The 69,676-nt window shown below is 34.2% G+C and overlaps 1 protein-coding gene across 1 annotated transcript; it reads right to left on the reverse strand.

Moving 5' to 3' along the window:
• Positions 1–278: 278 nt before the first annotated feature.
• LOC129223237 (steroidogenic acute regulatory protein, mitochondrial-like) lies at positions 279–16,546 on the reverse strand. Its single transcript, XM_054857801.1, has 7 exons — positions 16,445–16,546; positions 13,984–14,136; positions 12,402–12,497; positions 9,251–9,324; positions 7,080–7,184; positions 5,846–5,939; positions 279–368 (listed from the first exon to the last, which is right to left on the reverse strand). Exons 1-7 carry the CDS (start codon positions 16,544–16,546, stop codon positions 279–281), a joined length of 714 nt encoding a protein of 237 aa, XP_054713776.1.
• Positions 16,547–69,676: the final 53,130 nt, after the last annotated feature.

Raw genomic sequence — 69,676 nt, forward strand, 5'->3', positions numbered from 1 at the left:
GAGATTGACATTATAAAAAGTCACATATTCTACTTTAGGCAACAAACAAAAAAGTATAAATTTCTCAGCCTACTGAAATGTTTTAGTTACTTCTGAAAAAGGAAAGATAATAACTTCATAATTTTTAAAATGTTTTAATAAAGATCCATATACATATCTATATATATATATACATAATTACAAACTTTACATACATATGATAAATAAATACAAACTTTACATACATATAATACATATTTACACCATTCTATGTTCTGTAAAATCAAAGTTTTTTTTCTTTAGTCAGCCAGAAACGTTTTTATAGCTTTTACATGATCTAACATCCCAATGGAGATAGTTTGATCGATGATGTATTGTGGAAGCCATCCCTGTGAAAAAAAGAAATGGTGCGATGTAATTAAAACGATTTTTAACGATTCTAATTCTTGACACTTATTAAGTTATTCTGTAAAATTCATAGACTAATAATAAGAGTAGACAGAGCTTTCCCAGACTTGCTGATGAAAAAATTGGTTCATGGATACATCATGTGACTGGTGGGAGGCTTGGCGAAAACTTTGGCAGTATGGTTGCTATAGATGGCAACATTATCTATAGTTTGGCACTCGACATGTATTTTAAGACGTAATGTGTTTTCATTATAATTTTTTTCGGGTGCAGAGATTGAACTGTTTTTCTTTTAGTTATGCATTATTTTGAAATTAGTAATTAGTTTTTGATCACAGTTTTCAGTAACTTTTATTTCATTCGGAACTGCTACGTCAGCGTTAGTGTGAACGCAATGGCGTAAACGTTTTGCGTTAACGCAAAAATGTTCTAATCGGTACCTTAAATTGAAATTGTAGGTAAAAGTCTTACCGTTTGCCGATTCCTTTTGGGCGCTTGCAACTTTAATTGCTTAGAGAGTTACTGAAATTGATTGAAGAAAATGCACAGTACTATCTAAACGAAAAACTCACTATATTAACAAAATATTTACAACATAGAATAACAAATTTACAAATCGGACTCCATAAAAGATCATTCTTCCATGTCCCATCAATTCTATTTATTTTATTTCTCGCGGGCGTTGATCGTCTGCTACGATCAACGCCCGCTGTTGCTAGGATATCCACCAGTTACATGGTTTGGTTTATGAGCAGCAAAACGGTTGCCATAGCTCGGTCTATTCTTATTATTAGTCTATGGTAACATTGCTTAACAACTCCGTTTAACAAAACGTATGGTAAATCATTACGCATACAACGTAACTGATTGTTTGACTTTAGAAGGGCAGTTTAGATTCTCTATAGCAGCCATTCTCAACTTTTTTTCTTCTCGCCAGAACACATACGAGTGGCAACTCTTTCAGACATCCGTAACAAAAGAATTTATGAAAAATACTGTGCTTTATAAATAAAGTAGCAGTAACCGCACGGCGATGCCCATGCTAAAAAAATAAGGAAAGTCCGTTGAATAAAAAAAATCGACGCCTCCCCCATGTGAAATCAGCATTTTTCTTTAACTAAAATGCGTACACCTTTTCAAAAAAAAAAAAACAATCCTTTGAAATTTAAAATAATTTACCAAATAAATAAAAATTCCATCAAAATTACATTTGCAGTAAAATAGTTTTGCAACTCCATAATTCATCGCCAAATTCGCCATGTGACTTTCTAATTAAAAAGAAAATCCATTAACATACGCACAATGAATTTAAAATAAAGTAATTCGCAACTCCAGAGCTCAAATACGCTACCTTGCGGTGATTAATAATACTTCCGAAAAAGGTAAAACATTCCATTCTACGTGTTTTCTTTGGGGTAAATTACAGGTTTCAGACAGTTCATGGTGTAATGTAACTTCAGAAGAATAGAAGAGAAAGCTTCCCACAAACACGATGAAAAATTACTGTCATTCACAAAGCGTCAAAGCAAGTTATAAGTTACGGCATTTGCTTGTTTTACCTTTTTCATCCGCCATTAGACAGTGACTGCAGCTCCCCCTACAGTTTATTGGAGTTGCGAATAACAGTAAAATATTCATAAGCAACAAATGCAATTTTCCCTAAAACGTTTAAAAAGAAAGTAATTGAAAATTGTCTGGAAAATGAACCTAAAGTTATAGTTGAAAATTGTCTATGAAATGGATATAGTGTTATAGCTTTTTCTCGAAAGAGAAGCCTTGAAAATTGGCTCAATTAGAATCGCTTATGTCTCCCGTTTTAATTAATTGAGAGAAATGGAGCGAACATCATCTTGTTTGGGAAGGAAAACCCTTTCCAACGATATATAATGTTTGAGGGTGGGGGGAGGGGATTTCTTACCCCCTAATTAGGCAAAATTAAGCTCAATTAGTTCATTAGAAAAAACTAATTCAAAATTTAGAAATCCGGCTTCGAGGTGCACGGGCCCGGGGTATGTTCGAATATTTGTGCCAAGTTTCAGGGCTGTAGGTGCTATGGGGTCTTCTAGCCATCGAGTACGAACAAAGAAAGAAACAAAGAAACACCGTCACCTTTATATATATATACAGTATACTCCCGATTATCCGTGTGCGGATTATCCGGTTTGCGGATTATCCGTGCATCATTTCGGACTCACACTTTTCTAAAGCTTCGATGATGTTATCGATAATATCGATAACATAATCGATAATATCGATAATATCGATAACATCATTGAGGAAGTTAAAGAAATCGAAGGTTTCGAATCAGTTGACGCTAAAAATGTCGAAGAGTGATTTAAAAGCGACGAATGTGAATCAGGATTTCAATGTCTAACTGACGAAAATATCATTGAACTTGTTACTGAATCAAACGCAAGTGATGATACCGAAAACGAAGATGAAGAAAATACAATTTCACATTCTACTGCTCTACAATGTGTGGAACATTTATTGGATTACATGAGTGAAAGATGTTACGATTACGGAGAAATAATTGCAGTAAGAAAAATTCGTACGGACATACGCAACAATTTAAACAAACAAAGAAAAAAAAATGTATCACCCATTTTTTTAAAGCAAAAAATACATTTTGAAGAAAAGTTCCTGGTTTGTGTCAGTATATACATAGTTTTTTCTAATTTCCCCTTAAATAGTTACCCTGCATATTCCTTAAATGATTTTTCGGTTTATCCGTGTTTTTCGATTATCCGTGCTACGCCGCCCGGTAATTAGCACGAATAATCGGGAGTATACTGTAGATAATTCTTTGGGAATGCCACTGAATACATCTAACAATCGGTCCTATAGTCAAGGGCAAACCAATCTGCAATGGCTTGCGATATAGAACAAAGTTTTTTTTCTCTTTACTGTATACAAGATTAAAAAAAAAAAAAAAATCCTCTATCACTAATTTTTTTAGTTTTGATTTTACTGTGATCTGAACTAACAAAAGTTCGGAAAGCCGCAGGTTGTATGTAGCTTCGATATATGCAGGATCATCCTCATATAAAAAATAGCCATTGATGGAGTAACGCTCGGGTTTCAATTATGAAACTCGCGCCACGACATGATAATTTGATAATATGCTTTGGTAATGTTTCACATGCAGGGAAGGGATTTATTGTGAGAAGGCTGAACTCGATCCAGTAACTTAACTGTTTTACTGATAAGACTGTGTCATTTCAGGGGAGTGAAGGAACGAAAAAGGGGTCAACAATGAACGCTACCTACTGGATTGTAAAAAAGCAGTCAAAAACTTTGTACTATGGAATGAGTAAAAATGACAACAACGTGCATAAAGTACAAATAAAGTAGTATAAAAGAGTTAAAAACTCAGTAACCAGCTGTTTCTGGACTGTCATATGCAAGCCCCTTCATCAGTGCAAAAAAGAACTAAAAGTCCACTCAATGTAAACCGGACGATAAAAGGTTTACTTTTTAGTTTTTAACGTCCGGTTTACATTGTGTGAACTTTTAGTTCGTCTTTTTTGCACTGATGAAGGGCTTGCATATGACAGCTCCGAAACAGCTGTTTGCTGAGTTTTTAACTCTTTTATACTACTTTATTTGTACTTTATGCACGTTGTTGTCATTTTTACTCGCTACCTACTGGAGTTTAAGGTTAATCCACTGGAGTAAAGGTTACCATTTCAGCTATCAAAATATCAACAAACAGGCAATGGCTTTGTTCAAATATAGAAGCAATTTTCACCCGTCAAATCTTGACGGGGGATTTTCTGGTCTATAATAAATATGAAAAATATTATAAATTTAAAACTGACAAGAAGAGCTTTATTGCCTTTCTAGTTATGTACTGATTTTTTCACTCATTTAAAAATTTCATATGGTGTTCAAAAAAAAAACGTATACTATCTTTGAATGTTCTAATGGAGAACTGAAAACATGAAAGAAGTTCCAAAACAGTTCAAAAACAAGTTTCAACGAGATGTACGAACGAATCTCACAATTATTCGATCGCTGAATAAGTTTAAAGAAGAAGGAACTCTTTAGAATGTGGATGAGAACCATTTCCGGTGATTACTTCACACTCCAGTGCCCCCCCGTAGTGAGGTATTGGTTCACTCGGAGGACTTTGTAACTACGACAAAAGTATTTAAAGTGGTCCAGTCATCATTAACGAACACGGAGGATCTTTGACCGGCTGGAATCGAGCCCAGGACCCTGCGGTTACGAGTCCAACGCCCTGCCAACCAGCCCACCACATCCTTTCGATGACTACGATCATTATTCACAGCCTCGCACGAGAAAAAAAAAGGTCATTGAAATGCTTCCTCGATCTCCAAAATCTGTTCTGCAAGTGGCTAGCGAGACGATTGAGGATATATCGCATATTGAACCGTACTTAAGGGAAAAAAATTATTCCTAGATTTGTACACTCTGTTAATGTAATGAAGATGATCATGACGGAGAGAATTTTGTGAGTGGACCGTGCAAAATTTGAATCGGACGATTAACTCCCGTACAACTACGTACAGTCTCTGGATTTGACACTCATGGTTTTTTTTTTTTTGTGGGGACATGTCAAGCATGATGCTTACAACACAAAATATACTATTTGAGAGCTGCCATTGAGAGGGGATGTGACCAAATATCAATCGAAACGTTTTGGATTTCATTTGACAGCGTTATCAGCTGTGCCTGAATTTTTTGGGGCACTCTGTATTTTACAGAATTTACGAGAAATTCTTGCAATACCACTGCTAATACCGTATTTACTCGCGGTTTTCCTTCCAGTTTTTTAATGCTGAATATCAGCGACACATTACTAGGACGTTTTTGGTATAATAATGAAAATTACTACATAACACTAGAAAATCGCCCGTCAAGGTATCACGGGTTAAAATTGCTTCTGCATTTAAACGAAGCCACTGCCTGTTTGGTGATATTTTGATAGTTAAAAATTTAACCTTAACTCCAGTGGATTAACTCTATAAACTCCAGTAGATAGCGTTCATAGTTGACCTTTTTTTTTTTTTTTTCGTTTCTTCATTCCCCTGAAATGACACAGTCTTACCAATAAAAACAATAGAGTTACCGGATCCAGTTTAGCCTTGTGAAAATAAAGCATTTCCCTGCATGTCAAACATTTCCAGAAAATATACTGTCAAATTATCATGCTACGGCGCGAGTTTCACTGTTGGTGACGTCAGCGTTACTCGGTTAGTGAATCGGCTATTATATATTTGAGGATTTGCAACTGACCAAAGCTATAAATCGTATGCTGTTTAAGAAAAAAACTTATTCTCAGTTGCAAAAAAAAAAAAAAAAAAAAAAAAAAAAAAGAAGAGGGAGGGGGTTCCTTCTCCACGGATGAATTGATTTTATTGCAATATTGGAATTAGGCTGGTTTCTTTCTTTCTTTTTTTTTTTTAAGAAACAAAATATTTTTGAAACTTACATTTAGATTAACTTGCATCAGCCACGTCACTTTGCTTCTGTTGGGATCTTGTGGTAAAGGACTGATTACATATGTACACAGGCGGTGTTGACCACTGTAAAACGAATGTGTTATCATTAAATATCAAGAAAATTCACGAAAAATGAAATTAAACAAATCATTTTCATAGTTCGTTCTTGAAAACATAAATATTTTAAAGAATTAGTCTTACACCTTTATATTGTTTAAAACCTGCATCGAAATTTGTCTATGTTTATTTTTAATGTCAAACTCCTCGTATCTAACTTTAACAGGAATAGAGTTTGAATAGACTTGGGAAGAAGAAAATCTAGGGATGCTAAAAAAAGTTTCGATATCTTTCAGTGAATCAGATAAGAAAAGCACATCGTGGGTCAACCACTCAGAAATATTTCTTAATCTGAATGTTATAAATTTTCTTAGACAAATTTAAAAATTTGTGCTATGAAAACTAAATACAAAGTACTAATTTATTAAATAAAGTTAAACAAATTTTATTCTTTCTTAGAATGGTAAATAAAACTTAATGTCATCATGCACAGAGCCTAATATTTCATAACTTTATGTTGGTTGAATAGCAAAACCTTTCAAATAACTTTAATTTTAGCTATCAGGAAGTTGCACAGATCGACAATGTACTGTGTAATTAATGGTTTAATATAATATAAGTTAACTAAAAACTGTCACTTTTTTTCCTCGTATGCAGTGATAAATGATCAGGAGCCAATAAATTACTGCAGGCTAAATATTACATTGTTTGAAGAATAAGTCTCTAAGTTTTCCTTTTTCCTTCTTCTAGTAATCTAACCCAATTTGTTTATTCAAAATCGCAGCTTTTTTGGCTTGTGAACATTTAAGGAGTTTTCAAACAGTTTTTCCGACTTTAAGCGTTACAAGCGTTTTATTTAATGGAGTTTTTGAGCATTCGGGAGTTTTCGAGGAATTTGAGTCACCTATACGCAATTAACCGCAGATTACAGTAAATAGAATTGCAGTGCTATAGTATAGCTATAGTATGAGCATTGAAAACGAGTCGCCAATCTTATTGTTTTGAATATTTTGAGTGGAATATTAATCCATTGTATTAATATTCTTCAAAACCTACTTGGTTTAGAAAAAATCAAGCTCAAACCTCGAGTGTTCGGTAGCCCTTTTTATAAACGAGGAATTTTCGTTTGTTTCTTAAAGAACAATGAAAACATTGAAACAAAATTACCGGACATAGGATGGATGTTCTGGAACTTTTGGATGAGATATTGATATGCATGAGTGCACGTAATCATTCCCTTTCTTTCTCCACGTTCTGAGATTTACAAAGTCCCTAGAAAAAAAAAGCATAAAATATTTATTTCTAAATTTTTTTTTCAATCCTAATGAACTTTAATATTTAAACAATGTTTAGGGAGCTATACAAAGCATTTTCAAATTTTTCTAACCAAAAGTTGACTTTCAGCAAAGTTGTATACGATACTTTTTCAAAAACATATTTCAGAAATTTTGTATCATTCAATTTTTGGTTTCCTTTTGATCATTTTTTTTATCTATTTGATCAGCCTTTTGATCATAGTCATCCATATTCTGAAGTGAAAAATTTAAATGCTAATGCTGCAAACTCTGTTAGAATATTTATAGTTCGTATAGCCGCACGCTCTTTTAACGACACGAATGAATAACACTTTCCTTCTAACAGGGGAGGACTGGGTCCCGCAAGAGGGCGTCAACCTTGACCTTTAAAGGGCACAAAAAAAAAGGTGCAAAAAAAAAAGGTGCAATGAAAAAAAAAAAAAAAACGGGAAAGAAAGAAAAGAAAAAAAAAGAAGGAAAGGAAAAGAAAAAAAAATGATGGTACACAGCTTTACGAGTTAAAAGAAAAAGAAAAAAAGCGAAGAGAATTCTCACAGGTTTGTAAGCGCAAAAAAGAAAAAAAGGAAATTGCTCCAAAATATTGAAAAGTAAATAGATTAAAAAAAAAAATTTTTATGAATAAAAAAAAAAAAGATGTTCAAACTTGAGGGTGCATAGGGCGCATAGGCGGGAGGGTGCATCGGCCGGCGGGCCAGTCCGCTCCTGGCTTCTAATGAGTTGCAGTCAAAAAGTCTGTAAGTGCAACAGAATCATCAAGGACAATTCTGCCTTTGAAAGGTAAAGTGCAGCATCTGTAGAGAAGAATTTTTGAGATATTTGAAGAAATGCGTTTTGGGCCCCATACCAACAACAGGGAGCTGTTGAATTTGACGTTTTTTCTCCGTGCTTGTTTCTCAACGGAAACCAAATAAGCAAGCTTGTACTACAAAGTTAATACTATGAAGTTAAAGTACAGTAGATGACAAATATGGGGAAAAAAACAGAACAAGTTGAAGATACTACGTTTACTTTTTAACAGAAAATTTGTGCTAGACACCAATTTTCTGGAGAAATTTTCATGATATTTTTTTACACCGAGAAAATTTTAATGCAACTTGAAAAAAAAAAAAAAAACTTTCGTTACAATTCTGAATTCCTGGATAGTATCCTGTTGATACTTTGAACTCCAGGATAGCATCCTGTTTATATGTTGAACTCCTGGCATATAGTATCCTGTTGATACTCTCTTCGCAATTTATTACTTGAGTATTGAGTTTACTATTTATATATTTAAAAAAAAAATAATAATCTGCTTGCTTAATTTTCTGTAAAATAGTATTGGCCTCAGTTATGATAAGTGTTGGAAAGCTTGTGCTCATTACTTAATTTATAAATATTTTTCAACTATTTTTTGGTTTAATTTTATTTGCTTTAAATACTTAAAATGGGTTTAGTTTGCTTATAAATATGTAGTTTGAATAAAAAAAAGTTTTTTTCCATTTTAAACAGGATTTTTCAATGTGTACAATTGGCGCAAAGGTAGCTACTTGAAATTGCATTTTTGTTGCCTTTCGGGCATATTTGTTTATTTATTTACTTTCCAGTTTTGATTTCTTAAGCATTTAATTTAGTAATTTTCTTTTTTAACTGTATTTATAGCTTTCCTCTGACAATACATTCTACGTGTTTCGTTAAAAAATCGATTTAATAAAATATAAAAAACATAAACTAAATATAGCTGTTAATTTTTACGTTAAACCAATAACGAGATCTAATTAATAGCGAAAGAAAAATGTCTTCAATTAAGTGATGCGTAATTTCTAAAGTAAGAGAAAAGGTAAACTTAGAGATTCCTCGAAAATAATAGACTGAGAAGATGTGAAAGCAGAACGAAACTTATCATGGAAACATTGAAAGAGAAAATTGAAGAGAACAACATTCATAAATAAAAAGATGAAAGCTCTTAGACATTTTTAATCCTTTGTGCATTTGAATTACAAACTAAAGTTGCGAGTAATGTATTTAGCGAAATAGTAATTTTACCTGCTTGAAACGAAGGGATAGCCTTTAGAAACGATATGTGCAACATCTGTTTGGTTGTCAATAGGTTGTACTACCTAGAAAAGAATAAGTAAAACTTCATATAACTTTTCAGCATATAACTTTTTTGAATAATACATTAGTTTAAAATAAATATAGTTTTACGTATATTTCCTAAAATTGGCTTAAAGTGTTTCAATTTAAGAGTATTAACTGTAAAAGACGACAATTCCATTTTGATAAATGTATCAATTGTTTGCGAAATATGACAGGTATTTATTTCGTTGCATGAACTTGATGAAGAACATTGACTCTATTTCTAGGTAACGCAAAATGATATTTAAATATTGCTTCTGGTCAGCACGTTAGCGTGGTGGTAAAGTGTTGGCCTTCTGCACCATGGTCCCGGGTTGTGGCCAATCGGTGAATTTCCGAGACGCAAAAAATCGTCTGCTACCATGTCATATGATTATGCGTCATGTAAAAGATCCCTTGGGTATTCGTTTGGCTTTGAATCCCCTCGGCAAAATTAAATACCTTGAGCAACTTCACATCAAAAGAGCCCAGATGCCTACATCTTATGGGAAACTGGGCATCACAATTTTCTGTTTCATTGACATCCGCACCTTAATGAGGGGACATGGAAGACTGAATGCCGTATCGGGGGATAACTCCAGGTCTTTAAAAGGCTGAATAGCCTAACACAACCTCATTAGAAAGAAAAAAAATACAGTCGAACTTCCATATATCGAACTTCCACATATCGAAATTTTCTATATATCGAAATCCCAGCAAATTTCTATGTTCATTACATAGAAAAATTGTTTCTATATATCGAAAAAATCTCTATATATCGATTTTTTTTTCGAGACATTCGTAGATTTTTTTTCCTCTTTAGACTGTTTGTCTCATGAAAAATAAAGGTTAGGGGAGAAAATTATGTTCACTAAAGATTGCTACGAAACTCATAAGGAATCTGGGGTTGAGAGGTATGTAGATAGGTCGTTGTTTCGTTTTAGAATTCTTAAATTCCTTCAAGTTTATTTCAAATATCTTAGGTGTAACCAATAACATTATAAAATCAGTTTCAAGTCATCCCTTTTGTCAGTTGATTATCGTTCCTAGTCGTTTTAGCTGCAGTAAAAATCATCAAGTTAAGTAGATTAATTTTTTACTTTTCTCTCGATTTGTCAAAATGAAAATCCCCTAATGTTGCGGATCAAGTTGAATTACCGAAGAATGAAGATGTATGAAGGCGCAGAAATGTAATTTCTATTATTTTTTTTTAATTATTAACTTTCATTTAATCCGATGCTCGTATAAATTAGAAATTAGGTTTCATACACGAAAATTAGCTTTAATTATAATGTTTTAGGATAAAATAAGATCGTTTCTATATATCGAATTTTTTTCCGGCAATTTGCTACTTCGATATATGGAGGTCCCACTGTATATTGCTCCAGGAAATCTTCAAAATTTAAATTGAAGTACAGTCTATGGTCTTACTCAAGTTAATGCAATGAAACGAGGATCTAGCCTACTTGAAGACTTTTTCGGGTTGTTTTGCCTCACAATTGATGCGTCGGTTGCCGTAAAATTCCCAAGGAGTAAAAAATGAGAAAACCTATGAAAACAAAAATTACTGAAGACAAAAGGATTAAAAAACAAATCGATTCCTTACCCTTCCTCGCAACATTATTATTAAATAAATGTTCATTGTTAGGAAAGTTACTTTAACTTCATTGCTTAAAAACATCAGAAAACTTCGAGCCAAATGGGTTACTGTTGGGCCTCTGAGTTTAGTTAATCCTAAGCATACCCCTGTCGAAACACTCAGTTACTGTCGAGTCCAATCTGCCATTTCCTGTTGAGCAACAGACACGAAAACATGGCTGTCTCTATCGAATCTCCCGCCAAATGTGAATTGAGAAGTGTTATTCGTTTCTTGTAAGCAGAAGGTAACAGGGCAGCGGAAATTCATCGAAGAATAAGTCGTGTATATGGAGACAACTTAATGAGTGCTGGTGTTATTCGTAAGTGGTGCCGAAAATTTAAAGAGGGTAGAACTAATGTGCATGATGAAGGGGGTCAGGGATACTAACCCAATAGCTCCTTCAGAAACTTCATTGGAACATTTTTGAACATCCACCATATAGTCCCGACCTAGCACCGAGTGACTCATCTTTTCCCTGAACTGAAGAAGTGACTTGGGGGGGGGCAGCGCTTTCAAACTTACGTGAAATAGGGAAGTTGCAACCTATTAAATGTTCATATTTTGGCTATTAGATATTGTTAATTGACCCTCAATACTAAAAAATTCACCATCGCCGAATTTTAAAACACCGTGGTTGATTTTTCATGAATTTTTAAAAATCCACGCGAAAAAGTGCGCTCTTCTGAAACGTCACGAGCCTACGTCACAGGGCGCGAATGGGCAGCCTTCCGCCGAAGATCCCTTGTTTTCGCTGCGGACATTTTGAGCGCGCTGATATTTATATTTTTTAGAAATTCAATGATCCTTTTGAACACACTATGGAGACCGGATTCGTTAAAGCACAATCTAAATAATCTTCCTCATGTAACATCAATGATGATATTCGAATATTTCCGAGAGGATGAGAGGTTTAATGTTCCAGAAACGCGAGGAGTTAAATGCGAGGAGATAAGCCTTTTACGTTTCATCTTCGAAGTCGAATGCGTGACCTTCGGCTTCTCCCCTATCGGAAGAGCGCATGACATCACTTCCTATGCCATTTGACGTCACAAGCGCTTGAACTTTAAAAATTAATTTAAAAAAAAACTACTTATCGTATCGCAAAATTTTTTTCACCTATGATGTTCATACATGTTACTCTATCATATAAAAATATAATTGAAAAATCGAAAATTTCCCTATTCAAAGACACCGTCAAAAATCACTTTCAATCATTGGCGGCAACGTTCTATGAGGAGGGTATGGAAAAGCTTGTGCACAGGTACGACAAATGTCTAAATCGTCAAGGTGATTATGTGGAGAAATAATATGCATCGTACCTTACTTTTGATAGTAAAATCTTTTTGTATATTCACCCGTTTGATTTTTATAGTCAAATGGAGCTTGAAAAAAAAAAAAACCTTGTAAATTCAATAAAGAAGAAAATGAATGGCACTGCACCTTCGCATCCGTCAAACAACAATTCCACTCAGGGCTTTTCTCTACTTCGTCAAAAAGCTTGAACTTCAGCTTTCCGGCGTTGATGTTGACGATTCCCTATTGGAAAAAAATTAGAGTTAGTCATTGAAAAATGTTTTTGAGATATGTTTTGCTACTTTCACCGAGTACTTGGTACGACAGGGATTTTTCCTGGCGCTTCAAAATAATTGAAGTATCAATAAAAATAAGTAATTAATAAATAAAATAGATGAAATTACAGTATTTCTGGGTCATGACATCATATGTATGGGTTCTTATGGTGTTTTTAAAGCCAATTTAACTCTGCCAATCAACATATTGGCAAAAAAAAAAAAAAAAAAGACTCAACATACCGTGCTATACTTTGCAATAGACAATATACTAGCGTAGCAATACCTGGCTTAATAAGTCATATGAGTTTTTTTTTAAAAATGTATAACAAACCACAAACATTTCACAGCAAAAGATAAAAAAAAGAAAGAATAAGATACTGTGCACTTATATAATCTTTTCGTAAAGGAATTAATGCTAGAAAGAAATATTTTTAATACGTTTTTCGAAGTTGTTATTGCCTACTGAAAAATAATAGTAAAATTACAGAACAAAATTAGCATTTTTAAGCACTTTTATTATACTAGGCTTGTTTGTCACGGAGTAATCTGAGGCCTGGTTTTGCTTATATCTCAGCCACTAGAGACTTTGGGATTTCACTAAATGATTTGTTTAATCATGAGGTACAACTTAACGCTGAAAAATTAAAATTCTGAAACAAAATTATTATTTCGGTTAGGATGGAAAACAGCAAATTCCATTTAATTTCTCCATTAAATGTTCAAATATGAAACCCATTGTTACAAAATTTTGTTGCCTTGCGATGGTAATATTAATAGTAATCATAATGAAAATTTTAAATCAAGGCTTCTCTGGACATAAAAATTTTGTTTGAAGACGAAAAACTTTAAAATAACAGAATTTTTTAAAAAGTACTAAGCACTTTTCATAATGACAAAAATGACAAAATAACTTTTCTGAGTCTGAAAGGACAATTTAAGTATACCTGTGTAGTTTTCAATTATTCCAAGAAAAAGACTTCTCGAACGAAGTCAAGCGCTCAAGTCGTTTCAAACTAAACTTTCCCGTTATGAAACATATGCATGTTTCAACACTCAACTTTATTATTGTAAGCTAGATAATGATAAAACTTTCTCTACATCACTTGAGTCGCACTTTTTTTCGTTTGAGAAGTCTTTTTCTTGGAATAATTGAAAACTACAAGAATACTTAAATTGTCCTTTCTGACCCAGAAAAGTTATTTTGTCATTTTGAGTGCATTATGATAAGTGCTTAGTATTTTTTTTTAAAAAAAACCTGTTATTTTTAAATTTCAGGAGAAGACTATTTCTCTCCTTTTGCGCTCATGGCGGAGAACACATGTTTACTCGCTGAAGTGTGTAAATGCCTCCATCAAGAGTTACAAGCTCAGCAGCATACAGAATTCAATTATAATTATTATTAAAATTGCATTTTATACGGATTAAACTCAAGTCAATTAATCCAAACTCACCTCATATTTAAAAACTTTGCCATATTTCGGAATTTTTCTGCTGTAAATGACATCATCACATTCCCTTGATTCTTCCACCCAGCCTTCGTCTTTCATGATTTGCAAAGATTCTTCGACGATTTGATTTGATAATTCTCGAAAACATTCTTTCTTCTGAAATAAAATCATAATTTCACTTAAAACATCGAATTTTCCTCGGCCGAATCAGGAAATACTTAAAAACATTGAAATAGAACATGAAAACGAATGAGAAATGTTCGATTTTTATGTTTTTAAGATATAGAAAAAATCACTATTTACTAATAATAAAGCTCAAAGTCTCTCTGTCTGGATATCGGGATCTCTGTGACGCGCACAGTGCCTAAACCGTTCGGTCGATTTTCATGAAATTTGGCACGCAATTAGTTTATAGCATGGGGTGTGCACCTCGAAGCATTTTTTTGAAAATTCGATTTTGTTCTTTTTCTGTTCCAATTTTAAGAACATTTTACCCAGAAAATTATCATTAAGTGGAAGAGTAAATTACGAAATTATCATAACGTGGAACCGTAACAAGTGTGAGCAAATGAATATAGCAAATTGGCGAGAAATTCATCATCATTATTTGTAAATATACAGGCGAAACAAATGACCTTTTAATTTTCTACTGCGGGCAAAGCCGTGCGGGTACCACTAGTATAGAATAAATGTGGTTTTTCGATTGCAAGAGATATACCAAATCGTTCAATAAAAAAACAGTGCTGAAAATAGAACTGCAAAGTTTGTTATGCACACGGGTTTTTAGGTAAGAATGAACCTGTTTTTCAATCCGTAAAAGTTTTTAATTTCCGTACTCTGGTCAACACTTACACTGCTTCATTGTTCGTCTGCTTACGTAAGAGCGGGTCGTGCGTGAATTTTTAGAGTGCTCTGCTTGATTTTTTAAGAACAAAAATTCGATAGAATTTTAACAAAATGGAAAATTATAAGTACTGAAAGAGTGTAATTCCTTACTTAAAATTACTAAAGTTTAAATTGAGTTTACCGTATTTATTGTTTTGAACAATCACTTCCATTTATCTGTTTTCTTCAGACTTCAGTTTAGGCTTTAATTTTCATATTTCACTGAAACCAAGTATTGTAGCAATGTTTGGTAGTTTGTTAATACGATTATTGTTTTTATTTGTGTATTTAGTCATTTCATTTGTTTATTTGAAGCGGACCTTTTTTATTTCTGAAATTGAATCAGAATTATTAAGAAATTAAATTTTAAAAACGTTTAAAATATAATCTCCAAAAAAACGAGGTACCATAATTTTGAAAAATTGGATTTTAAAACGTTTGTAACTCATCGTTATTCCAAAGTTGTGAAGAAAAAAATATCAGAGAAAAAGATGAGCGAAACTTATTTCTGGCCAAAATAAGTTTGGCTTTATTGGCTGTATATTTTTCTAATGAAATAAAATATTTAAAATCATATTTAATAGGAATACAGTCGGATCTCGATATAAGGTGACTCCACGGGACTTTGCAAAACTGACCTTATACACGGGGTGACCTTATAACCGATTCATACATATATTATTGATAAATAAAGATGTACTTGCAAGGATGTATACATTAATTCTTTTAAAACTTAATACGTCCAAAAACATCAGTTATTTAAATTATAATAGTTGAATCGATTTGAACCAATTGAAATTTTTGGAATTAATAAGAAATTTTGAAATGCTTTTTTAAAATTTCCATTTTGAATAAAACTGCATTCAAATATGCCCAAGCAAAGAACTGATGAGCAACTTACGTTACTTAAAATTACATTAATACGGGACTGACGCGTTTTTTCTTTAATTTAAGCACAATGGGTTCTAAGTATCTTCTGAAAGTTTTCTTCGACTTCTAATGTCTGGTAAAAAATGCGATATGTCCATGCTGAGTGCCCACGTTGCTGCTTCATATTTTAGTATCACTGTCGTAACACTCACTTTCTAGAGTTAATTTACTATACGTTAATAGGAAAAATGACTTTTCACTTTTTAAGGATCGTATATCGCAGAAAATTCTTGGAAGTGAATCTATTAGGCAATGAAATCATTTAAAGAAATCAGACAAAAGTGACCTTATAAGCGATTAATGTATTATGACCTGACCATATATCCGATAATGCATAACATAGAATTCCTATTCAGCTAGCTGGGACTTTAGAAAAGGGATCTTATATGCGGGGTGACCTTATAAGCGAGTGACGATATATCAAGGTCTGACTGTATCTCTTTAATGATTGGTTTAATTTTGTAAATAAAATAAATAAATAAATAAAATGAAATAAAATAAATAAATTAAAAAAAAATGTTCATTTCAAAGTGAAATATTAAAATCATTTTAAACAAATGAACTCTAATTTTCAAAACATAAGACCATGCCTCTTGTAATTAAAAATCAATAAATTAACAAAATATTTATATTAATTAACTAATCTTACCCTCGGTGGTTCTTTTTGCTTAAAGATCTGTGTTACCCAATGGTGTTGCGAGTCTTCAGCTATGAAAAAAGAAAGGCTTTCGAACAACTTGTGGAGCAGCATGATTTTACTATGTTTATTGTTTACTTAGACGACAGTTTCTATTTATGACTTCAAATTTTTATTGTCATTGCCGAAAGGTGGCGAGTTATCGCTCATTTGGCGGAAAATTAGAAACAGATAACAGAAGTAAGGGTTGTGGAATGTTCGCTTTACTTTTCTTTTCCCTTTCTTCCTTCTCTTTTTTGTGCGATAACATCAAAACGAATTTTTTGTTCTTTTGTTTACAAACACCATTCAATAATGAGTTAACTTTGATATCTGATTTTAAGTGCATTTCAAAATGATAACTCGCTTTCGGTGTCCTTTATGGTATTTTGGTATTTGAGTTAATTGACTATAGTTGCCTTCGCTTTTATAAATCACGTTTGTTCTAAAGAGTTTTGATTCCATAAATCGGCTGATTCAATAAAGCGGCTACTTCTATAAAGCTGGATCTTGTTCAGTTTTTTACGATTTGATTCCATAAAGCGCTTGATTCAATAAACCACTGATCAACATTCATATATGGATTCAATAAACCATAACCAACGTCCACTGTATAAAACATATATCCTCCTATATATATATAATAGCCAATTCACTGATCGAGTAACGCTCCTGACGTCATCAACAATGAAACGCGTGCCATAGTATGATAATTTGATTACAAAGTTTTTAATATTTGACATGCAGGGAAATGCTTTATTTTCGCAAGGTTGAAATTAATCCGGTAACTTTACTGTTTTACTGGTAAGACTGTCATTTTAGGAGAATGAAGAAGCGAAAAAGTGGTCATCAATGAACGCTGTCCACTGGATTTTAGGGTTAATCCTCTAGAGTTAGGGTTAAAACTTCAACTATCGAAATATCACCAAACAAGAAATTGCTTCGTTCAAATGCAGAAGCAATTTCCACCCGTCAAACCTTGACGGTTTATTTTCTAGTAAATGAATAAAAAGAAAAGTTTTTTGCTGCTTGTTAGGTACATTTCACAATTCACAACACTTAGTTTTTTTTTTCCTGACAGTGTTTATTTCATCTCTTCAAAAGAAAATACTTTTGTTTTTATAATTGTCATATTTTCATTAAAGAAGAAAATTTAAAATACTAATGACATAAAAAGTAGTACTAAAACATCTCCAGTATACAAGCACTGGATCTGGGGAAAAAACTATTACACTGTAAAAAAAAAGAAGAAAAGAAAGAAACAGAAAAAATAGAAACAAAAAGCAGAAGCATTCTTCAAAAATAATGGGAAGCTAGTGTGCCTAATTTCTGGTCAAAAAAAAAAAAAAAAAAAAAAAAAAAAAAAAAAAAAAAACAGAAAAGATTTTAGTTTAAAGTTAGTAATCTTTCTGAAATTGACTTAAAATTTTCCTAAAGAACTCAGAAACCTTCCCAATAAAAGACCATTCTTCAAACATAATGGGAAGCTAGTGGGCCTAATTTATGGTCAAAAAACAGTAGTTAACTAAGTAACTACTGTTTTTAGTTAACAGTAGTTAACAGTAGTTAAACAGTACAACTAAGTTTTCAGTTACAAGTCGGTAATCTTTCTGAAATTAATATGGAATCTTCCTGAAGAACTCAGAAACCTTCCCAATAAAATATCAGTACCGTTTCTGGAATAAACTATTAACTTTTTAGGAAAACTTACATATCGCACCCTGGCAAGAAAACTGACGGATGACTTTCAAAACGATTCACAGTTTGGTGTCCTGACTTTTTCCATTGAATTAAATGTTAATAAGATTTATTTTTTGGCTTTTCATAAGCATGTAGTGAGGCATTGTTTTACATTAAATTCATTGCATTCAGTGTCTTTTTTCAGGATTGTAAATTTATCAGCCTTTTCTATTGCTTTAGTTAGCTAATAATGAAAAATTCCTTGTCCTGACTAGAAAGTTTGCATAAACTTGATCTTTCTTGTACGCTTTAAAGCAGCTTTTTTATTTTTTGCACATAAAAGGAAGAAGTAATATTTGTTATTTAAACACAGCTGAAATTGATTTTACAGAACTGCTCATCCAACATTTTAAAATTTCAATGCAGTGTGTGTGTCCTTAAGTGCAACTCATGAGTGTTACCCCAGGGAATTTAATATTTTTGATGTGCAAAATATTTCTTTACCTTAGTTAGCAACAGCGTTAGGGAAGCCATATTTGTAACTTCTTAGAATGTATAAGTTGAAAATTGGATATATTTTTTCGTTATATGTTGTATATTGAAATGCACAATTCAATGTGAAGAGTATTTTAATTAAATCTCATGAGTGTTACCCATTTATTTTGTAATATTTTTTTTAAGTGTAGAAATATGCAATTAAGCAATAAGTAGTTCATGTTAAGGAAACAAGAGACCTAATTAAATTTTCAAAAACACCGACAGAATTTATTCCAGCGAAAAATTCTTCTGTTAATCTCATGAGTGTTACCGCTCATGAGTGTTACTTTTGAAAGGTAACATTCATGACAACCATGATGAAAGAGACCCAAATAATGAGTAGATCCATAGTCATGGATATTGTACTATTACCTTTAACTCATTTTCATTATAATACCTTTATTTAAGAGATATATTTTTTCACATATGAGGTAGTGAGAAGCAAAGGGATGCAAGTGGCAAAATTAAAAATTTGGAGATAACCGGTGCAAATGGTAGGTGAACCCCTCCTCCGTCTTGGGGCAAGAGATAGTACTGGTGGCCGTGGTAGGTGCTGCTGTACAGCATGATTTAGAATAAAAAATTCAATGAAAGCCTACCTAGGACGTAATCTTTATGCGCGTTTTGCTCAAAACTCGAAAATGTCCACTTACATCCCTTTGCTTCTCACTGCCTCATATATACGTATATAAATTCACATTTATTAAAAATTGAAGAATGAACATTGACGCAAAGCTAATGTTTGCAAAAATGAAGTTTGGGTGCGTTGTTTAGGAAAATCTTTTAACTCTTAACATATGATATTCAAATAACTACATATTTTAAAAGAACTAAAGCCATAACTTTACAAAAAATTATTTCATGAGTCCATCTCTCATAACTGTTACCGTCTCTCATGAGTGTTACTATAGCAACAATTCAGCATTTTTGTTAATAAACTTTTTCTTTAATCTTTAAAAAGTAATTTCAATATTGAAATTTTTTACCTATTCATGATAATTGCAATGAAAACATATAATGTTTAATTTAACATGGTTTTATCGTAAACTTTATCTTTTATTTAGGAAACAAAGTGACACTCATGAGAAAAACAGTTATAGAAATGCTTAAAATTTCTTAATAAATAAATATTTATACCGTTTTGACTTATTTCTGAGTATTTAAGATAGTTTAATCGAGATTTGTTAGATTTTTTTTATTTTTCAAAAATAAATTACAGAGTATTTTATAAAGGTAACATTCATGAGAAAAACGGTGACTTGCAAGAAGTTGTTTGGAATTTCTAAAATATAAGTAAATTAACTCACAAATAATCACCTGCATAGAAAGTCATAAATTGTAAGGGAATTGAATCTAGGAAGGTTTTAATGTTTATAATAAGAAAGATTTCCAACTTTTGCCGAACCTAATGTGTAAATTTATTTGAAAATCACCCTGCACACAGCTTAAAAAGTTTGGAAAAACGTACTAGCTATTGATTTAAAATGTAAATTTTATGCTTTTTATTGAGCTAAAACTTGCTCGAAGTTAGCTTGCATAACTTTTGCGTGATGGCGTAAAAATTATCTCAATAGTGATACATCATTAAAATTTAATAATTTAGAAAAGAAATTTCGAACTTTAAGCATGCATAATTAATTTAAACAACAAAAGCTGACCAATAAACATCCCATCATAAAACTTTTGCACTTATTGCAATGACTAAATGACGTTAAACTACAATTGCGTAAAACATTGATTTTCTCGAATGCTGTTTTTTTTTTCATGTCACTTTCCTTGCCGGCTGCGATATAGTTATAGTAACAGCTTGACCCCTTTCTGATTTGCCAGGAAGGCTAAGAGAACACATTTTTGCAAAGATGGAACTAAGATCAAAATGCAAGCAAATACCGAAAAGCTAATCCGCCTGCAATTCTTGCAAATCTATAATAACCAGAGACTACACTTCACCCTTGTTTAGGGCTCGGTCAATCTAGAAGACCCGTAATTGAGCTGAAGGCAAAACATCTTATGGAGAAGCTGAGTATATCTTCTCTCTGGTAGATAAAAATGTTTTTTTTACAACAGCAGAAAGTCTGTATTCATGAAACTTGTAGCGATTCAGAAAACTTTTCGTCAGTATACTTATTTTTCACAGGAAACTGGTGAGAACCAAAGGAACACCGAAAAAATCTGTGACGTTTCGGAAATAATCTGAGACGTTTCGGAATTTTCTTATACCGTAGAACGTTAATATTAATGAAAAAAAAACTTTTTTTTTTTTTTTTGTTATTCGATTAATTTAATTTATTTTTTTGTTAAATTAGCACTGCAAGCTTCAATAGTACTCAAAGAATAGTTTATAGCACTCAAAGAATAAAAAAGAACTTTCAGCTGCCGTAAATGCTGAACATGATAGTCCAGTCACGAATGGAATGTGAGCTTGTGCTCTTAGATTGTAAAACCTAATCCAGAAGACTGCAAATGTGATATTGCGGGCATCCTTACGTTTTCTAACTCAGTTCAGAAAACTGAATGCGATACTGAGGAATTCTAATTCGTTGTTCTGTGTTTAACGGTTTAAGCAAGCACATACAACATGTAATTTCATCATAGATAAAAGTTTCAAAAAGAAAAAAATAGAACTTCGCTTCAAAGTTGCGATTTATAAACGAATATGAATGTTTTCCCTCTAAAAAAACAGCAGATCTGAACCTTTTTTTACCCAATAGCCGCATTTTCTATAAGATGAATCTCGCGAGCCAGAACATAAAATTTAAACATAAGTTTTTGTGGATAACATGAGAAAGCACCAAAAAAAGAAAGAAAATTAATTACAAACCAAGAATTCTTTAAAGAACATAGTTTCCGATTTGTAACATTGCTCATAACAACAAGTCACATGGATCATCTTCGCGGGCCTCACATGGCCGGCAGATCGTTAGTTTGAACATCACTGCCCTAAAAGATCTCTTTTTTTTATTAATTACTTTTATTTCAAAATTGATTTTTCCGTTCATTAACCAGAGGAGCAATTTTTCGTTTCGGCGCCTTTTAATGACGCATAGAAGGGTTGCAGAACTATTTACTCAAGTACTTTTTAGAAAGACGCTAAGTGGTATGGCTCGGAAGTGAAATCAATCCAACGCTCATGAGAAAGAGGAAATAGCGTCAGAATAGTTCCGAAAACACGCGTTTTTCTAATGTATTAATAAAATCTGGTTCATTGTTGACGGAAGAACATAAATTCTCACGCTACCGTTCATTAACCGCCGTGATGGCGACTAATTTATTTCTCATGAGCTAATTTCTCCGTATATGAGTCATTACAATTTTCTACTTCATTTCGATTGACGCTCGTTTTTAGCCTTCTTTCCCAGTAAAAGTCAGGAAGCGAAGAAAAAAGCATGAAAGAAGGTTTACTACATCTGCAAAATATCGCAAAAAACAAAAAAAAAGTCAAAAATACAATATAAGATAATTAAATAAATATCGAAAAATAAAAAATTGGAAAGTAGGGTATTGAGATGTTGGAAAATGTTTGTCTGCCTGTTTATCCCCCCCCCCCCCCAAATAACTTTTGATTGAATCGTCCGAATAGAACAAACTTTTTTTTGTTCGAAAGATCTCAACAAACATTTTGTTGGAAATAGCTCTTGACGCCAAATTCCAGACTCCGACTCCGAGAATTTAGAGGCACCTGACTCCGACTCCTGTGCCCGACAATTAATCGGACTCCGACTCCCTGACTTCAACTCTGGCTTCGTAGCTTTGGCAAAAATTTATGCACGGCGGACAAATGACTAACTCCGATTCTTGGATATTCGACTAAGACTCATTTATCTCAAAATGAGATTGACTCCGACTCCGACTCCGCAGCTATGGTTTTAACTGTGAAATACTTATTGTTAATATGACTTGTTTTTATTTTCATGCTAATGTTTAAATTTAGGTATTCAGTTTTCGGCGAATAAACTCGAAATCATTTATGTTTCTGCATAAAGATATGCGCAGACGTTTTTTCTTTTTTCTTTTTTTTTTTTTTTTTTTTGACAAAGAAAATTATTTCTTTTCGTTGACATTTTATTGTTTTTTTTTTTTTTTTTTTTGGTAAGTGCATTAATTCATTTTAAAAAATGTTTTTGGCAACAGGGGAAAAAGAAACGATTTTTTTTTTGATGTGATGTACTTATTTTAATGATCTTATTAATTTTAATTATTATTTTTTCGTTTTGAAAGCTGTTAAAGATTTTTTTAATGGAAAAAAGTATATTAGCTGCTTTGTTTAAAAGTTGCTGCTATTTTATTTGTTCGTTTTTTTTTTTTTTATACGCATTTAATTTTTTTAGAAGAGTGAGGAATATTTTATTCCTAGAAATCAGCTTAAAGTATTTTAAAAATATGTTTGAAAAAATTTGCGATTTTAGCTATTTTTAAAAATATTGATCATATACTAGAAAGTAGTATGGGAATACGGGAAAGTAAACTCGTCTAGTTCTAGACAGAAATTCTTGTTTAATAGAAAGAAAGAGAGGATACCAAGTACTGCCATTGTTATATATAATATAGTATACATCGATATATACGTCGTAATATTGTGTATGATTTATCTTTGAAGTGCCCTCCCCCCTTTAGGGTGGCTCAAAAATACATGTAAAAAATGTTTCTCCTATATAACAGGTCACCCATCAATATTTTTACACTTATGGAAAAGAAAATACTGAAAGAATTTTAGCTTCCTATTTCAATTGAAAGAGGGTGTTTAACTCCTTCCCGTAAACTTCAAAAGTATGGGGAGGGCGGTTAAAAAATACATTGAACTGAAAAAACAATGCTACACATTATCATATCCACTAGTAATGTATATATATATACATTGCAATAAAATAATTATTTATAAAAAGAAAAACAGCTGGGGATATTAAACGTTTCTAAATTTGTGGCATTTTCTATGCTACGGCTGTTACATTAAGGGGTCATTGAGCAAGCACCCGCTTAAAATTTGAGTTAAGAAGCTAAAACTTTTACAACATAATACTATTAGTAAGTCTAAAAGAAATAGGGGGTGTCCTGAACTCTAGCTGAAAAAGAGTTTTTTTTTTTTTTGAACCATCCTACCCCTTTCTCCCCTCTAACATCGTTTAGCGCAGTTTTACCTATCACATCTATTGCACCATAAAACTCAATGTATCTAAGTTAGTTAGTTATATTGAGTTTTAAGTTAGTTAGTTCTAGTTTTCGATTCGTAATATTTAATAGAACAACAGGCCCCATGGATCACCTTCAGGGTGACACGTGGTCCGCAGGCCGTAGATTCGGCTCTGCCGTTTGAGTGGGATACGTCATAGATTCGTTGGCTTTGGAGAAAAAAAGTTATCTTGTGAAAGTGTTATTCTTTTTAAACGAGCTGATGTGTGCATCACATGACTTCCTTTTACCCCAATTTAATGTCATTTCTCCATTACTGGCAATTTTAATATGATTCAATAGTTTACTCTCTAAGTATCACCAACAGTGGCCAAATTAAAACCAGGTTTTTAAAAAAAAGAAAAAAAAACGTCAAATTTGTCACCAAGTTGACGACAAAACTTGGCGACCAAAAGACTGGCGATATATTGTCAAGTGTCCACCAAATTATAACACCACTTGAGTTGACATCGAAATTAACAATGATGTGTATGTGTGTAGGCATATGTGCTTGCGTCTGTGTGCAGGCATGAATGTGTGGATAGTTGTGTGTATGTGTATGTGTGTGTGTATGTTTGTGCGTGTGTGTGTGTATGTGTAGTTGTGTGTATGCGTTTGTGTATGTGTGTAGGTGCATGTGTGTGTATGTGTTTGTGTGTATATGTGTGCGTGTGTGTGTGTAGTTATGTATGTAGGACATGGATGCAACCTGGAGACGGCTTTCGCTGTAGGAGCAGCATCGTGAGGAGCCGGTCGACGGTGATGGTGCGGAGGGTGGCTGTGGGAAAATAAAATGATAGGACGCCAAAAACAGTCAAATGAAAGCAATAAGCAATCGTGATTGCTCAAAAAAAAAAAATCTCCTAGATAACGGGACACCCCTCAATATTTTTAGACTTGTGAATAGTAATATACTGGAAGAATTTTAGCTTCCTATTTCAACTGAAGTAGGGTGCTCAACCCCCTTCCCCAAACTTCAGTTGTATGGGGACTGGGATTAAAAAAATGCATCGAACTGAAAAAGCAATGCTACATATTATAATATACACTAGAAATATGCATATACATTGCAATAAAATTATTATTTACTAGTGGTACCCGCACGGCTTCGCCCGTAATAGCAAATTAAAAGGTCTTTTGGTTCGCCTGTATATTTACAAATGATGTGTAGTGAATTTTCTCGCCAATTGGCTTGTGCCCACGTTACGGTTCCACGTTATGATAATTTCGTATCTCGCCAATTGGCTTGTGCCCATGTTACGGTTCCACGTTATGATAATTTCGTCATTTATGATAGTTTTTTTTTCTTAAAATTGGAATAAAAAAAGAACCACATCGAATTTTCGAAAAATCGCTTCGAGGTGCACACCCCCATGCTACATACTAACTGTGTGCCAAATTTCATGAAAATCGGCCGAACGGATTAGGCGCTATGCGTGTCACAGACATCCTACAGACATCCAGACATCCAGACATCCTCCGGACAGAGAGACTTTCTGCTTTATTATTAGTAAAGAAGATTAGAAAAGAACTGAGGAAATTAAATATTTCTCAATTTGTGGCATTTTCTATGATACGGCTAATGTTAAACTAAGGGGTCATTGAGCACCGTCTTAAAATTTAAGTAAGAAGCTAACACTTTTACAGCATAATACTATTAGTAAGTGTAAAAAAAATAGGGGGTGTCCTGGACTCTAGCTGAAAAAAAGTTTTCTTGAATTACCCTAATATTAATATACCTATCAGGTAGCATCTAGAGACATATTTTTAACGCAAAAATTACTAACCCTCGTCCGCCCGTTACCTCAAAGCCTGACGAAATTTATAAAAAAAAAGTTTAAAATTTAAAAACTTGGGGAGAAATTGAACACTCGATTTCACCGTCTGCATCCATCTACAAATCGTGTGAAAGATGTCTTCCATAACGCATTAAAACTTACTCAATTTGGCGAATTTTCTTAAAATTTCTGCGGACTTAAAGACCTCATATTGAAATAATGGGGACATGAGGGTTAATAATTTACGCATCCAGAACCATGTTTTGCAGCACTTTTTCGATTGCTATTTATTTATTTATTTATTTTTCATTATTACACTATCGTGTAAGGTAAATAAATACCTTTGTGCTGAACAGTGTAAAGTAAGACAAAACAACGTTAGATGAAGCACAAATTTGCAAATTTGTGCTTCATCTAACGTTGTTTTGTCTTACTTTTCTATCGTGTAGTTTGCTGGTGAGAAAGTTTCCGTTTTCGATTTTTTATAATTTTTTTTTTTTTTTTTTTTTTAATAACTTTTTTTTTTAAACATCCTGGCCAATAAATTTTAAATATCCTGCAAAGAGATTTCAGTTTGAAAAGTGTTCAAATAGTTCTTTTGAAGCGATTTAGTTTGCTTCCAATGAATGTGGAATGAAAAACCGTGGAATGAATACCATTGTTAGTTAAAGATAAAGTTGTTTGAACTTTAGTTGTTTGAACTGAGGAGTACCAAACTTTATTTAAAGTTCTAAAAATGTGCTTTATTTGTTCTCGAAGTAGCGCACTGCACACATATCAGCCCCAGTTAGGTATTAGTATCTTCAATTTCTGTATTTTGTACACTGGGTTTAATAGGACCATTGTTATTTAATTTTATGAATTTGGGGTTTTCCTTGTCTCTATTTAGTAAGGCCAAACATTATGCAAATCTATAAAACCTAACGAAAAATTATTATTATTTTCTTTTTCGTAAATTAAAAATAACTTTTTTTCCAATTATTAAGGATCTGCAGAGAGTTAATATGACTATAATTCTGGAAAAAAAAAAAAAAAAAAACCTGTCTAGAAAACAATTGATGATTTACAACTTATTTGAACTACATTTTAGCTATAAAAAATATGATACAGGTACATTAAAAGAATGGGGTCGTATCCAAAATTTTAAAAGTATTTTTTTCTGAAAGAGCATGCTTTAAAACATAGGATCTGACCATTTTTTAAATAATTTGTTTAAGTTTAATACATTTAAAAAATTACTTGAATCGGCGCGCTTTCAATGTTTATGCTTCTGTCCGATGACATCACAAATGATGAAATGCCATTCTGTGTTGCCATTCACAGAGCAAAATACTTAATTCGCATCTTTACTCACGTGTATTGGCAACGATATGGTTGATAGCAAGCATAGAGCGCAATTTTAATTCGCTTCTTGATTATCATAACGTGGAATCGCGGTAGAAAGATGCGGCAAAGTGCATCATTTGTGACGTCATCTAGACCACGCCTTGTTTCAAAAATCGGACATTTAAAAAATAACTGTTGAGAAAATGGAAGTATTTTCGGTTTCCATGTTATTTTTTTGCTTATTCTATCAATTTCAGTGACAAAAAGTACTACTTTTGACTGAAGGAAACAACCCCATTAGGCTATTACTTTCAAAACTCACAAAAATTATGTGAAAAAGGCTCTTGTTTGTAAAGAACGTTGTTATTCTTTTTTTACTTCCTTTTAAAAAAGAGGAAGTATTGTATTCGAGAAAAACTTTTCACTCAAAAATCGACCTTAATTTCCATTTTGCTCACCCCCTAATGAATGTTGATTTTTATTTTCGACTCGACCACACGTGGATAAGTGCCTAAGAACGCGGATGTGCGTATGTGCGTAGTTATGTCGTATAACTCAAGAACGGTATATCCTAGAAAGTTGAAATTTGGTACGTGTAGACTCCTAGTGGGGTCTAGTTGTGCACCTTCTCTTTTGATTGCATTTGGGTGTTTCTAAAGGGGTCTTTTACCCTTTTTGGGGGGTAAATCATTGTTAATTTCGATGTAAACTCAAGTGGTGTTACAATTTGGCGGACACTTGGCGAATTATCGCCAGTCTTTTGGTTGCCAAGTATGGTGATATTTAGAGAGTAAACTATTGAATCACAATAAAATTGCCAATAATGGGAAAATGACATTAAATTGGAGTACAAGAAAGTCATGTGATGCACACATCAGCTCGTTCTTAAAATAATGTCTCATTCACTGCCTCTATTAATAAAGTATCTCTTTTAGCTTCAATGTGTGGCTTTAGCGGGGGTATCAAAGTTGCTCGGGACGCGGGAGTTTTTCCAAATCAGGGACTGTCCCTTAAAAGCCGGGACGTTTGGCAACCCTGGTCTCAACATCGTCCCGGGAGGCCAATAATTAATCCGTAAAATCCAGAGTAACGGTAAATTGTAAATGTCATAACAAAAAGTTCAGTCCAGAACTAAACGAGCCCACAATCGACTTCCTAGTATCTGATTAAAATTCTCAAAATTATTCTGAAATCGCAAATTATTTAAACCATAAATATTTTAAACCGATTTCTATATCTATACATATAATAAAACAAGATGTTTGTGTGTGTGTGTGTGTGTGTTTGTGGCGCGCATCGGTACACAGGTGCAGTTTTTGCTGAAAATGTGCACCTCGGGCTTCGATTTTTGATATTTTAATTAGAAAAAAAGTTATTTAATGTTTTATATTATTTTTAGCACTTTTTAGTACTTTTGACCTCACAGATCCCGAACCAATCGCGCCAGACGGATAATTTTTGTACTATTGTGTAGGAAATTTAATTTTAAATATGATGAATGAAAAAATTTTGAAGATAGAGCAATTTTTGTATTTTTTATAGATTTTTGAAAAAACCTTTATTTTACATTTTTTTCTGGGTTTAGTTTTTTTCGAAACCCATCCTGCGACAAGTATTGAACCCTCAATTCTAAAATTTTAGTTGGTAATAGTAAAAACATTCCGCCCCCTTCAGAAGAAAAAAGTTTTGAAAAATACGCAATAGTTTTTTTTTTTTTTTTTTTTACAATTTTTTTAATGGCAGAACACAACGCGCGCTGTTCGCTTGCCGGCTGAGTTCCGAGTTTACCTCATCACGTGATCCAACTGAAATCGTTTGCCTTCTCTTCACCTTTTTTTTTTTTGCAAGCGCTACTTTTTGAACACTACGGGGAACATAGAGCTTTTATTTTTGAGGGCTATTTTGATTAAATAAATAAAGTCCGCGATTTTTTGCATGATCTTCGTTTCTGTTACGAATTGGCGGTTAGGTTAGGTAGATACAGAGATAGATAGAGGTTGAGTGGACAAAAAATGTTTTTGTTTTCGAATTAATACTTATATAAATAAAAAAAGATTGTACTGTCAGGAGGTAGATATGCGCAGATCGTATAGATTGATAGATAGACAAATATAGAGTTCGATATAGCAGATGGACAGCAAGAAAGAGGCATGTCCGTCATTTAAGGAATTTCAACGGGGTGTCAGTGCCCCCCTCCCCACACACACCATGACTTTGAAAAAACAATGCTTTCACATAAAAGTGGAAGTGCTTTTTGTTATTTTTCGACAAAATTTGCATGAAGAATACGTCGTACCCCCTCCTTTAAAAATATTCCAAACGACGGAACTGGAGATAGATCTAGAAAATATTTTATTCAAACTACTAATGATATACATAGATATAGATTGATTGATACCGCCACGAAATTTGTTTAAGCAGCCGCCGAAGGCGGCAACATCGGTGTAAAAAGGCGAATGATAATATTGAAAAAAAAGAGAAAAACGTTGATTAATACCGTCGCTAAATTGTCTAAGCAGCCGCCAAAGGCGGCAACTCTGGCGCAAAAAGGCGAATGGCGTAAAAAGGCGGACCAGCTGGTCGCCGCAGGCGGCTAGTATAAAATATGCCTCGCTCATCTGAAGAATTAAATGCGTAAAAAATAAATAAACGAACGAATAAAGTAGCAGCACCTTTTAAACCAAGCAAATACATTTTGTTCCATTAAAAAAATCTTTGGGCGTTTTCAAAATGAAAAGAATTAAAATTAATAAGCTCATTAAAATAAAAATATGATATAAAAAAAAAATCGTTTGTTTTTTCCCGGTTGACAAAAAAATAATTTTAAAATGAATTAATGTCATTTCAAAAGCAAATAAAAACAATAAAATATCAACTTAAAGAAATAATTTTCATTGTCGAAAAAAAAAAATCGTCTGCGCATATCTTAAAGTAGAAACATAAAGAACTCCAAATTTCTCCGGTAAAAACTGAATTCGCAACTCCAGCGCTCGAATACGCTACCTTGCGGGGATTTATAAAATTAAAGAAAAAAGGTGAAACATTGCGTTCCACGTGTGTCTGTTGGTAAACATAGACAGTTTGTTATGAGTATTTATTAACGCATTCGATGTGTCTTACATTGCTTTCAGCAACAGAAATTGTTTCATCCCTTAATGGTACTCTCGAACTTCTCAAAATAATGTGAGTTTTCATTATTTCCCTATAAAAAGGGAGATGATTATCGTAAATGGCGAAAGCGTAAACACAAAAAGACTCTGGATTAACAAACTTCGCATAAGCATAAAATTCTCGTCTGTTCGATGCATTTTTTTTTTTTTTTTTTGAAAGAGGATAACGTTATACCAGGTAATTTGTTGAGCAATCACGATTGCTTATTGCTTTCATTTGACTGTTTTTGGCGTGCTATCATTTTTCCCACCGGCGCGGCACCACCCTCTGCCAGCACCACCCGTCGCGGCAGACGGCCTCACGATGCTGCTCCTCTAGCGAAAACCGTCTCCAGGTTGCGTCCATATCCTACACACACACGCATACATACACGCACCAACACACACGCACACACAAACACATACACACACATACACAAACACCACCATACACACACATACACAAACACATACACACAAATACACACAACTGCCCACACATTCATGCCTGCACACAGACACAACCACATATGCTTACACACACACATACACATACCCCGCCCCCACGCACACAAACACTCATACACACAACTACCCACACACTCATGACTGCACACAGACACAAACACACATGCCTACACACATACACATACCCCCCCCCCCCCACACACACATACAAACACACACTCGTGATTGAGAAAAACATAATTTGAACTCAAGATGACAAAATTCAAATTAATTTTTTTTTTGAGCAATCACGATTGCTTATTATTCTCATTTGACAGTCCTTGATGTTCCGGTTCCTTTTTCAGCTTGGACCAGGGCTGCAGCACCACCGTCCACCGGCGGCGGCGCGGCTGGTCCTGAGCACTGTCCACCGGAATCCACTTTTGCTGGGCGGTGGCGTCCATGTCCTACATACGCATGCTCATACACACTCCCCTACGCGCGCACGCCTTTACACACATACACACGCCTACGTGCACACACGTAAGCCTACACACACAACTATACACACGTAACCACCCAGGAGGAGGGACATGCTTGGGGGGGAGCCATTTCTGGAAAAAATAACTCTAATCAGTAGGGTCTTGTCGCAACTCGTGATTGCGAAAAACATAAATTGAATTGAAAGTTTCAAAATTCAAATTAGAGTTAATTGGGGGGAAGTGGGTCACATTTTAATTTTTTTATTGTTTTGTGTGAATTTGTAAGAATATGGGGGTTTTTTAATCTTAAGCTCGAAAGAAGGATTTGATAACATTAGCAAAAGAATTAGAGTTTTCACCCTCCGCCTAGTTTAAAAATAATTAATTTACTAACCTAATTTTCCTGCAGCATTTAGTTGGAATAGACAGTTTGCAAAATATTTTTTTGAATATATTATCATAGAACGAAATGAAAAATGTTTAACGCTGAGAATTTTCATTGCCAAAATAGTGGGATTATAGTTTAAGGTTATAGTTTTAGTATTGTGCAAGCAAAAAACCCTTGGCGAGATTTCGCATGACAGTTGTAAACCATTTTTATTTTATATCGTGTGGAATAAAATGGAAGAAAGATTACAGAATTCGATAAGTTTAAAGGAATAATGGAAGATCAATTAGAAAGAGAGCTACCATCATGTATTCGTGAGAATTTTACTGATGATGCATGACAGAATGAAATCATAATTCAGAAATTAGAAACATACGAAACAGAAAAAATTAAAATTAACCGACTTAGCTATAAATGTAAAATAATTAGCGCTACCCAATCAAGACAAAGAAGTTTCATCTTCCTCTTTTGATAACACTGATAAGCAAAAGTTTTGTTACATGAAATATTTATAGTGTTCTTATAGCCATAATGAAAATGTAGTTCCATCAAGAATTGATAAATATCGAATTCAACATCGTGGAAATGGCTGCTTTAGAACAACACACTACATGTTTTGCATTAATTTCTAACGTTTAGCAATGCTTCTTGAATTCTCATTTCTTTCTACGTGGGCCAAAATATCCATAAGATTTTAAAAATTAGTTTAAAAAGAATAAATCAAAAAAGTCATGCATACAAACAAAAATTACTAGGCTTATTAGCATTTTCTATGCTATGGCGTGCGTTTTTTTTTACCCTTTTCATTCGTCATTAGACGGTGGCTGCAGTGCCCTCTATAGTTTGTTGGAGTTGCGAATACATAAAATAAAACTTTAGAGTGCAAATAAAAACAAATCATATTGACAATAATAATTTCAAAAAAAAAAAAAAAATGCTGTGGAGTCGGAGTTAATCTCACTTTGGGACAAAAGAGTCAGATTCGGGAACCGAAGGTATTTATTTCAAAGACTCGGAGTTGGAATCGCTCACTTCCTTTAAAGTCCGCAACTCTGCCAATGTTTTCAGAGTCGGACTAACATTGGGATAAAGAAGTCGGAGTCGGAGTCAAATTTCCAAGAGTGGGAGATATTTATTCTTCCTCCGTATATAAATTTTTGTTAAAGCTACGAAGTCAGAATCGAAGTCGGTGAGTCGGAGTCCCACTAATTTTCGGGCACAGGAGTCGGAGTCAGGTGCCTCTAAATTCTCGGAGTCGGAGTCAGGAGTTTGTCGTCAAGAGCTATTTCCAACAAAATTTGTTTGAAGTAAATCCGCCTTCAAGTACGGAATCTACATTGACTTTCAGTTTCCCCGTAGGCGCTAATGTTAAGGGATTTGAACTGTTCAAAATTAAACGGAAAATTGTTCAAATCAAAAAGATATTTTATATACAAGTTTTTCATCAAAAGTTTTTTCCTACAAAGTTTGTTTGAAGCAAATTCGTCTCACAGTTCGGAATTGCCTTGAATTTCTCCGTAGGCGCTAATGTTAAGTTTTTTTGAACTGTTCAAAATTGAACAAAAAAATAGTTCAAATCAAAAAGTGAAATATGGGAATGAGGTGTCTTTGCCGAGATCTTTCGAACAAAAAAAAGTTTGTTCGAATCGGACTATTCATTCAAAAGTTATTAGGGGGGGACAGACAGAGCGACAGACCGACGGACCGACAGACCGACAGACATTTTTCCTCATCTCAATACCCTACTTTCCAATTTTTAATTTTTCAATATTTATTTAATTATTTTATTTATTTTTGACTTTTTTTTTTTTTTTTTTTTTGTTTTTCGCGATATTTTTAAGATGCATTAAGCCTTCTTTCATGCTTTTTTCTTCCTTTTTTGACTTTTACTGGGAAAGTAGACTAAAAAATCACACACACACACACACTCACAACAAAATACATTAGCCAGAAACGCTTTTTCAATGAATAGTGCAAAACCAGCTGCGGGGGAAAAAACTGCACACTTCTATAGAATAAGCAAGCATTATATTGAGTTGGTGCAATATAACTTGTAAAATAGTTTTCTTGTAGTTCAAACATGTAAAACATGCTACAAGGAATATAAAAAGTTCCATGATGTTTTCATATGCTATAGGCAAATAGCGATCGCCAAATTTTAACAGAGTCTCTAGTAAAGAAAATACTCTTTATATGCTTCCTGAAATAAAATAACTTTGAAATAAATGAATGCATGTTTTATTTTAAAAATGTATACAACATTACACTCTAAGCCTAGTACATATCCGCGCAGTTTTGCAGGTACTTGGGATTAAGCTTTTAAATATATTTGTTTTGTAATTTTCCGAATATTAATAATTATGATAAAAAATTCGTTGTTTTGATTTGTTGATGCCATATTTGTATTTATTTGGAAATAACGCATACGCTGACCCAATTAACAACTCTTTGTCGTCAAGACATTGGCGAAATTTGAATAAAAACGTTCATTGGAAAACAATTCACGGCAACCTTGTGGGTCATGGACTTTTCCAGCACTACGTTAACATGACAACACACAGCACCGTAAACGCACTGAAAAATTTCCCCCAAAATATTGCTCAATAGATAAATCCGATCTCGAAACCAATATAATGCACCCAACAAGAGTGCAACTGCACTGGGATCTTATCGAGGAGAATGCACTCCTCAATCATTCAAGTAAACAGAGAAAGGCTTTTCTGGTTCAGATAAGTTTTTTTGCTACGACTTTTTCAATTCTTTGGGCTTTTCCTGAAAAATCTGATATTTCATCTGAGCAAAGTTCATTTACTGTTGTTCGAATTTGAATTAAGAATCCCTAACAACGGAATGGAAAGTTCTGCATTCATTGCACCATGCGGTTAAATCAAAAATCAATTTTGACACATTTTTTCAGGCGTTCTCTAATTCTATTTTTCTTGTTTCAATGAGTTTTATTGAGAACAAAGTTAAATGCAATCCAATTTTAAAAATATGTCTTGCCTATTCTCGTTTCTTTTCCATGATAAATCATAACCTTGCTTCATATTCGGTGCAGTGGTTCCCGTTAAGGTTTTTAGGATTAAAATCATATTGTTGCAAACATTATTGTAAAGAAAAAGAAAATATGAACTGACTTAAAAAATCAGTATCATAAGATTTAATTAAAGAACCAGTGTGTTAAAAAATTAAACAAAAACGATATTAAATTTAAAGATTCAAAAAAAAAAAAAAAAAACCCGCCCCGAAGATCACATTTTCTGCTAAGAGGAATCTCGAGGGTTAGAACAAAATTTCAGATTTAAATACGTATATTTTATTTATTTATTTTTATTTTTTTATTTTATTATTTTTTTTTGGGGTGACATCAGAAAAGCCGGAAATGGAAAGATGATCTCAACTACCAATTTTGTGTAAAACTAAAATCAATAACAAGCAATTTATGGGAACTAATGGTGGCCAAGTGGTGAGTGGCACAGGAGATTTCGGGTTCGACTATTGACCAGTGATTTCCTCTGTTTGTGTTGCAATTCTTTCCTGTGTTGCTGTACAGGTCAATAAAAATTTTAAAAATTGTCGTAGTTATTAAAAGAAACAGGGGTGCAAAGATCTATGAATTTCATCTAAAATTCAATTGAAAAACGTTACATTTTCAGTTCGATATAATTTGGAAGTGGCAAACAAAATCCGCTAACACGCAGAAAAATTCGTTCTTTTGATACAATTATTTTAAGTGTGAAAGTAAGTTTTCAATATCAAGTGAAAGAATGTTTATTCTGGTTTTTTACTAATATCTCCGGCAATTGAAGAACTACAAAAATGAAAACGGGTGTGATAGAGCCCTTGATAAATTTTGAATTTTTTGATATCGTGTTCGGTATCCACGGACCATAGGTTGGGTACCAATGTTTGTTAAAACTTTATAAAACACACACAAATAAAATTTTCAATAAAACTAAACCTGGTAAAAACAGTTTTCGCCGTATCTTACTTCGCGCAGTTTAGTTGAATACGAAGCAAAGGGATGCAAGAGGACATTTTCAAGTTTTGAGTAAAACGCGTTTAAAGTTGTGGTCCTTGGTAGACTTTCTATAAACATCTTTTCTAAATCATGCTGCATAGCAGCAGTAGGGTTTCCAATCCCGCGCCGAATTCAGTTCCGTGGGATTTCGGGATTGAACTTATTCTTCTAAAAATTAAATTTTCATGTCAAATAGAAAACGTTGTGCTTTTTAGGAAAGGGTGCTTTTATTACTTGAATTAATAGTATTCTTGAATTGCATGCAACAATTGTAAAGCACTATTTAGTCAGATCCTAATTATCAATTATCGATTGGTAAGCAAAAGTGCCGCTCGTATGGGATGACAAAGGATTTTTGCTCTAAAAATAATGCGCTTGATGAAAACACTTGCAGTGGATCTACTGCAACTATTGGTTTCACTAAAATCAAATACTTGTAGACATTTAGAAAAAGATTCGTACTAACTTCAGTACCTTCTGAAATAGATTTTTCATTTCTTACGCTGGGTTTTTGCTCAAGAACAGCAAATTTCAGACAAAACCGATGTTAGTTGGATATGTGTTTTTCTGTATCCAACTTAACTAGCATTGATGATACCCTTGTTACCCCCTAACATTGGTCATTGTATCAGTGAATTTGATTCATTACAATGGGTGAATACTGCTTGATTTCACCATTTCACCAAGTCACGGTCACAGTAAAAGTGTTGGAATAACTTCACTAATTTTACCTTTCACTAAGAAGAGGAATTCAAAAACATGAGCAGCTTAACTTCCTGCACTGTCATGCGAGTCATCCTTGTGCTTCAGACAAGTTTCTGTTGCTCCTTTTAAAGTCGTGCCGAATATATAAATAATATCAGATTTTTCATTGATTTCTTCTTTGGAGTGCACTTTTTGTAATTTAAAAAGGTTTTGAGTGCATTACTAAAGCTTACAGAAGGGCTCCAACATTGCATTCAGGCTACTCCAGCGGGTTTTGGTATATGTAATACACTTCCTCTATTTTTTTTAAAGTGTAATTTACTGAATTTTAAATTTTAGTGATGGTCTTCGATAACGCCTAGCAAGTTTTTCGCATTTTCTCAATTGCTGAACGTATGAAAACTGAAACCTCAAATGAGAACACCAATTCATTCTCAGAAAAACATACTCTATTCTTATTGTGATCTTAAATGGTAAATCCATCGTTGATCATTTGAGACACACAGTTTTTCTTGCTCTTTTTGCGGATATACAAAGAAGAAGATTCAAACTTCAGATGATGATTGTGAAAACAGCCATTTTATGAGCGGCAAAAGCTGGAAAACGCTTGAATGGAAAAAAATTGCGGGAATGGAAATCCCGCGGGATCATTCCCGTCAAATATCCCGCGGGATTCGGGATTGGATTTAGGGATTGGAAACTCTAAGCAGCACCTACAAGGGATACTAGTTCTATCGCTTACCCCAAAACAAAGGAGAGGTTCACCTTCTATTTGCACTGGTTATTTCCAAATTTTTTTCACTTACATCCCTTTGCTTCTTACATTCTCAATTGACTTTATCGCTGATACAATAAATATTATTACTAAGCATTATGTAAAAAACAGTAATTTCAATCATTTTGATCGTACTACGGTTCGTTATTTTATTTTTTTGAGTCTTAATCATTTTAGTAAATTTAATAATATTCTTAGTTGCAAAACAAATATAGAAATTTGATTTTACTGAATATCCAATATGATAATATTTCAGTTAATCATTCGATAATCCTCTGGTTCTTAAAGACAAGCATCATCCTACTTCATTCTTTGCGGTCAATTTGGAACATACTTGGTGGAATAAGAAATAATAAGCAGTGCTAATAATGTTAAAAATTACTTCAAATGAGATGATTTCTTAACTCTGTGTTGTACACCCTGCCCTAAAAATATAGACATAAGCGTAAAATACAGTTCACGGTAAAAATAAGAATGAGGAATTTTTTCCCCTTATGTGTTTAATAATAAACTCTACGCCAAACACAAATAAGGGTTAACTATGTATTTAGCAGGAAAAAAAACATATCCACTGGATATGTTTTTTTTTTCTGACATACACAATTTAGTCCTGCTAGAAAGTTCTGTATTGGAAATAGTCCTCCAATATCACCTGATAGTCGCGGAAGTTCATTTTCTTGCTATAAGCGCCAAAAATGTTTGTTACTTAAATCAAAAACCACCCCCAAGTCATTATTGATGATCCTTCATCTTGCTGTCTACTAGAAAAAAACTTGGTTCGCTTCTTAAAATTCGCCGGTAAAATTTATATCCATCGGGTTTCTGCAGGTTCCACATTTTTTTGTTACTAAATATTGTTGATAGCCATTTGTCACCATGAAACATAAATTCTTTGTCCTGCCCAGTTTAAACAAACAATCTTCTGGTGTTTTTTTTTTTTTACTGCAGCCCAGTTTAGTACGATAAGTAATGAAGTTAAACAATGTTAGTTTTAGCAATTGGTCTATTACACTTCATTCTAAAGAAGTTCTTCTACCTTTATACAAAAGTTTAGTGAGATCTCATTTGAAGTAGGCTGCTTAGTTTTTGTCGCCTTGCCCTTATCTTAAGAAAGATATTGAGGTATTGGAAAGGGTTCAAATACGGGGCTAAAATCGACTTTCGAATTAAGAGTGTGATTCCAAGTTTAAAACCAAATGAGAATCAAATGAGACATGATCGAGTTATTTTAGTTTATTTAACTGCAGGATGTTGATGAGCTAAAATTCTTCACTGATGGAAAAACTGAGGTGTTTGTTTTAAGTTTTTCATAAATCTCAAGCTAATCTTGAAGTTGAAATTTATACCTTCAACGGGGTTCTACGCCTTTGAATCAATTTACCGAAAACAGATGATACTTGATTTAAGGTTGAATAGTTTCAAGAGGGCTCCAAATCTTCATTAACCTTCTTAGACTTATAAACTGACTCGTACCAGCCTAACCAGACCCAAAGCCTGTTACTAGTCACTACTTTTGGGTTTGTATGATATGAATAACTACCAAACTCTCAGTTTGAAAGTGAGGGGGGGGGGGCACAACAGGTCTCTTTTTACTATACACCTGTTCTCTCCCAGTTCTAGATGCATGCAGCACTTTTCAGGCTCTTGGGACCTAAGTAAGCCAATTTTAATTTCAAATGAACAAAAAGGGAGATAATTCACACGAAAATTAGTAATAAAGTCAAGTAGTTATAATGAAGAATTTCTTCCGTTAAGAGACTTACAATTAGTGATAGGCCCATTTTTCCTCCTGAAAATACGCATAAAACTAATTTTACGGAAAAAAAGAGAGTGGAATCGTATTTTGCACAACAAAACTGTAAAACCGTACGATAATTAGGCATCTTTTTTTCAAAATAAAATTAATGAAGTAAAGAAATATTTATCAAGATATACATAGATGTTTTGTTTAAAAAAAACCGTTACAACTTCAGTGAAGAACCGATTTTACATCCCCCAAACTTACGTTTCATCCGTATTTCCCGTTTTTTTCATCAGGTCCCAGTTTTTCCGTATACTAATAATGTTAATTTAACCCGGATGGAAAGTTTGTTATTTATGAACTTCCCACACTTTACGTTTTCCTCGAGAAAGAAAAAAATTAAAAAAAAAATTCTAAATTAAACAATATATTTCCTTTTGTGATTTTTTAAAGCTAATCCACGCTGTTGAAAGTAAATCTATGAAAGCAGAAATGCTACTGTTCCATCCGGTTATATTACGGACTATTTCAGCCTCCACTATTACGGACTGTTTTGACGCTAAACGCCCGGATTCGCAATTATATGCGTTAAAATGATCTGAAATGGTATGTGTAACAATGTTCCTTTTTTTAAGTCATCAATGTTTTTCCCGTATTTTACGTTTTGTAACCGGATTCCCTGAGAAACGTAAAATCGAGGTTTCACTGTAATCCTTGGTCCTCCGTCATCATTCTGTAAACGAAGTCGTTCACTGTCTTTCAAGAAACTGTCACAATTTTTAAGATTCGTAGATTTAGAAAGATTACAATGTTAGTTATGAACCAGAGACCGACAAAAACTGAAAATTCTTAGAAACTAGAAAAAATAAATGTTGACAGCAGAAAAATTACTCAGCGTAACATGGCTCCTAAAAGATTCTTATTCAGAAAAACTCCAGTCGCCAGAGCATTAATTTTAGTAGGTCGGGCTTCGTCGGACACTGGTTATGATATGAATACCGTTTACAGTGCGATTTTTGCGTTTACAAAGAGGGAAAAAAGGGCCGAAAGTTACAATTGTTTAAAGGATAAAAAGTCTGAAAATGTATCAAATAATTTAAGAAAAGTCCGAATATTTTCATCCCTGTGTAACAGTTAATACAAATTCAAATGTGAAACCTACATTTTGGATGCAACTCTTTCTCTCTCTCTTTTTTTTTCTAATGCGACACATGTTGTACAGTTTGAGAACTTTTTATGAGAACTTTCCGGATTTCGGAGCATCGTCCATTATTTTCCTATGACGTAAAAATGTATCTCACGTTTATCTAAGTCACACCTCCCTGTCCTCGATTGTGATTGGCTCAATAAAATGGAAAAAAAATCAGAAATGAATTTTCATCACTGGTCCATTAATCTTCCAGAAAATGATAACTCAGTCAGCTGTGTGTGTTCAGTGGCAAGTGTTTACTTCATCGTGACATAATTGTTTGAAATTCAGACTCATTGTCAAAGATTACGAAAGTTTCAATTTTGTTTTTGCCCTTTTTTCTACCAATTCTTTTGCGTTCTTCGATATCTTAAAAAAGGGAAAACATTTTTTTCTAAATAACAATAATATATTATCTATCACAAAGTACGCAATTTTTAAAAATTTCGAAAAATACCAAATATATTGTTCGGTACTCACGATTTTCGTTCCATTTATTTCATACTTCTTTGCTAATCTATAATTCTTTATTTTTAACCCCTGACACTCAAAGGAAGGGGGTTATAAGTTTGACGTGTGTGTGTGTGTGTGTATCTATCTGTGGCCCTCTAGCGCCTAAACGTGAGGACCAATTTGGAAAAAAAAATGTTCGAAAGGAGAGTTGATCGAGAGTGTTCTTAGCTAGGTTGCGTCTTTGGATGACATTAATTAACGAAGATATTAATTAACCTCTATAAGGTTTTTTGCGATTTTTGCAGTGAAAACATATTTAAAAAATTTTAAATTTAGTACCAAAATAGGTTTTTTTCTGCGTCTGATAGAATGTGTTTGTAAATTAAATGTTACATAGAGTTCGAATTTTAACGTTTTTTAAGCAGATTTTAAATATGGCTAAGACTTTATTCAAGCGATTGGTAACCGAGTTCATTGTTGGCCGACAAGGAAATTAAAAGCAACGATTTAAAATTTTTATCTGTTGCCAGTTTCTATTTGTTAACAAATAAAATACCTGTAATTGATTTTTAATAGTATAAGACTTTTAAAAAGGATTTTCAATTTTCCCTCTTGATTCTACATTTGCGACTCAGTCGGGGGTTTTTAAATTTTTAATTTAAGACGATCACTTGTAGTTTTGCATTACTTTTAAGTGTATGCTGGGTGGCATGATGGTAAGGTGTTAACCTCTTACCTCTTTGGAATCGGGCTTTGACCCGTGGTCCAAATGGTCAATTGGAGGATTTTCGGGAATGAGAAAATCGTCAGCGCCCATGTTTTATGTTTAAGCGGCAAAGGACCCTTGGAGTACTCATTTGGTTTTGATATATAGCGGCTCTACACTGAAGCACTACCTTTTTCCCCTTACCTGAAAGCCGGTAAGGGGAAAAAGGCACTGATCTGCGTATGAGGAACGAGAGTCACTCTGTGAATCTATAGCTTAAGGGGCATACTTGGAGTCGGAAAAGAAAACTACCTTTGAAAAAACACGAAAACAGGACTGTGATTGTAGCAGGGCTCGGTGGATAAAGTCATAAAAATACAAAATAATAAAAACAACATAGCAATATTGATAAAATCTAGCCTTGTTATTTTTAATGAAAAGGTTTAAGGTTTATAAAGCAACCAAACAACTCAAAACTTACTTTTGAAAATACTTTATTTACGATGAGGGATTAAATGTGAGTCTAAATTTTATTTTAGCACAGCTTTTTTTGCTACTAAATTTTACTAAATTCCGCCTTTTTTTTATGAAAAATTGCTGTATAATTATTGTTGCTTCTTCAATGTTAGAAAAAATTTTCGTTCAAATTTAGATACGCAACCAATACTACATTTGAAAATTCTAGGTTTTAGTATTTCACAAATTATTTTTAAAAGTACAAGAGTTTAAATCAGTACAGAAATATTTCTCAGTGAGTCTAAATTGACCGTTGTTTTGTCAAAGACTTGTTAATTTTATGATTTTTTTCAATTAATTAACTTTCTGAAATCGGCAGCTCATCACAATGGATTCTGGAAAAAAAGTCTCGATTTCAACGGTTTGTGTTTGTCCTCTTAATGAACATCCCGATTTGTCTGAATATAAACAAAGTGAGTTGTTCTTTTGATTTGTTTTCGTGAATAAAATTTTCAACCAAACCATAATCGTGAGATATTTCTAAAATTCTTAGGGGGTAGTTATCATACGTGGAACACCTGATACGCTTTCAAATTTCTTCGTCAAAATTTCAAGACAATCGGCGGGGTTACGGTAATGTGGCAACTTGGCTAGATTGGCGATAAATGATGTAGCTAGGGGATTATTTTACATTTTGATGGAACTGTTAATGCAATTTGAAAGGGATTTTTTCTCTGACTGATTGTTTTTATGTTTTAATGGAACTGTTAATGCTCTTTTGTGACCAATTTATATATTTGCAGCATTTTCATAAAAGTTAAACTTTAAAACTAGCTGCAGCGCCAGGGCCAAGATATTGAAAAGTTCGTTCCGATCACGTTATCGTAACTCTGTCAAACAGAGACCCGTCTGCAGATAAAAAGTAGACAAAAACAATGTCCTGAAATTTCAATTAAATGTTTAAACTTTTATCAAAGCAAACCATTAAACAAGACTAAAATTCCAATAAAATGAAAAAAAGAAAAAAATCCTACAAATAATTCGATTAAGACATTAAAAAGTAAAGTAATCAGCCAATAAATATATCAAGACATTTAAAAAACTATAAAGATTTCATTAAAATGTAAAATTAAAGCAATTTTAATAACTGAAAATCTGGCTTTCTCTTCAGCTGTCACCAAGTTTTTAATGCCAAAAATTAGGCACTAATATTTTTCAGTCTTTGCTGATGTTGCCAAAATAAAACGATCATTGGCCAAAATTTGGCGACCACGTAAAAATTTCAATTATCAAAATATCGGGAAGATTTCAATAATTGGGAATCTGGCTATCTTTCTTAATTGGCGTCAATTTTTGGTTTCAGCGCCTGCGCGAGAGGTATTTTTCGTTGCAAATCTAAACAAAGAGAACGGAAACATCTATTCACATAGGGTTACTATAAATGAGCAGGGTTACCAAAATAAAATTATTTACGCGAAAAATACGACGACCGCGCCAGATTCCCAATTATCGAAATATCCCCAAAATATCCTCTGTTAACCTGCTTTCGCAAGATGTCAAAGCACAATACGTGCCGAAATACTTAGATCATCCTTATTTTTCAATAATTAGGTAATATTGCAACCACGTTTGTGTGATTAGCTCTTTCGCGTAGCAAGTAAGAATTAAAACGGAAGGAAGTAGCCCCTGAGAACGCGAGGCCACCAAATGGGGAAGAATACTATTAGGCCTCGATAGATGGTAGCCCTACACAGAACAGCCTCCACAGAAGGCTTAGTTCTGAAACGAAGAGAAAATCTCTAGAAGCCCCGCATCCATGGTACCTACATGGAACCGACCACAAAACTTTCGGATCCATGGATTTATCGGGCACAAATTTCGCTAGTAGTCGGTGGTTGACATTTGATTGTGAAATAGGATCCCCCCCCCCTTTTTTTTAGCAGAAAATAAAGACGCTGTAGTTGAGACGCATAGTAAAATATTAGTTTAGTTAACAATCTTTAAAACTTGACTTGTGACTAAAATAAAACGTAACATGCTTTTTTCATAAAGTTATATTTTACTGTACAAAAAATCTTCCAGTTGTATTTTGGGATTTCTGTCTTTCTAGGTACTCCTGGCTCAAAAATAGAACAGCTGAAAGTAGAACTATCAAAAACTAACTACGAATTGGTGGAAAAAAAAGGCCAACTACTTGAAGCTCGACGTCAACTTGCCGCTTTACAAAGAATTCTTCACTTGGAGCTTGGTTTCGAGGCAAGACCGCACGAGCAACTTTCCGTCGATTCAAAATGGAAAAGTAAATGATTCAGTTTGAGATGTCGAACAATCTCTATAAGTGAAAAATAACAGATTTTTTTAAAAAAAAAAATACTAAGCACTTTTCATAATGCACTCCAAAGAACAAAATAACTTTTCTGGGCCAGAAAGGACAATTTAAGAATTCCTGTAGTTTTCGAAAAGTCCAAGCAAGTGACACCACAAACGAAGAAAAGTGCGGCTCAAATCATGAAGAGAATTTCTTATCATTATCTAGCTTTCAATCATAACTTTGATTGTTGAAACATGCATATTTTTCTTATTGGGAAAGTTTGGCTTGAAATGACTAGAACCGCACTTTTCTACGTTTGTGGTGTCATTTTCCTGGAATTTTCGAAAACTACAGGAATTCTTAAATTGTCCTTTCTGACCCAGAAAAGTTATTTTGTCCTTTGGAGTGCATTATGAAAAGTGCTTAGTATTTTTTTTTTAAAATCTGTTTTTTTATCTTTTTTAATCTAAATGTATTTCAGAAATAGAATAATTTTACCCTCACGAAACTTCCCCTTATTTTTTTTTTTTTATATAAATGCTCGGTACTGAAAGGGAAAAAAACCTATATACGTGTCTAAAACTTTAAGCAGTTGGCACTAAAATTTAATCCTTATTCCTCTCTAGGATTTATGCATGCTAATTTCATGCCTGCTTCAGAGAAGCCTTGATTCAAAATTTTCATTATAATTGCTTTTAACGTTACTGTTGCAAGGCAACAAAATTTGTAACAATGGGTTTTATATTTAAACATTTAATAGGGAAATTACATGAAATTTGCTGTTTTCTATCCTGACTGAACTAATAATTTTATTCTAGAATTTTAATTTTTCAGTGCTACGTTGTACCTTAAGATTAAGCAAATCATTTAGTGAAATCTCGAAGTCTCTCGGTGGTCTAGTGGCAGAGATATAAGCAAAACCAGGCCTCAGATTTCTCCGTGACAATCAGGTCAAGTATAATAATAGTGCTTAAAAAACGAGCTGACGTGTGCATCACATGACTTCCTTTTACGTCAATTTAATGATCATAGTGCCTTGGAGCAAGAAAAGAAACACTTAAATACTTTTAACCCAAGTTTGTTGCGAACTGAAGCAAAAAAAAAAAAAAAAAAAAAATATACAGACTAATTTTCTCAATATTGGACATTTTAATGTGATTCAATGATTAACACTCTAAATATCACCAATAGTGGACCAAGAAAGAAAAAAAAACAGATAAAAAAAAAAAAAAAAACGCTAAATTTGTCCCCAAGTTGGCGAATAAACTTGGCGACCAAAAGCTTAGCGATATATTACTACGCGTTTGCCAAACTATAACACCACTTGAGTTTTCATTGAAATTAACAATGATTACCCCTCAAAAAGGTGTTCTTTGGAACATCCGAATGCAACCAAAAGAGGAGGTGCCCGACTGGTCCCCATTAGGAGACTAACGTACCAAATTTCAACTTTCTATAGGACATATACCGTTTTTGAGTTATGAGAGATACATACGTACATACACACATACGCACATACATACATACGCACATACACACGTGCCTACGGACGTTACAAGAAAACTCGTTATAATTAATTCGGGGATAGTCAAAATGGATATTTCAAGTGTCTATACGTTCTTAGGCACATACCCACGTGTGTTTGAGCTCAAAAAAAAACTTAACATTCATTCGAGGGCGAGCAAAATAGAAATTAAGGCCGATTTTTGGCTGAAATTTTTTCGTGAATACAACACTTCCTTTACTTCGTAAAAGGAAGCAGTGGCGCAGCCAGACAATTTTTCTGGGAGGGGTTTTCAAAATCAAAAATTGTTGCTTTCTTTCCTATTTATTTACAATGCGTAATCAAGGGCGCCCATATAGGGGGGCAAGAGGGGGGCTCAAGCCCCCCTTAGAAATGAGAACTTCCTTGCTTTTAGTGCTTTTTTCTTTGCAAAAATGTATAAAAATGTCTTTTCCAGGCATTAATGAATAATATAAGCCAAAATGAATATGTTATAAAAAATGTCAAATTTTAACATCTTTACTAGCTGCGTTGCCCGGCTTTGCACGGTGCACCTCGAAAATAATAGTTATGTCTCGTGACGCGTGTTCAACAATCAGGCTTGAACAACAACAACAACAACAAAAAAAATCAGAAATTTTGCTGCAGATTGCGGGAAAATAACCAAAAAGTAAACATTTTAAAGCTCCCGTTTGCAGGAATAGCCTCAAAACAAAAACCTTTTTTTTTGTTTGTTTATATTCGAGAAAAAAAATGGCAACAGATCTTTCACACATTTAACGATTTTCTTCACGCTACAACTACAAATTTTAATAAAAGCACTAGCTGCGTCGCCCGGCTTTGCTCGGTCCACCTCGAAAATATAAGTTATGTCAAGTGACGCGAGTTCAATACTCAGACTTGAACCAAAAAAAAAAGGCCAGCGAAATTTTGCGGCAGATTGCGGAAAACTCCCAAAAAGTAAACATTTTAAATCCCCTGTGATTACAGGAAAAGCCTCAAAACAAAAACAAGAGTTTTACCTGTTCTTATTCGAGAAAAAAAAAATGGCAACAGATCTTTCATCTCAATGATTTTCTTCACCGCTATACATTTTAATAAAAGCGTTGTTGCGGAAAGTTGAGATGAAGCACTGAATGGGCCGTGGTAGCCTGATCGGTAAGGCATTGGACTCGGGACCGGAGGGCCTCGGGTTCGATCCTCGCTGGTCGAAGACAAACCGTCGTCATTAATGGGGACTGGGCGACGTTAAATATGCTCGTGGTCTCAATGTCCTCCAAGTGAAACGATACCTCTGGGGGTGCTAGTACTAGGTAGCTATTAGCTCCTGGGCTAGTTCAAAATTCTCACTAACTGTTCGATCCGGTGATGGTGCTGCCATCTATCGGTATATAAAATAATAGAGGCAAGGCACATAGTATGCAGTCCTCGACATAAATACAGTTGAAGTCAGTTGTGACTCTTGAATAGAAATAGAATAGAAGCACTGAATAATAATTTGAATGGAGGAAAGCCTTTGAAAAATAGGGATTTGATTTTGAAATCTAAGAGTCATAATTAATAGTTTTTAATTGATATCTCCGCTAATTATTATCGGAGAATTATGTTAAATAGCCAAACATGAAGACGGGAAGATTACGAATCCATCGATACCTGGTTCGATGGTCAGTTCACTGTCGTTCGGGAGAAGAAGCTTGGACATAGATAGATAGATACTCAGATTTTATATGTATAAGATTCTTGCGGAAAGTTGAGATGAAGCACTGAATAATAATTTAAATGGAGGAAAGCCTTCGAAAATTAGGGATTTTATGTCGAAATCCAAGCTTCATAATTGATAGTTTTTAATTGATATCTCCGCTAATTATTATCGGAGGATTATGTTAAATAGCCAAACATGAAGACGGGAAGATGACGAATCCATCGATACCTGGACCGATGGTCAGTTCACTGTCGTTCGGGAGAAGAAGCTTGAACATACATAGATACGCTCAGTTTTTAATTATATAAGCGATTCTGTACTGAAATCGGTTTCCATGGGGAAAATTTTTGAGCCCCCCCCCCCCCCTTAAAATTTTGCATATGGGCGCTCTTGTGCGTAATTATTCAGTATCAAAGAATTTCTACAGATTAGTAATTATTCATTTTAAGTAACTTCTTAAAAACAATTAATAATTCGCATTGATGTCACTATGAAACGAAGAAAGTGGGAAAAGCACAGAATATTTATTATTAGTATTACTTTAATCTTATATTCATTTTTTGCGTGTTTTTCGCGAGATCACTTAAAAGCTCCTCCTAAAATACATTCATGTATTTTTGAATGTCAAATGCTAGCTAATAACGGTTTTGATCTTTCGATGAGAATTGGTTAAGAGCTTCAGAAAATCGGGTGCGGTAGGCTTCCTCTCTCTAGATGTCCTTAAAAAGGATTTGTGCAGAGATGGAAGTGCTGAGGGACCATGATACCCTGTAGAGCTTTATTGACACCATTTTAGCTATCTTATACCAGTGGGGACGTGGGGTGCTCATCATGAAATACAACTTTTATATTTAAGAATTGAAAAGTAATTTCTGACTGCTTCCCGATTATTAAAAACAGTAAAATATTTTGTTGAAACCTATTCCGCTTGGAAAAGCTTTAATACTCTGCTTAATGGAGGAAATTAATGTGCTTGTGTTCTGGGAGGGGTTTTAACCCCAAAACCCCTCCCGTGGCTGTGCCACTGAAAGGAAGTAAAAGTAACGTCGGGGAAATTGTGAATTTCTTCGTTAGAAATATTTTTTAAAGATCTTTCTAACCATATCAAATTCGAAAAAAATGGACCATCCGTTCGCGTAGAAAGGACCATTTAGGACGAAAATGTGTTTTTAATTAATATCTCCGTTAATTATCGTTAGATTTCAAAATCTTTTATTGATGACACTAAAACTCGGCAAGAGCTACTAAACAAAAAAAGAATGAAGGAAATCGGTACCGAAAGAAAACGGCTTGCCTATTAATATATAAAGATAAAACGCTTTTTTTTTTCTTCAAGTCGAAGGCACTATTATCATTAAATTAGCGTAAAAGGAAGTCATGTGATGCACACATCAGCTCGTTTTAATTTCGAATTCGATTTTTGGAATAATTGTTAACGCCTCTGCGCGCGTCCCCGAGCGATATAAAGCAACGCTTTTATATATACTACATAAAAAATATTTATTCATTCTAATAGTATAACGAGAGCACAGATTTTGTACGCTTTTTTCTATGTGTAGGATAATTTCTAGTGCCACTGTACCTACTACAGGTGACCTACGGAACCGGAAGTTTTTGAAAAGTTTAGTATGACGTCCCTAGCGGAGGTAGGGAGGGGATGTAGGTACCCTTTTTTTTTTTTCTTTGCAATACCATTGCAGTATTTATGAAGTAGTACTACGTATATTATCGCATGTTAGCTTGCGACGGGTATGTTACAATCACCGAATCTATCACGGCTGTGCCATCATACGTTTGTTGGCGAAACTGGGGCAACACCTGTTTTTAATGCTAGAATGAATATAATGAGGTGCACCATTACGTGAAAGTAGTTAGTATCATGGAGTATGTTCACGCAATAATTGGGTGGCAATGCCTTTTAGCATGTACTCGCAGTAGCCCAGGAACGTTTCTTCGTGCATTGAGACGATTGGCGACTTTTTTTGAACTAATTTTTTCATACAATAAATGAGGCAGTGAAAAACAAAGGGATGTAAGGGCCAAAATCAAATATTTGGAGACAAGCAGTACAAATGGTTGGGGTGAACCTCTCCTCTGATTTGGGGCAAGAGATAGTACTATAGCAGCCCTGGTAAGTGCTGCTATACAGCACGATTTAGAAAAACAATTCAGTGAAAAACTACCTAGGACCGGAACTTTAAACGCGATTTACTCAAAACTTGAAAATGCCCTCTTACATTGCTTTGCTTCTTGCTCCCTCAAACGTAGTAAATGTTCTGGAGTATTTGTCGTCTAAATGTCAGGTTTTACGACCCACACAACGTCCTTCACTGAGTTGGGGAAGTTTAATTTCGACAACTGTACTCCAGAAAACCTTGTTATTTTCCGTTTCAGAGAGATCCCACGAGAAAAACTATTTGAAGTCGGAACTGATACATTTGGTTGACTACTTGAGAGAAAAGGATCCAGCTTTCAGGGTAGACGCCGTTTGTCACCCAGCGAAGCTGTCAGCATCCATGCAGCACTTTCTTGGTGAGAAGCAGAGGGAACGACTGAGGCACTTGTACGAAAATCGAACATCGTTTCATACCGGGAATGTAAAGAATGTCGGGGACTGTCTTCTGGACTACACCAGTCTCAAGGAAGATTACCAAAATAAGTTATTCCATAATAGGATGTTGGTAGACGAAACTGAGAGACTAAAGCAGCAGGTTAGTAGTGTAAAAGTTCATACAGTAGTAGTATTTATCTCAGCAAAAACAACCCTGTTGTAAAAATTTCATCTTTAACTCTTCCCCACAAAAATGAAAGCCTTCATCCTAAACCAAAAAACCCTCAGCCTTAAAAAATCATAATATTTAGTTTGCCCGCCAAGTATCTGCCAAACTATCATCCTCCCTGTTTTCCCCTTTCATCACACCTACTTCCGTTAGATCCTCCTTCCACCTTCAACTTCTAAGAAATATGGATAGATTCTTTAAATTGTTTATCTTGTTTGGCGGGAAGCTTTTCTAGTTGAGGTGGTTGCTTGGCTTTTCGTTTACACAGCTTGTTTGAATAACATTGCAGTGACGCAGTCGGGGGAAATGCTTGAATATCGAACCCACGACCTCCGGCATTCAAAGTTAAGCTTCTACCTCAGAATTACGGAAGCCGATCAAGGTACGTTTTTTGATCAAAATAACACATGATAGATAATGAAACACACAATTTAATCGAAACCGGAAATATAAGATTAGTTCAGTTAAAAGCCTGTTTCACTGAACTTGTTTACATATCAACTGAATATCAACACTAAGTTATGTTGCTTCTGGTAGCAACAAGTATATTTGCAGAAAACTTTGACACATGTATACTGTCAGCCTGGAAAACCCATTTCGGATAAAGGCGTGTACAAGATTGAAAAAAATAAAGAAATAAAAAGTTGCAAGTTAACCGTTTCAAATATTAAAGCAGTATGCTGAAATAAAAAATTACAGATACAAAGATGTTAGAAACGGACCGACAATTGTTTGTGTAAGGGAGGAAAAGTTAAGGAACCTTAACTGCATGAACTCTTCTGCATAAAAAAGTAAATTAGTTTATCTGACCAGGAAACATCACGATCAAGGAAATTCAAAAAAATTCCAAATTGGTGGCATTCGAAAGAGCATTGGAAAACATGTTTATAGCACTGAAACTACGTGCCCTCGTGACCACGTTATCGAAATATGAGGTCTTAAAAATTGCCGAAATTTTTAGTAAAGTCGCCAAATTTAGCGAGTTTTGTTCAGAAATGGAAGATACGGCGCGAATTCAACATCTGCATCTGACAAGACATTTCACTTCCATATTTGGTCACCACCAAAGCGCGTGAGAAATATCGCATTAATTCTTTATTCGGGGGGTGACTACCATGGCGCGGTGCAAATTAAAATATACTGCAGTGAGAGGTTCCCCGAGCTTAAACTTTTGGGAAAGCAAAAATTATCAATTTACCGAAAGAAAATTCAAATTTTGCCGAGCGATAAAATACGAGTATGCGCAAATAATAATGTATGAGAAGTGACTTTCGGGAGTTAAAAAATTGTAATTATGTCCTCTAATTTGCCGAACTGTCAGACGAACTTTGTCGAATAAGGAAAATTTTTGGGAGGTCACAGTGGCCTCCCATCAGTGCGCTCCTAACTGCAGTCAACAAGAACGACCTCCTATTACTGCGACCGATCTGTCATAGGGTTCGAGCACAAAATCTCGTTTAAAATTCCACAGATGTAATGATATTTAGCATCCAATAGAACGTATTAACTTAATACATTTGAATATACCGTTCAAAGTTTAAACTTTTTTGTTATTCTTAAGACTGTCTGTTAAAAAACTGATGTTTAAAACTTTTATGCTTCTGCGGGTGAAATATTTAAACTGAAAGACTTTATTCGATGATGAAACTGTTTTGAAAAAAATATGATAACCAGAGAGAAACGGTAAACACACTTTAAAGTCTTTTTTTTTAGTGAAAAAAAAGACTTTAAGTGTGTTAAAGTCGTAAGTCTGAAGTCTTCAACAGTATCTAAATACGAAGAAAACGACATTTTTAAAGATTTCAAACCATGTTCTCAAATAAAAAGAAAAACGATTTCTGTCAGTTATTTCCAGTGTGTTTTTCGTTATGTGTATCGTTTTCAAGTTATGTGTAAGCCCTCTAACAAGTCAAATAAAAAAAAGAACTGTATTAATTTTTATTTTGATCCGTATTTGAATTCCCTTTTAACGTGAAACATAATTGGTAAAAGTGACTTAGGTATTTTAAAAAATAACTAAATAACATGCAATATGATATGCATTTACGTTATAGCGACTTTCAGTTGCAGTGACAGACTTTTTCGAACTACATGGGTTGTTGTAATGAACGTCGACTATAAAATTTTTGATAAGAATCTGTTATGAAGTAATTTCCGACATCGTTAGTTTTGCTGTGCAAATTTTTGACATTTACTATCCGTTGTTTTCTTTTTTTTTAATTGTTATTATTATTTTTTTTTTTTTTTTTTTTGATTTTAAATTAAAAATTAAACATTTTCGCTAGCAGTGGTCAGACAATAAAACTTAATGAATGATAACTTTTGAAAAAATAAATAAGAGCTGGGATACTACAATCCATGATCATTTTCTTTCAACATCAAAAACTATCCATTTTATTTTCAATATATAAGCTTTAATAAGCATGTTTTTTTTACTTATTCATATTAATTCTCGTACATAATTATTAATTACTTACAACACATTTCATAACAAGAGTACAAACTTAAATTAGTTAAGTAAAACACACTTGAAATACACTTAAATTCTGAAATGCATTATTATCACGATTACAAAGTTAAATCCTACGTTCAATTTCGTTATAAAGTTGTAGCTCCTCTGGATAAAGCTCTCTAGTTTCCATTTCACAGGCTTCATAGTTACTTTTTAATTTTACACACACAAGTAAAGGATTAATTCGGAACATCGTTTACGCGCTTTGCAGATGACCAAAAATGGGAATGAGAGTCTTGCTAGACGCATGCGATGAAATCACGTGGTATTTTCCATTTCTTGCCAAGTCTTTAAATTTGGCGAATTTTCGTAAGATTTCGACAGACTTTGACCCCTCATATCTCAAAAACAAAAGGACGAGGGCATACAATATTTGGGTCAAATTTTTTTCTAAAGATACTCTTTCGAATGCGACCATTTTTAACTTTTTTCATGATTACTGAGCTCGTGATGTTTCCTGGTGAGAAAAGTATTTACTTCCGAACTTAAAAATTTATTCCATAAGGCACCCAATATTTTCTTCGCATGCAGGTTGTTCGGAATCGGAAATCACTGACTCACTTTCACTCAGTCACTTATGAGACTTGTATATATTTGTTTAATTGCCTGCTACATTCCTTTATGTGTATGTGGACAAATCCACAATACCATGTGTATGGTATTGAAAAATGTGCATCCGACATATATCCTATTTCATCTATTTCAGCTAGAGCAAGCAACACTGCTGTTTACTAGTAAACTGCACTGCTTTCAAAATTTCGTGCCAAGTTCATAGATCGACGACTGGTGGCGTAACGAAGCGGGGGCGGAGGAGGAGAGGAGTTTTCTGGCCTATTATTACGTGGGTTACGGTAGAGGACGAAAATAGAAACATCCTATTTTCCAATATAGCATTTTCTGCTCTACGTGAAGTGAACCCAACATGGCAAAACGCTCGTTCAATTTACAGCTTACTGTAAACAAGTCTGTAAAATATAACTGCAATAAAAAAAATCTAATAAATCAAAAAGAGCATTTATAAACAGTGTTACGATAACTTACGTTTTCAAAAATCAGAATAAGTGCTCCGAAACGGCATCGCAGCGGACTAGACTCATGAGACTTCCACAAATAAATAGTGTTCTTGACCGAAACCAACAAAAAAAATTATCAGGAGCAACACTAAATGTCAGACCAGAGACACTTTGGGGGAAGAAATTGGATGCGGGAACCAAAAATGGAAACTTTACCCTAAGTGTTTTTTCCCCCCAGTTTAAAAATGTTGGCATTGAAAATTTTATACAAAAAGTGTTTTTTTTTTTTTTTTCCCCTCAAATGTCCTATTTCTTCTAGATAAAAATTGTGCAGAAGAAAGACGAAGAGTATTTAGATCTAATGAACTGGGTGTCTTCGTTCGAGTTCCATCAAAAAGGGTTCAAAACCCTTGTGGAAAACATGCAGAGTGACTCGCAAAAGGGTAGGTTTTGAACTTAAATAAACTTAAACAGTTGCTTTAAATGAAAATGATGAGTTTTTCGAATTGTTAGTATCACTAGCACAGCCAGAATTACCTTCTGGAATGTTTTTTTTAAATGAAAACTGTCCTTACACATGAGTAAAAAATATGCATTACTTTTGGCAATAATGTTAAAACTAAGGCCTCCGAGGAAGGGAGGGGAATGTTAACCCACCCTTCCCCTTCGCTGAGCCACTGGTTAGTATGAATGAATGTTTTTTTTTCCAGAAGCCAGTCAAACGTCCCTCCTTCTAATTTCCGGAAAAAATTATGTTATATTAAATTTTTCAATGGGTATTACTACAACACTTTTTACTGAATCAAATACAGTCGGATCCCGCTACAACGCGATCCGACTTACGCGAAATGGCTATAACGCCAGTTTTTCATGACTAATGAATTTTTTAGTGCGGACACAAATTATTCGCCAGAAATATGAAATTTTTCAGAAAAGAGCGGCGGAGAGTTGAATGGGCTTCGTTGACACTAAGTATTGGTTTTGTGAATGGACTTTCATCCCTTTAGCATCACTGAAAGCGGAAGTTCACCCACTGTATTAGTTTAAACAACGCTTTGCTTTAGTTTATAAAAATAACCGCTCCGATTCTTAACTTTTTTTTTTCATTTTACATATGAACGTTGATAAAATACATTCTGATAACATTCTGATCGCGCTGCATAATCATAATTTTTTAAATTATAAATATATTTACTATATCTATACTGTTAAGTGCTATAATAATGCTGTAGTGTACACACTGTAAGTACCATGCTGCTTTATTTTAAGTTTCTCTTCCCCATTAATCATTGATTTTGTGCTAAATTACAAAATTTTATGTCAAATAATAACGCTTTTTCTAAAATACAGAAAAAGTCGGTTCTTTGTAAAAGATACTGCATAATTATAGTTAATAAATGGTTTGAAACAATATGAGAGGTGTTTATAAACGTCTGAAACAATTGGGTATGCTTATAAAAAAATTATTAAACATACCTTGTTCCACAACGCGAAATTCCGACTCACGCGAGGTGTCTTGGAACGCATCCCTCGCGTAAGTCGGGACTCCACTGTACAGTAAATTCTGCAAAGTTGACCACCCTTGTAAGTTGACAACCTGGCTAAATTGACCGCTATTTTCAGGCACATAATTAGATCTACATCATATAATTCAACCTCTGTAAGTTGAGAACCTGTTTAAGTTAACCACTAAAGTAGGGCACCGCAAGTGGTCAACTTACACAGGTTTCACTGTACATCGAAATGTGTATAGATTTCAGTTTGAAATATTGTAATCCTTATTGAGGAAATATTAATGTAATGGTAAAAATGCTTTTTCGAAGCTATAGATCTTGACCCTTGACTGGTTTTTGAAATAATTGGTTAAATTACTTTCATGGTTTTCAGAAACTATTAATTGGCCACAATTTCATTTTAATAAAGTTGTCTTCTCAAACTCACGCATTATAAAGCATAGCGTTTTTATCCATCTGGAAAAAACTGTAAAAGCCTACTTTTCATCTTTTACTATTATATGTGTTAAAACGTTCCCCCTCCTTTCAAAAAAGTGTTTTAAAATTGTACGTGTGTGTGTGCGCGCGCATGTATGGTTTATTTGTTCACTTTTTTTTATATAGGTGGTAGGAGTAAAAAGAGTAATTTATTAAACCTATATTAAGAATTCTAAATATTAATATTTCATTACTAGTAGGTCAATTTATTGAATACTAATTAAAATCAAAATGATTAGGGGTAGGGAGAGGACAGCTCTTTTTGGGCATTGTTTTCTTTTCAAGCCAGTAATCTTGTTCTTCAGTTAATCTGTGTATCTTTTTTTCACGTATGAGACCTGAGTTTATGATATATCGTTAATTAATTTTAATGTAATCAAATATTTTTGAAGAAAGAGAACGACTTTAAAACTGCAGTGCAACTGGAAATTGCTCTAAAAAGTTTTTAAACAATTTAATTCTTTGAGCACCATTGATACTACTTTTAAACTTTTTTTTTTTAGTCGGCGCAAAAGCGACAGGTAAAATGATGTGTAACCATTCAACTTCTAAAGTAATGACAACAATGTTATGTTATACTAAATATGCATAAAATTAATTCGTCAATTATCTATTCTTATAGTAAAGGATTTTTTTTAATCTAAAAATACATACTGTAAAAGCACTTATTTTCACGAAAATAACTATATCGTATAGTATTTTGCAAACTGAAAATTCCACGAATTTCATAAGAACATTTCCGAAAATTGAGAATTTAGCCGTGAAAAAATATTGCAAGAGGCTTAAATTTTCGAGATTACGATGGGCGAAAATTAAAGCCTCGCGAAAATAAGTGCTTATACCAGGGGTTCTCAAACTTTTTCGACTCGCGGCACCCATTGAAGAATTAGAAATTTCTCACGGCATCTCAGTCCAGTTCTATTAATATAAGGTAAGGGCACCAAATAAGACCACCCTGAGGTTCATAACCTAATATCTCGCTCATTTTGATTGAATTGGCTCCAGCTTTTGCATGGTCACTAAATGACTATTGAAAATTAAGAAAAGAATTAAACAAATGAAAATTTAAGTTTTAATTATGGTTTTCAGCCGTTTCAACAAGAAAAAGACTGTTTAGTCTTGTTAGGAACATAAATTAGGCTTCAAGAACAATTAATAATATTTTTTCATACTAGTAACCTACAGTGATCCATGGAGAAATGAAACTTACCGTAAAATAAAATCAGGTAGTTTTGACATCACTCTTCTGTGATAACTTTTGCTACCTTGTTTCTGTTGCCAAGTTGTTAGAAACTGCTTGTTGATAACACTTTATCATCAGTTAATGTTCCTGACGACGATCTAGGAAGTTTTTACTCTGCTACATCAATGAGGAGATTACCTTATCGGTGAAAATGACCTTAGTTTGCACACAAACCTTAAATTTATATTGCTACCATTAACCCTTCGCAGCACTCCAGAGTGCCGCGGCTCCCAGTTTGAGAACCCTTGGCTTATACAGTAATTAAAATACTGTTAGTTTGTCAATGCTGCATTTATTTTTTATATCCTCGAATCAGACCAGCCATTTCGAAATTTTCCAGGAGGGGAGGTTATGTACTCTAAGCAAATTGTATAGAAAATCAACAAAAACTGCGCACACTTAAAAAAATACATTACTATATCAAAGAGGTCAGAAGGGGGCAATCGTCCCTTCCTCCTATCCCCCTAAATGACGGACCAGCCTGAAATTAATTTTTCTACAAGGGAACCAATATTCGCAATTTTTGCTCCCTTTTTTATGAGGTATTTCAGAGAATATCTCTATTGTAAACAAAAGAGAAAAAACACACACTCCCAGTACATATTTTTAAAAAATTAAATTAATTTAAAAAAAAACTTTTTCACGAAATATAAAAGAAAATACGTAGTACTTTGAGAAGAGGATGAGACACTCACTCTCACATGCACGCAAGTTTTTTTTTCTCTTATTTATGACACACTTCACTTTTAAGTCGAATTTTTAAAGTAAAAACATGCATATGGCGCACCGAAAAGACTCATAAAACTCTAAGTATCTAAGTTATTTTCTGTCCGTTTCTTTCAGTATGCTTAGACAAAAACCTCAGTGAACCCAATCCAGAGTTGGTTAAATATAAATCATTATGGGAGGAAAATATGAATAAAAAAAGCGAAAAACAAGAAATGATTAAGAAGTTGGAAAAACTTATGGAGAAGGCTGATTGCTGTCTTGAAGAAGCATGTGCAATCAATGTAGACAAAGCCCAGATCAATCAACTGAAAGAGCAAATTAAATTATTAAAAGTAAAATCAGAGTAAGTAGACACATATTTAGCTACCTTTGTAATTATCATGTATTTTACGTAGGTTTAAATTATCATTTCTAATGAACATTTCAAAATTCATGAACTTCAGCCATTCTCGGGATTCTCAAATTTTGGAGGGAAAAAAACATATTCATAGTTAGTTTTCAAAGAAATATTTACTGTTAACTATTTTTTCCTACACTGCTTGTTCAATTGTATTTGAGAAGTAAATTCGTTACGATTATATTTTAGTATTTATTTAGGAATTATTATTGTTCTTTTCTTAGGTCATTATTAGGCTCACATTAGCTAAGTTAAATCACGCAGTAAAAATGTGACACTATACTGCCGTGGATAGATACAGCGCAATATGAAAAACAAAAGGAGTTTTTGAGACATTTGAAGAAAATTGTTTTGGATTCACCGCTAAACAATGCTGAAATGTTAGAGTTTGAAGTTTTATTATTTTATTTCTTTCATGCATTATTTTCAGCGAGAACCAAATGAGCAAGCTTGTACAATAAAACTAGAGTACAACAAATGACAAAAATGCAAAAATATGAAAAATGGAAACTTTGCAGATATATCGCTCATTTGGAAGATGAGTGCAACAATACGAAAAAATGAAATTTTACAGGATAAACACTTGAAGTTTCTCTCTTCAGGATATTTGCTATAAGAAAAGTAAATTTGCTGTGTTCTCCAGTGGTTAATATTCGAACAAAAAATCTGTCATTAACTTTAAAAGAAGATAACGTCCTTTGAAGGCCTTTAAGCGAAAAAAAAATTAAAAAATTTCGCATTGTGGCCATAGGCGGATTTAGGACTGAGTTCCTGGGGGTGCAAGATTTTTTTTTTTCTTTCTTTCTTTTTTTTTTTTTTTTTGAGCAATATTAGTTGCAATCAACACTGGATTTATAATATAGACTTTTTTGGCCCTAAGCTGTTTCTGCTTTTTGGTATGTTTTGTAGACCCTGACAACTTTTCTGTCGGTGGCAAAAAAGGCCAAAGTGCCCCCCCCCCCCTCCCCACTATGTTTTATACATATGGTTCATGATGGGAAATGGTGTCCCTTTTAAGTAGGGAATATACCTAATTAGATATACCAAGTAGAATATACCCAATTTTAGGGGTCCGGGGGTTTCTCCCCCGTAGGAATTTTTGTAAAATGGATATAAATTTCTGCATTTTGAAGCCTTCTGCAATTCGAACCACAAAGATCTCTGAAAATAAATAGCAAAATACTCTTTTGCCAATTACGATAATACACAATACAAATCAGTGGCAGCAATCCTCAGAGAGAAAAAGCGAGGAAGAAGACAAGATTATGTTTTGTTATTTGCTTACATCGGGCTGTTTAAATTCAATTAGTTTTTGGTCAAGCCTTTAACCCACCCACAAATACAACAATGAATTAAACACAAAATGATCAATAGTAAAAAATGCTTTTAAAAAAATGGTGTACAGATTTAGAAAATAGATAACAGGAGAGTACCATGCTGCCCATTTGGACAATTCGTCATTTATACACTTGATAAGAAATTAAATTGAAGCACCCTTTGCTTAGGAATTTCAAAGACTCATCTAATCCGTTTAAAGGACTTGAGAACAATTAAAAATATCTAATTACAAGCAGTGATGAAAACGAAAAGGAATAGAGGTGGTGTTTTTTTCCCCCGTACTGAACAGATTAACAGTATGCAGTAGAAGTAAGATAGAAGCAAGCAATACAAAAGAATTTCCAAAATACTGCACTGCATTTGGGATTAAATAAACAGCAAGATGTGAAACATGTGAGTCACAAAAATTTATCTCAAGTACTATGTTACAAAACGTGAGAACCATGATATTTACATTTTTGATGCAGGATGAGGCAAGGAAATGACTTTAACATATTTCGGCATTTTTTCCTCTACCGTCTATCCTCTCCCATTTGTTATAAATGTTTAACTTTATGGTTTGTGTTTGTACTTTTCCAAAATTTTCAAGGTTTTCAAGCACTTTAAAATGAAATTTATTCCTTCAAGTCCTTCCCCCCCCCCTTTTTTTTTTTTTTTTGTAAGGAACAAGTCATGAAATTTCTGGAGTTGGGGGCCTTCAACAAAGCGGGTGTCCTAAGCTATATAGCTTGTTTAGTTTATAGGAAAATCCGCTTTTTTAAAATCTTTGTTTCAGCTTCTAATTTGTTGAAATAATTCTTGATTATTTTAAGTATTGCAGCTGAATACATACCTCGTTCAGTCGATATTTTCACTTATATACTTGCCCTAATAGCTTTCAGTTCAAAGTAGTCGTTTTCAACACATTTCAGCATCCCAGTGACCGCTTTACTACTTGTAATATAGTGTACGAATTTCTCTCCCCCCCCCTTCCCCCAGAAAAGGACAGTCGCTATTCTCTTCATTTTCGCTTCTGAACTATTCAAAAAAAAAAATCATGATTTTTTTCTTTTAAGATTTTGGAAGGTTTATTGTTACTATGTATAAAGTCTTCCCAAGACTAGGGGTGCATTACCCCCCCTCCACCCCCCCCCCATAAATCCGCTCATGATTGTGGCACTTTTTTTCCAAACGACGATATAGTGCTGTTTCTTTCCACCGCAGTATAAGAAACTCGATATTGCTGCTAAATAAAACTATCTAAAGTATAATAACAACTTTCAGTTCGTTTCAGTAGCTGAACCATTCTGAAAAGCTATAATGCTACTGCAAACACTTTTTGAAACACATATTCTATAACAAAGCACATCATGCCTGAAGAATAGGAACGTGATTTTCTCAGAAACAAGTGATTTTTCATTTTAAATTCCGCAAATTTTTTTTATCACTTTTTTAATGTTACTATGAAAGCCCTCAATTTGGTAAATTATCCGGTTTGGTACATTATCTGGTGAATATCAATATTCACCTAGCAAAGGCATCGGCGGGAAGACCGAACATTACATGATTACATAAGTGAAAGCCAACATTCCTCTATTTCGGTAATAAGGGATGAATTCGAAAATTTTAGAATACTGGAACGTCAATGTGAAGAAATTGAATCTTGAGACACGTCCAATGTCATGTGAAAGGGGAATTACGTTTTCCAGAAAAGCAGTTACCGGATTGGCATTCCGATGCGTTCCGACACAAATTCGCTTCTGATATAGGGGAGAGTGTTGTACCTTGGGAAGTTTGTACCTTGTAGGACACTGCTAATTTCTAAGAATCTATTTTTAGCAGCCATGTTTTTGTAATCTCTAATAGTAACCTTCACCACTAAATGGTGACATAGTAAAAATCAGCATCAGTGAGTAAAATGGACGATTATATGAGAGAAAGAAAATTTCATGACTCGCGAAAGTAAATATTTTCTTCATTCTTATTTCATTTTCTGTCTTTGTAAATTTAACCAGCTGAATTTTATTTTTTTATAAAAGAGAAGTACCTTAAATGTTTTGCTTATGGGAAAATAATGTTAGTGCGTCCATATTGACCATCATTTTGCTTTTTCTTAAACCACGTGGTGGTTGTACCTTGGGACAGCCATACAGTGGCGGCGCTAGGCGTCGGCGACGTCGGCGACTGCCGACGACCTCGCGCAGATAGGGCCTCGCAAAAATCTCAGAAGTAAATTCTCAGAAGTTTTAAGAAATTTTCATGTTTTCAATTGAAGCTCTTATTAAATACAGCAGACACAAAAGTAATCAAAATAGTGCGCGCAGGGGAGACTGCACAGAGCCAGTCTTGGCAAATGCAGGACCCAATTCTGTCGAGACCTGAATTAAAAATATTCAATAGCTACAGTTTATTGATCAGCCAACTCTATTCCCCCCACCCCCGTCCCTTTTCTTTTCTTTTTTCTATTGTTTCCTACGTTCGTCTAAAAATAAGAAAATATTCAAAATGCTGCTCTTCCGAACTCCCCCCCCCCCATACACACACACACACCGAAAGCATTATGGGGCAACTGAAACTTCGTTCCCAGGTCTTTAATTTTGCGATATTTCCAGCTTAAAGCCCCCAAATACCCAACAACATCGAAAACCGCTTAAAATTGCGCGTTTTTATAGCTTGAATTTAAAATTTTCCGACCCTAATATTACAAAATATGGCCTAATAATCGGATTTTAAAGGCTTGAATTTCAGAAAATATTCGGGCAAGCGTCCCCATACCGCCTTTCTTTTATATCATAAGCAATTGGGTTTTTTAAACTACATTAACAAAAAGTTTTAGTGGAATGGCTCCTAAATATAAAATATTGCTAAAGTTTTTAGGACCATAATTTTCGAAAGTTTTTCGAGTGAAGAGCTAGCTCCCTTCCTTGTCTAAAATTCTTTTTTTGAAACTTCAATTTCAAGACTTTGCAGGGGATTGATTTTGACCTTTTTTTTTTTAAGAATTGATCTGGGACCGTCTCTGACCCTAAAGTCAATAAATATGGCCTATAATTGCGTTTTTAAGGCTTCAATTTCTAGAAATTTCCACCAAGACCTCTGTACCTCTTTTCCCCTAACATCAGCAAAGAAAGCTTAAAACGGCGTTTTTAAACTACAAATTTGAAAATTTTTCCGGAGGAGAACCCCCGGACCCCCCTTTCTGCCAGGCCATTTCTCTTCCTTTCAATGTGCCGCCCCCTCCCCCCACTACCAAAAAAACTTTCTTTTGATTTCGCTACTGATCATGAAATGTTTTTGTCCTAGCAATTAAGTGAATTAGGAACTCAAGTGCCAATAGTTAATACAAAAATTAATTCCATGAATTCAATTATTTGTCTCAGAATGTTTTATGATTAAAAGGGCCTCGCAAAACTGTGCATTGCCGACGTCTATTTTTGCTCTCGCGCCGCCACTGACAGCCAAGCACCTTAGGACACGTTCCAAGGTACAACACATGCATGGTTCTTAATAATTAAGATCTGTTTAGGAGTATGGAAAAATGTTTTAATCTTATGTAGTCTTTTAAACACATTTAATATTAGGTAATAATTCACTATTCATTATTCATAAGTCATAACTAACTATTCATGATTTAATTCACTACCATGAAAAAAAATATTATTTTTGTTTTCTGGTGCAAAATTAGTTCAAGTATATGGCTATTTCCTGAATCATGAAGACTTTCCCATATTACAAAAGCGTGTGTCCCAAGTACAATAGGATGTGGTACCTTGGGACACCTTGGAACTTTTGCTTTAAATAGCTGGGAATATTTTATTTTGAAACTGTCTGAATTTTAAAAGATATATTGCATTGTGACTTTTAGATGTTTAATTTGATTCAAATAATTGACGTTGAAAAATTAAAATATGAAAAGTGTCCCAAGGTTACAACACTCTCCCCTGTACAACCTATCCCCGTTTAACCTGAAAGATCTCTATTTTCGAAACCGTTAGTCCTAGGAGCATACTTCCAATTCCAAAAATGGTCAAAATAAGACGAAGAGTTGAGATATTGAAACTTTGAAGCAAAAACGAAAATGAGTGAGAAAATAAGAAATAACTTTTTATATGGACCCTAGGTCATCTAACTGATATTCGAGGAAATGATCTCCATTGAAAAATAATTCCGACACAAAACATTTGAAACATTTGCGACAAAAAAGGCAAAAAAGGATCGAAGTTCAAAAGTTGAAGGGCTTGTTGAAAAGGTAAGATTGAAACTTCATCGCCCTTTTAAAAGAATGATATATTGTTGAAGTTAAGAAAATACATACACTATATTTATATCTTTCATTGCCATTGAAAATAAATGCAAATAGTATGCTATGACTCGTAAAAACACAGTTAAGATGTTCGTACAGTTTGAAAAAACACATTCTTCACATACATATAGTTTTTAAACCCTTGCTAGCCGCTATATTTCCCCCAAAAAGTATAATTGATTGACAGTGTAAAAAGTTGTAAGACACAAAACGCCGCGTTTTATATCTAGTATCTAGGTCTTGGTGAAAATTTGTCGAACAGTCGAGCCCGTTAATGGAATAACCAATTTTCCACGAAAAATTATTTTAATAAACTCTTCCATTTTTGCAATTGGAAGTTTGTATCTAGAACTAACGGTTGTGAAAATACAGGTCTTGAATACATTAAACTCCCCACTTCCCGCCATAAAAAAACAGAAAAAAAGGCAGTAAAAGTTCGTTTACAATTCAAAATATTTCTCCAAAGAAATAAAATGCATTAAATGACGTGTCAAAAAATCCACCTACGCCATTGTTTATCGCCTACTTTGCCAAGCGACCAAGCTACCGAAACCCAGCCGATTAGCGAGCGAAGCGAACTCCAATCAATTAGCGATCCGATCTTTTTAACCAAAACGTTTGAACAAAAATCCCGTTCTCTCTCCTTTCCTTCGAAAAAAAAGAACGTAATTGAAAAACACATTATAGCTAGAACAAATGGAAAATCTTGTCGCCTTAGAAAAAAAGAATTTAATTCAAATACGCAACGCAATTTACATAAAATGATTATTCCGTTCTACCTAGAAAAAAAAATTAATTAAAAACCGCATTGTAAATACGAAAGGAAAATCTTGCTTCCCTGTAGAAAATGTATTCAACTCATACAAGCAACGCAATTTATATAGAACCAAAAGCGGTAAAAGTATTTATCTTAATATATAAAAATCTTCTGTGCGGACGTTTCTCACCATAAGGCTTTTAAACGGCTGGACCGATTTTGATCAAATTTTTTGTGTGTAATTAAGTTATGGCAAGCATGGTTTCGAAGCACGATAGACCAAATTGGAAACGTTTTTTTAAATTAATTAATTAATTTAAACATTGGATGGCTATAGCTACCATACGATTAATATTTATTTTAATCTATTGTTGAGCGAGAACTGAAATAAATATTTAACCCGTTGCCAAAGGACAATAAGAAAGCCAGCTCTGCTTTCTGTAATTCGCAACTCCAATAAGCTATAGGGGGCGCTGCAGCCACTGTCTAATGGCGGATGAAAAAGGTAAAACAAACAAATGCCGTAACTTATAACTTGCTTTGAAGTTTAATGAATGACAGTAATTCTTCATAGTGTTTGTGGGAAACTTCCTTTCTATTCCTATGAAGTTACATTACACCACAAACTGCCTGAAGCTGTAATTTTCCCCAGAGAAAACACGTGGAACGGAATGTTTTACCTTTTTCTTAAGTATTGTTAATCACCGCAAGGTAGCGTATTCGAGCTCTGGAGTTACGAATGAAATTTTCTCTTGCGATATGTCAATTGAGAATAGATAAAACGTAGAGAGAGAGAGAGAGAGAGAGAGAGAGAGTAAAGCCTTCATTTTTTGAAAACAACGATTCTAGGTCCTGTGATATATTTTAAAGTAAAGTACTCAGAAACTACCGTACCTAGCAACATTTGTTTCTCGGCTGAAATCCATCTGGAGTTTGGCACCAATGTCAAGAATACTTTAATGATTATCAAGCTAATCAATACATTATTAAAGGAAAAGATAATGGAATTTGAAGACGAAACAAATTTTATCTTCATTCAGATAAATTACAACAGAGTAGTTCTGTACACAAAAGATCAGTGTATTGGAAAGTCTTTATCTTTGGTGGAAATAACAAATTAGGCAATATATGTAGTATTAAAAGTTGTCTTTTAAAAGATCGGATTGCTAATCGGTCGGGGTTAACTTCTCTCACTGATCGACTGGATTACAGTAACGTGATGGCTTGGCGACTTTGGCTATAAACAATAGAGTTTTTCGTTTTTAAAGAGTTTTTAGTCATTTTAGCTGAAGAATGTGTTTATTTTACATCGGGAGGGGGGGATGAGTGATTTTCGCCCTTATTCAGAGATATTTTTACCTTTATGATTTTTTTAAACGATATCCTTCCGATTGTTTTATTCTTTTTCATATGGGGGTTGCTGCAGCGGGATTTCCCGTTTGTTCTAGATGTGTTGTTAGTTTTTTACACTAAGTATCTGAGGACGCTTTTTATCCTTTGAGTATGGCTGAAGGAACAAACCATCAAGTACAAGAGAAAAAACATAGTTAAAAAAACAACTGCTTAATGGGCATTAGATAAATCAAGTTGTAATAAATATACGCATTCTGACACCAAGCAGCTTAAATCGTTTTCTTTTACTTCTTTTTTTCAACAAAATGATCCAAACACTTGATAGTTTATTGAAATTTTTTAACTTTTCAATTTACAAAGTTTGAACAGAACAACGTCTGTCGGGTCCTCTAGTTTTGACATAAAGATCGTGCATGCCAGAATAGTTCGCAGAAGGCAGAATTTTTTCTTACTTACTTGACACTTATCATTATATATTTTTGAAAATTTACACTATATCTTTATAAATTATAGCTTATGTGTTATTCTAATGTATAAGCTATTTTATTGCAAAGTTTCATTAATATCCATTCAGCAGTTTTTGGGTGAAAGAGTAACAAACATCCATATATGCAAAGTTTTGCGTTTATGATAGTAGTAAGATATATATATTTCACAGGGTGCCATTTCGACTAGTTACACTCCCCCCCCCCCCTCTTATTGTCTCTTTTGTTTATATGGAAAAACTTTGATCATACCATCAATTGATGGATAGCTTTTATCATATGATCAGAGCAGGAAATAAAAGTGATTCAGTACTGCGCGTGTCTGTGTTACAGCCACCTAATGCTCTTGCAAAGAGCATCAGATGGTTACACAGTCTCAGTAAATCTATTCAACGGAGACTTGTCACATTAAAGCATAATATAGGCAATAATATGTGCGAAATAAGGAACTAAAAAATTTTAATTTTTTTTTAGCATAGCGGCTGAAGGCAGAAAGTTCAACATTTCAGACTACACAATTATAAAAAATGAACTTCGAAAAGCTACTGATGAAAACAGATGCCTTCGCAAATTCTTGAGAGAAGCTATTTTACCAGAACTTCAGGAATTTAAGCATATGGGAAACAGTCTGACTTCTACTGCACAAAGCTACAATAAAATTCTGTTTGATATAAGAGATAAGATTCTTAAGAAGAATGTATAATTGCATGCATGAGAAAATGAGTTCTCATGTTTATGTTAAAAAGTGTTTACTTAATAAACTAATATATTTATTTATTATTAGTTAGTTTTCTTGAAATCATACATAGGCCATATGGTGTAGCAAAGGACGCTCTCGGAATCGAACTGCTCCGAGTTGGAGCCCAACACCACCAAATGCCAACCAAGTACATGTGGAGCACTTAAAACCCGTCAGAAAGTCCTGGGGTCGGTTGCTAGCAGTTACTTTGGGTACAGTGTACTGTTGACTCTCCCTCCCCTTCAGTACTATACCGAAATGGGGAGGTCTTAGTGATCCGATAAAACCAATTAAAATTGGTGGATGTGGGGTCTCTGGAGAGCCAAGAAAGTATACAGAGCACATGCATTCGACATCAGATAGAAAATTTCTACATGTATTAATTATTGCATCGATTGTAAATGCTTCGTTACAAAGTACTTTAAATACACAATATAAATTTTATGTGCGCTATTTATCATCCGAATTCGACTGTCTTTACTTTACTATGGGGAATAACTGTAGCCTATCCTGAGGGATTTGGGTAATCCCGTCATTTCAGTTTCCCGGGGGGGGGGGGGGAAGAAGCAAAGGGTATGAATTCAATGCATCTTATAGGGAAAAAACATCAAAATGCAAGCAAAAATGAATATTAAAATTCTATTTTTGAAATCCAGAGGGGGTCATTCGACCCTCCCCAATCTCCTTTAATTACCCAAATGACTGGCATGGATTTGGGGATCTATCCCCCCCCCCTGGAAAGTCAGAAAATTTCCTTTTTTGACTAGAAAAGGACTGAAATATACCTCTCCGGAATTTTATCATCTCCCTTTCAGAAACATTTTTCTAACTGCTCCAACTGGGCAAACTAACCTAGAAGAGTACTAATGATGCGATCAGATTTTCTTTAGAATTCACAAGACTGCCAATAGCTTTGCCGCAGCTGTAGATTGATTTGTTTGGGGTCGTACAACAGTACTTTTAAAAGGTGGATTTTCTTTTCATAAAAACTTCACAGGCTGTATCCATAATTGTTAAATAGCGTAATTGAGGGCAAGGTCAGGGTGCGAGATAACCTTTTTTTTTTTGAGCAATCACGATTGCTTATTCTTCTCATTTGACTGTTTTTGGCGTCCGTGTCTTTTTCAACTTGGACCAGCGAGCAACACCGCCCACCGTCCTCTGCAGGCGGCGCGGCTGCTCCGCTCCTGAGCTATCCGCTTCTCCTGCTCGGAGGCGTCCACGTCCTACACACACGCACGCTCACACACTCACACACATACACACACACGCCTACGTGCATACACACAGGTTTACGCACACACACAAGCCTACACACTTAAACACACAACTATGCACACGTAACCGTCCAGGAGGAGAGACGGGCTTGGAGGGGGGAACAGGAGCTGTTTCTAGAAACAATAATTCCAATGAGTAGGGTCCTGTCTCAGTTCGTGATCGCGCAAAACATAATTTGAATTCAAAATTTCAGAATTCAAATTAATTCTTCTTTTTCTTTTTTTTCATTTTTCTATCAATAACTCTATGTTTAAGTCTAGCCTGCTACCTTTTCCAAGACCACACCACTGGTTAGATCCATCTCCTTTCCTTCATATATATACCTAGAGTCCGTATATTTCGATATTCCAAAAAAAAATTGCATAAAAAAATTTCTCAGAATTCTTACGTTTTATTAATTCACTCTCTTTTTATCTATACAAATAAAACGGAGAATATATATGTGTGTGTGTTCCTTATAGAAATCGACAGTTTGCGTCGAATTTCAACCAAACTTGGCAGGGAAGTATTTGGGCACCCATAGGGGGGAAAGGGGGGGGGGGGGTCAAACGCCAAAAAAGTACGGAACCGTTCGAAATTTAATTTTAAGACCCGGAAATGGCATTAAATGGCTCTTTCTACCTGAAATATTTATCCGAGTGCCCTGATTTCAGTCTCGTTCGAAAGTCCGCGAAAAATATATCTTTGGAAGATTTACTTCCTCAGGGGTGCCCCCCCCCCAAAAAAAAAAGACAAGGCGAGAGCCCCCTCCCCCAAAAAAAGTGAAAGTTACCCCTCAACCCCCTCCCCTAAAAATTTCAAACGCGCAGTCTGCGCCGTAACCCCTCTAGGTGGGCATTCCTGACTTCCTCCCTTTCAAATACCACCAAGGCATCAGTAAAATCATCAGGAGAAAAGTTACAAGCATTTTTAAGTGAAGGCACATCACTAAGGTTGCGTTCGACAAACCTCACCGGTTAACGGTAAGTAACCAGTTTCAAACCGCAGCGTTCTATCATCTATCGGTTACCTCACCGGTTACCATTTTAAGCTGTTGATTGGTTGATTGGAGCACATGATTATAAATTGTCACGTGATTAACTAACCGGTCGCTCTCGGTCGTGCTCGTCGAACGCAACCTAAGTGAAGGGTTTAATATTAAACAATATTAAATCTGAATTTTTCGTTAAGAAGAAAGATCTGTTGCCATTTTTTTCTCGACTGTGAACAAATAAAATCCCTGCGTTTGTTTTGAGGATTTCCTGTATTTGGTGGGTTTAAAAATTTTTCCTTTTGGTTATTTTTCCGCGATCTGTTTAAAGGGTTTTTTTTTTTTTTTTTTTCAAGCTTTCAAGCCTTTGGTTGTTGAACAGGCATCACCTGACATAACTTTTATTAGCCGGGAGATGCACCTAGTTATACATAAAATAAAACTTAGTTCTGAAATTTGAAGGTAATTGAATTAGGGACGCAAGAAGGCTGTTTCAGGATTTGTCTCACCTCGGAAAAATCGGAAAACCTTTCAGTTTTACAATATAGTCTTTATACCACCTTCGTCAGTTTCAATTTTCCTAACATTTTTAAAGTTTTTGAAAGAACTGTCCGAGCGAAGCCGTCGCAACGGTCGGCATCGCTCGGTCGGACATTTCGCAACGGTCTCTGTTGCGGCTGCGGTAACAATCGCAGCAGATGCGAACCGCTAATACGTCACAGTTCTGTTAACCACTGCAACCTTAGTAGCTTTTCTCTCCAGTTTTCTCATCCTCCGTAGTTTTTCTTTAATGCAAAGAAGAAGAAAACAGTTTCGGGTTTC

This window comes from Uloborus diversus, chromosome 5 (genome assembly GCF_026930045.1).
Source record: "Uloborus diversus isolate 005 chromosome 5, Udiv.v.3.1, whole genome shotgun sequence".
NCBI classification, from domain to species: domain Eukaryota; kingdom Metazoa; phylum Arthropoda; class Arachnida; order Araneae; family Uloboridae; genus Uloborus; species Uloborus diversus.

Excerpts from the sequence above, each read along its gene's own strand:
- LOC129223237 (XM_054857801.1), bottom strand. The coding sequence starts at position 16,546 with ATGCTGCTCCACAAGTTGTTCGAAAGCCTTTCTTTTTTCATAGCTGAA. Across the intron at positions 14,137-16,444 it reads AGCAAAAAGAACCACCGAGG|AAGAAAGAATGTTTTCGAGA; the intron begins GTAAGATTAGTT and ends ATTTTATTTCAG. Across the intron at positions 5,940-7,079 it reads GAACATCCATCCTATGTCCG|TGGTCAACACCGCCTGTGTA; the intron begins GTAATTTTGTTT and ends TTCGTTTTACAG.